The sequence below is a fragment of the Tasmannia lanceolata genome, unplaced genomic scaffold (genome assembly GCF_043159265.1).
Source record: "Tasmannia lanceolata isolate RefF3 unplaced genomic scaffold, GAP_Taslan_0.1 ptg000037l, whole genome shotgun sequence".
Classification (NCBI taxonomy): domain Eukaryota; kingdom Viridiplantae; phylum Streptophyta; class Magnoliopsida; order Canellales; family Winteraceae; genus Tasmannia; species Tasmannia lanceolata.
Window position 1 is genome coordinate 21,212,199 of NW_027518714.1, and position 72,089 is coordinate 21,284,287.

At 41.7% G+C, this 72,089-nt stretch overlaps 1 protein-coding gene across 8 annotated transcripts; it reads right to left on the minus strand.

The window, feature by feature from the left end:
• Positions 1 to 2,511: 2,511 nt before the first annotated feature.
• Positions 2,512 to 58,898, minus strand: LOC143862387 (protein VAC14 homolog). Of its 8 annotated transcripts, XM_077373424.1 has the most exons (13): positions 58,466 to 58,895; positions 57,847 to 57,941; positions 57,645 to 57,710; positions 55,244 to 55,363; positions 55,104 to 55,132; positions 54,857 to 54,998; positions 54,666 to 54,760; positions 54,158 to 54,244; positions 53,826 to 53,933; positions 53,540 to 53,628; positions 53,223 to 53,304; positions 52,085 to 52,150; positions 2,512 to 2,583 (listed from the first exon to the last, which is right to left on the minus strand). In XM_077373424.1, exons 3-7 carry the CDS (start codon positions 57,681 to 57,683, stop codon positions 54,743 to 54,745), a joined length of 348 nt encoding a protein of 115 aa, XP_077229539.1. In that variant the 5' UTR covers positions 57,684 to 57,710; positions 57,847 to 57,941; positions 58,466 to 58,895; the 3' UTR covers positions 2,512 to 2,583; positions 52,085 to 52,150; positions 53,223 to 53,304; positions 53,540 to 53,628; positions 53,826 to 53,933; positions 54,158 to 54,244; positions 54,666 to 54,742. The 8 variants fall into 8 exon arrangements, 5 of the variants coding, with proteins under 5 accessions (XP_077229539.1, XP_077229542.1, XP_077229540.1 ...); XM_077373427.1 differs by lacking the exons at positions 2,512 to 2,583; positions 58,466 to 58,895 and adding an exon at positions 58,039 to 58,459 and having other exon boundaries at positions 50,069 to 52,150; XM_077373423.1 differs by lacking the exon at positions 2,512 to 2,583 and having other exon boundaries at positions 50,070 to 52,150.
• Positions 58,899 to 72,089: the final 13,191 nt, after the last annotated feature.

Consider the following 72,089-nt stretch of genomic DNA (forward strand, 5'->3'; position numbering starts at 1 on the left):
TCCTTTGGATGGCATTGTTAGAGTCTTTGATTCACTCGTCCTTTGATAGCGGTATTAGAGAGTCTTTGATTCATTTCCCCCTTTTCTATAGTTGTTTTCAGGAGCTTCTCCTTAGTGTTGTCATCCCTCTTTTTTGTTAGGGACTAGCACAGTCTCATTAGAGCTTTACCTTTTGGGATTTTAGATCGTTGTCTTTATCCTTGATCATTAGTTTACCTTGTTTAGGGGTTTCCCCTATTTGCCCTAGGGTTTGGCCCTACGGTTTTGCTTCGTATGTTCCCTCCGGTCTTTGACCAAAAGGGTGAAAACAAAATTTTAAAATCCAAAAACATGTTAAAACATATAAAACTAAAAAACATTAGAAATTTAAAACATAAAAAACATAAAAAAAAAATATCAAAAGCCTTAAATCTTTTGAAGTGTTGAGTTTTGTAGCGTAGTAGGAAAGTTTCTTTTCGACCTACGTTGGCTTGATCCTCTTCCACGAGGTACGTAGTGCAGCTTGGGATCTTCATCCCAAGTCCAGCCAAACTTTATAAATAAATGCTTTAACCTTTTTTCTTCAAAACCTTGTTTTCAACAAGATCTTCTTCTAGAGTTAGGAGTTTGTCCTAGATAGATAGTTTTAGAGTTAGGAGTTCTTTGATTTGTTGTGTGCTTCTTTGTGTTTGTTTTAGAGTTAGGGGTTTGTCCTAGAGTTATAGGAGCGCCTCCGTCCGGTTAGTGGGCGATTCACATCGCCGACTGATGACTAGAATATGATGCGTTAGTCAACCCTTTGTTTTCCTTAGAAAATACAGCCTGGTTACACATAGGTTGTGGGAACTACCTGCATTAGCTTAGGGCTAACCTGCATTTAGTTAGGGCATATAGGGTGTCCTAAAATCTACAATTCACTGAAATTTAAATAATCGTAGAAGAAGCTTTAAGAACTAGTCTGGTCTTTTAGATCGAGTCTAAGATAAAAGTCTAGGTGTCTTAGGCATCATAGTTTAGAATAGGTGCGAAGAACTACGTTGCCTTGATTCTCGTGGAGGCGGGGATACGTAGGCTTCTTTGGATGAACATCAGACCATCCGAGGACTCGGGCTAAATCGTTTAGAGTCTTAGGATTTGTTGTTTTGTTATGTTGTGTGTTTTGCTATGTTTTCTTACTTTCATGCGCAGACCTTATACATTTAGCTATAGCATGCATGTGTTTGCCCACCAGAACATAGCCATTAGACATGTTACACATAACCTAGCGATGTTTAGGTGACACGCTTCTTTCATTTATGTTGTGTATGCTTATTATTTCATCCCTGAGTCATGCATTATTAGTTAGACGTCCACTCGGGGATATTTGTTCCCATTTCACATGATTTTCGCCCAAAACTCTTCGAAGTTAATAATAAATGGCATAAGACCAAGTGTTCGCACTCGGGCGAATTGGGGGTGCTCTTCAGACCTTCTCCATTCGTCACCAAGCACGAGCCTATTTATATATCTGGTTATCCATTGCACAGAGGATTTGATTTTAGGGTTCCATGGCATATCCATGGATGACGACTCTGAGTTTATTTTAGGTATGTCTTAGTTTCGAGCCTTGACTCCGGATCAAGACATATCTCTTTCTTTTTATATCGCCACTCGTGCTATGCTATGATGGTGGCATCCGTTTTGAGAGTTCCTTGGTAGAGCTCTCCTTCACACGTGGATCATGCAGAGGGTGTTAGGGACTCGTTCCCCCACAGTTCTCGGATCGGGGACCACACAAGTCAATCTTGATGGTGTCGAAATCACGACAGAACCTTCCCAACCTAGCCTCTTCACGAGTATTGGCGAAGGGATTTACATTGGATTCAACACTAGAACCTCCATGGCTTGATCTACCACGCTCACTATGAGCCTCTTGGCGTTGAAGTCGTATGGTAAGTTGCTCAACTTGTCTTCGAAGTACTTGAAGTTCATCATCTCGTTCATCTCTCAAATCTTCCATCATTTGGTTACCAAGCCTTCCTCTATCTCTTCGTGCCGCCAAGAGAATCAAATCGAAGCTAGCCCAAGAGAGTAACGTTGGCTTTGATACCAGATAATGCGGGTGCTTAAGAGGGAAGAAAAAGAAAAATAGAAATAAAAATCACAACAAGAGAAGAAGAAGAAAATGGGAGCAATGCTCAACCAAATTGATATTCCATCAATTACATGTTTATCAACATAAAAAATCCCCTCTAAAGATGGTTTCTAACTCTTTAAATAAAAGAAAACCAAAGCAAATTCGTTCAAGCTCCTCCACTAGCTAGCTTAGGGACTAACATAACATTAATTGCATTGGAACTCACCGACTTTGACTGTTTTGGGAACCCACAGACACAGTCCACAAAAACTGTCATAACTTTCTACCTTTTTGTCCAATTTTCAAGCACAAATACTTGTTGGAAAGATCTCAAAGAGACCTACAACTTTGTAGTTTACCACTTTCCATAATTCTTCCATTTAGAAGCTCAAAAATCAGGTTCAAAACGGGCCAACAACATTAATGAGGGACTGCACCTTAGAACTCCACCAAAACCACCTAGGCATGACATGGCTACCATGTTGGCACTGCATCAGTATATATACCATATGTTTCATGAACAATAATATATATAAATTATATAACAAGTATTTAGAAAAGTTTACACAAAACAGCCCACAAAACCCTTCGTTCTTGCTGATTTTCTTGGAAATCAGCACTTTTGGGCTTATTCACATCTCATACATATCATAAACATCATATAAGACTACTTATATAAGTTATATAATATATCTGTAGAAACATCTACTCAAAACAGCCCATAAAACTATTGTTTTTATGCTGATTTTTTTTAAAAACAATGACAAATCTTCACGAACATGACACACATGGATTAAAGTAACAAAAAGCCAAACTCTCAAACACATTAGATCATACCCAATAATAATTTATATAAGAAAAATAAGATTTCTACAATAAAAACCCTAAAAGAAAATTGAAAACTCTTTTCTTGATCTATAAGAATCATGATCAATCAAGAAACACCACTAAAACCTTTGTTTTGAAAAATTAAGAACAAAGAAAAGCAAACACACACAATTCGAACAAGGAATATGAAAAAAAGGGTTTTTCGGACACTTACTCGAAGATGAAAATCAAACAGAAGAACGAACCTCTTCTTCTTCTTCTATTCTTCTCTCTTTCTCTCTCATGTCTCTCCAAATCATTTTTGCGGAGAAGGGGGCGTCCATGGGTTTAAATAACCCATGGTGGGTTGTTTTTATAAACCCACATGTTGGGTTCCCTAATCATAGTCTACTTCTAATAAAGCAAGAGTCCTTCTTCGTTTAAACTATTGTAAAAGGGTGTAGTTATCAATCTAAGATCACTCAAAGTTATTTAAAACATGTGGGACCCACTTAATATTTATAGTAAAAACGGATTTTACTATTTATAGTAAAAATGAACTTACTATATATAGTAAAAACGGAATTTACTATATATAGTAAAAATCGGAATTTACCATTTATAGTAAAAACGAAATTTACTATTTATAGTATGCTGAAATCTGACGGTAAAAAAGTTCACACGAATTTTAAAAAGATATAATTTTCAATATTAGTAATTAATATTATTATTAAGAATAGTAATAATAATAAAGGAAAATTAAAAGGTGTGGTCATTACATGTAATCAAGACTTCAATAGGCTAAAGAGTGTGCTTCTATCTTCTTCAATCATTGTAAACACAGGTCTTCGATTCAGCCCGTAAGAAAGGTGAATTCGGCATTGGTGCGAAGGGGTCTCCAATTCGGCCCTAGAAGAAAGGTGAATTCGACATTGTACGAGGGTCTTCGATTCGGCCCGTTAAGAGAGGAGAATCAAGTGTTTTATAAAGGGTCTTCGATTCGGCCCGCTAAGAGAGGTGAATCGCATTGTAAGAGGGTTCATTGATCCGGCCCGGTAAGAAAGAATGATCGTATAGTGAAAATCCCCAAGGAGCCAAACTTGGAAGAGTGGACGTAGGGCTTGCCCCGAACCAGTTTAAAATCCTTGTGTTCATCTCTTTGACTCTCTACCTCCTTCTCTTGATTGGTGATAGGTAAACATCTCTCTTACTCTCTCTTGTATGTGCTTTCATATTAATATAGTAATTAGCACTTAAGTTGAGATTGCATGTTCATCTCTTGCTAATTAGGCCTCTCATCATTCTAATAAAGTTATAAAATTAACTAGGGAATAAAGTTCACATCATTGCTATTAAGCTTAATCAATCAAACTAACTTGATTGAGAAAAGTTAAAACTGGGGTGAAACGAAAAAGTTTTAAAAAGGGTAAAATCTTTAAAGACAACCAATTCACCCCCCCTCTTGGGTTGCCTATTAGAATTTCAGTATGCCCAACGTACGTTCGGCAGTTCTTTGGCCCACAATCCTCGAGCATTTTCCACACGTTTCTTGAGCCCTTGGAGGAGGATCCGGTTGGTCACTTCCACCTACCCATTGGCATAGGGATGACCGACTGAAGTGAATCTTTGTTCGTTACTGAGCCTTCCGCAAAAATCTTTAAATTGTCCTTGCAAATTGAGTCTCGTTAACGGTAAGATTCTGGGTATCCCGAATCGGCAAATGATGTCGTGGTAGAAGAAGTTCACGATTTCCTTCGAGGTGATTTTTTTCACAGCTTTGGCTTCGACCCACTTGGTGAAATAATCGATGGCTACGTACATCATCGGATGCCCCCTGGTGAAGTTCTGGAACGGGCCAAGTAGGTCCATGCCCCACATGGCAAAGGGGATGGGGCTGGCTCTCGGCTTGTAAGGGCCGCTGGAAGGCGTGGTAATGTCACAAACTTTTGGCATTGTTCGCATTTTTTGACGAAATCGGAGGCATCTTGTTTAAGTGTTGGCCAGAACAATCCCCGGCGGAGAATTTTGTGGGCCAGGACCTTGCCTCCTGAATGATCTCTGCAAATCCCTTCATGGACCTCCCTCATTGCTAGGTCGACGGCTGTAGGTCGGAGGCATTTGAGTAGGGGCCATGCGAAGGAATGTTTGTAGAGCATCCGACCGTCAAAACGTAGTGGGCAGATTTGGAGACTAGGCGGCGAGCTTCCTTTCGATCCTGAGGCGTACCGTTTTCTAGGTATTGGAGTATCGGGTCCATCCAACTGGGTTCCTCCTCAATCTGGATGACTTCTCTTTCAATGCTTGGTCGAGAAAGAACTTCAGTGTAGACATTGCTGGCTCAACAGCTCCTGATGACGCCATCTTGGATAATGCGTCAGCCCGGGTGTTCATTGTCCTAGGAATTTGGACAATCTGGAATTCTGTGAATGTGGATATTTCACTTCACACTCTTTCCAAGTACTTCAACATTCTGGTTTCTGTGGCTTCATAGATGCCGTTAACCTGTCCAACGATGAGCTGTGAATCACTGTGGGCCCTCAATTGGTCGGACACAGTTCTATGGTGAGGGTGATCCCTGTGAGGAGAGCTTCGTACTCCGCTTCGTTGTTGGACACCTTAAAATCCAGCGTTAAGGCATATTCCACTAAAAGATTATCGGGTCCTGATAACACTAGACCGAAGCCACTCCCCCCAGCATTGGCCGAGCCATCCACTTAGGGCATCCAAGGGTGCCCCATGGCCAGTCGTGTCGGGGTACGCTCTTCATTCTGGTCTTGAGATTCTTTTACCAGTACTGTGCATTCCGCTACGAAATCTGCCAGAACCTGGGACTTGATGGCGGACAGGGTTTTACCTGGATATCGAATTCTCCTAACTCGATCGCCCAGTTGATTAGCCTCCCGGAAGTGTCAGGCTTCTGCAGTATCTTTTGGAGAGGTTGATCGGTAAGTACAGTTATCGGGTGTGCCTGGAAGTATGGCCGGAGCTTCCTGGCTAAGATGACGACGGCGAAAGTAAACTTTTCTATCTCTTGGTACCGAGTCTCTGCGTCATGAAGTACTCTATTGACGTAGTAGATGGGCTGCTCTGTTTTGCACTCCTGTCAGACAAGCATCGAGCTTACTGCAGCTTGACTTATAGCAAGATAGAGGTATAGGCTCTCTCCCGGTACTGGCTTGGAGAGTAATGGAGGGGTTTGAAGGTAGGCTTTCAGTTGCTTGAAGGCCATTTGACAGTCACTTGTCCAATAGAAATCTCTGACTCTTCTGAGAGTTTTGAAGAAGGGTAAACATCGCTTGACAGATTTGGACATGAATCGGCTGAGAGCAGCGATCCTTCCTATTATGAGTCTTTGGACTTCCCTAACTCCTTCTAGGGGGGTCATCTCCAAGATTGCCTTGATCTTTTCTGGGTTGGCCTCGATTCCTCGCTGACTAACCATGAAGTCGAGGAACTTGCCGGAGGTAACCCCAAAGGCGCATTTTGAGGGGTTTAATTTCATTTGGTTCCGGCGGAGTACGACAAAGGCTTCTTCGAGGTCAGAAATATGGTTCCTGGCTTCAAGGCTTTTCACGAGCATGTCATCGATGTAAACTTCCATGTTTCGTCCGATTTGATTTGTAAAAATGTTGTTGAAGAGACGTTGATACGTGGCTCCTGCATTTTTTAGGCCGAAAGGCATGACCTCATAACAAAACAATCCTTGGTCAGTGCGAATGAGGTTTTTGGGATATCGGGACCGAACATATGGATCTGATTGTATCCGGAGAAAGCGTACATAAAGCTCAACATTTCATGTCCTACAGTAGCGTCGATGAGGTGATCAATCCGGGGGAGCCGATAACAGTACTTTGGGCAAGCCTTGCTGAGGTCTGTGAAGTCGATGTAGATTCGCCATTTCCCACTCGATTTTTTCACCATTACGACGTTGGCGAGCCATTTCGGGTGTCGAATTTCTCTAATAAACCCGGCACTGAGGAGGTTGTCTACTTCCTTGATGTGTTTTTGCCTTTCTGTGGCGAAATTGCAATTTTTCTGCTTAACGGGTCTGGAGTTTGGATCTACATTTAATTTGTGAACTGCAACATCGAAGGGGATTCCCTGCATGTCTGAAGCGGATTAGGCAAAAACATTCGAATTAGCCTTCAAAAAATCCACAAGGTCGGTCCTAGCCTTACTTGATAGGAGGGACCCAATCTGGACTGTCCGATCTTCTGATTCTGGGAAAAGGGGGATTTTGGAGAGTTCTTCTACTGGTTCTCCCCTCGTCATCTCGATTCGAGGGTTGGTCCCGCCTATGGAGAAAGATTCTTTGGCGGCTTTCTTCTTTTTCAGTAGGCTGGCGTAGCACACTCGGGCCTTATCTTGGTCGCCTCGGACTTCCCCGACCCCGTGCCTCGTTGAAAATTTCAATTTTAGGTGGGCAGTGGAGACCACTACCCCGAGTTCGTTCAGTGCGGGTCTGCCGATGATCGCGTTGTAGGTTGAAGGTACGCGCACCACCAAGAAAGTCTGCATGACAGTCCTCTGGGTGGGGTAGGTCCCGAACATCACCGGTTTCTTGATTTTTCTTCTTACTTTAATTTCTCCTCCAGAGAATCCGAAGATGGACCAATTGATTGGTTCTAGGCGGTCCTTATAAATGTGCATTTCGTCTAACACGTTGACGGAGTTTCCGGTGTCTATTAAGATTCTGCCAACGTTGTAATTGGCGATGGCAAGGCGGACTACCACAGCATCGTCATGGGGGAGTTGGATGTCCTCGTAATCCTTTGCAGTGAAAGTGATGGGTAGATCAACTTTTAGTTCCGACCGTGGTTTCTTTGATGGGGTCTCCACGTAGTTGATTTGTCCGGCGTAGATTGCACATCCTTCCTCAGTTGGTCCTCCTAAGGCGAGGCCGCCATAGATGGTGTCAATGTTTCGGGCTATTTTGGGCGCTTCCATCCCCTGATCTGGTGATCTTTAGCGGCTGCTTTCTACGTTGTGCTCTGGACAGCGTCGTCGACCGGGGGAGCGACGTTCGTCCGAGGATCGGTGGACCTCAAATTTGGGTTGCTAGTGGTTCTTGGGTGGATTCTGGAGGTACCGATCGATTCAACTGAGCCATGCGAGTCTTTCGATCTCGTTTTGAGGTGGAAGCAACTGTCGGTGGTATGACCATGGTCCCGGTGGTAGTGGCAGTACTTGCTGGTGTTATGCTTTTTCCCTGTATTTCTCATCTTTGCAGGCCATTGTATCGGCTCTCTGTCTCAAATTTCGTATATGATGTTGGATACTATGGTATTCAAAGGGGTGTAGTTGACACTTTCAAAGGGTGGGACCGGGGCTCGATGACTCGGTCGATCGTTATGCCGTCCTTGCTTGTGGTTCGGACCCGACCTTGATTCGTCCTTTTGTTTTTCTCCCCCTCGAGCGATTTCCAGTTCTCTCTCCATGGCGAACGATTCTTCGTTGTTGATGTAACAGTCGGCAATGGCCATGAGCTCTTGGAGGTCATGTGGGGGATTAACGTTCAAGGAAACTTTCATATTGCAATCCCGAATGGCGTGTCGAAGGGCGGGGCTGACCATGTCGAAATTAGGTTACTTGATTTGATGAAGTTCTGAGCGGAACCGGCTGATGAACATCAGGAGGGTTTCATCACGTCCTTGTCTTAAAGCCAGGAGGGTGTCCGCTGGTTTCTGTCGGAGCCGACTATTCACAAAATAGGTAGCGAATTCTTTCCCGAGTTCATGGAACGTTTCGATGGAGTTGGGCTTCAACCGGCTGTACCAGTTGCTCACATCTTTCTTTAGATACGCGGACAAGGCTTTGCCCATCGTTGCATCGGTTGCGTTTCGGAGAACCATTGCCCGTCAGTAAGTTCAGAGGAATTCCATTGGATCGGTCGCCCCATCGTATAGATCCAATCAAGGCATATCGAAATTTGTGGCGATGGTGGCGTTGGTGATTCTTGGAACAAAGGGAGAAGCGACCTCGCTGTCCCACTTAGCCAAGAGGTCCGGGTCGCATGGTGTTTTCATCTGCTGTTGGAGTTCTTTTATCTAGTGCTGAAGGTCAGCGACGATGGTGGAGCCCTCCATCTGACGATCATTCCGGGTTGGAGTTTTCTGAGCTTGAGGTTGTTCTTGATGAGCGAAGTTCGCAAGTATCGGTTCCGCCGGTTCATCACGTCTTCTGGGATGGTTCGTTTGGGCCGTTTGGCTGAGATTCAACAGCGGACTTGTGATCGACGCCGATCCTTGCCGATGATGGTGAAATATCCTGCTCCGGGGATTGCGGCCTTCAGATGACCCACGCTCTTCTGCAATGTCGGGGGAAGGGGTGTCGACATTGGGAGGAGTGGTGGTTGGAGGTGGAACTGCCATTGGAGGAAGTCTCCGCAACACTCGCTGGAAGGAGTTAGTGACATCTCCAAATTGTTGAGCAAGTTGATTGAGCACCGTCATGGTGACTGGAACATCACTGGAGACAACCATTTCTCCGGTTTCTGAAGGTTGGTCTGGCTTCTCGTTGCTATTCAATCGTTTTGTTGAGTTTGAGATGGAGCCTTCGAAGCTTTCAATTTTGGCATCGGGTCCCACGGATGGCACCAATCTGATGGTGCCCAAAATCCGACTGCACGTACTAGCTGGGTTGAGCCTGTGATCCTGCGCTCACAAAAAAAGCATCAGTGGGCCTGGGGTTGTGGCTCCGGGCGGCCACTTCGACACTCAAGTTCGAGATGGGCTACACAGATAATGGACATTGAGAAGGAGTGAAGGCCAAGACAAGTTACCAGCGAGATGGAGAAAGATTAGGTTCAATCCCGTTGCTTGAGTGCGTAGGTGCGCTTTTATAGGGGAGGAGACCCATGATGTCCACAACTCCCTAGATCTGTGCTATTCATATTAGTAATTTTCACCTCTATTGCTTGCAGATCTGAAATGGAATGCTATGAATCTGAACGAAGAGACGCTCAGACTCTGTTTCATGAAGAAAACCTTGCCAAATCAAGGTAGAAACAAGAAGAAGAAGCTTAGGGTTCCAGCTCCAAAGACCTTATTCACAGGATTTAACCACCACAAGAAACACACCGGTTTCTTCTCTGAAAAGCTCTCTTCCAAGTTCAAATGAAAAAAAAAAACAAGATCTAAAATGAAAAGTAAGGGGAGGAAAGGTATTTATAGATCCCCCATTTACAAATGAAATGTAAATGAGATGTCTTACTAACCAAATGACATGAAATGCCACTTAAGTGTGCATGTGCCATTGGCACATAGGCACTTAATAGTGCTAATAGCTTCTTTAAGCAAGAAATCACACCTTCTTTTCAAAGAAAAAAAAACATTCCTAGCCCTTGGATCAGTCATAGGATGGGCCCATCAACTTGCACCCTGTAAAGAGGAAATGGCACACATGCATCCCCCCCCCCTCCCCCCCCCCCTCCGACCCTTGATCTCTTCCTTCCTTGCTCATCCTCTTTGGGTATGGCGAAAGATTCGCCTCCCCTTTCTTCCTTAACCCTTCCCTCTAATGGCCTTGAACCAACAAAACCCTTGACCGATCCAGACTCACCCAACTCTAACCTTAACCTAACTCCTGATGGTAACCCAAGGTTAGTGAATGCCGGCAAATTTGAGATCCTTTCAAAAGTAGGAATTGGGCGCCAAACCCCCTATGCAGATCAAGGTTGATCTTTCAAAAAGATTCTAGATTCCCGCCATTCCCCCCATTTCAAAATTCAAAAAAAACCCCTTGAGGTAACCCACTGTGGCACATCTTTTGAAATTCAAAATTCCCCTCTGGTGACGTCATCCCAAACTCAGCTTTTTGTTGACCCTTCCCACCCACCCATTTTAAAAGCCAACCTAGTTCTCCAAAACCAAAACTCTGGCTCTAACCTCCAAAACGCCCCATGGAAGAACCTCTTTGCAAAACCCCTTGAAACAAAGCCAACCAAGATCGAATTCCACTCGCCCACTCTCTCCTCGGACCGGGAATTTGAAGCAACCTTTGAAATGGACGATTATGATGATGCCAAAGCCAAATGGAATAACTGTTTATTCAGCTACTTCCTTGGGAGAAAACCCCACTATGCCGCCCTCAAAGACCATCTTCAAAGGAAGTGGAAGCCAAAGGGAGAATTTGAATTCATCATCCTACCAAATGGTTTCCTCCTGTTCAAATTTTTTCTTGAAGAAGACTGTACCTGCATCCTCGAACCCCAACCACCACTTATTGGGGAAGAGCCCTGATTCTTCAACGATGGGCGCCTGGTTGCTCGCAACAGAGGAAAACTCTCTCCTCCCTCCCAATATGGATAAAGTTTCCAGCTCTGGATCTCAAGTTTTGGACAACCCAACAGCTCTGGGAAAAGTCGACAGCATTATCGGCCAACCATTATACATGGACACCCCAACAGCGGAATCCATAAGGCTAAGTTACGCCCGAGCCTGTGTTGAAGTCTCCTCAGAAAGCTCTCTCCCAGACCATGTCCGAATCCGAACCCCAACGGACCTAGAAATTCAAGTAGTCGAGTATGACTGGAAACCTGTGGCTTGCAAAGAATGCAAAGACTTCGGCCATTCTCCATAAGCATGTCCTCTCTCTCGTGAAACTCTTGCCAGGCAAAAGCCCAGAAAAGAATGGGTCCCGAAAAAACCCATGCCGGAATCCTAGGAGGACATTCCATTCAATCAAACCTCCATCCCAGCCACATCAGCTAAACTGGAAGAACCAAAAGTCCACCAAAACACCCTGGCGAAAATTAGGCCCTCACAAGAAGCAAGCCTCTCTACAAATCCCTTCCAAGCCCTTGAAATCCAAGAATCTATGGAAAATTTCGATGGTGTTAACAAGAGACACCCCCATTCTGGTTCTGCTGAATCTCCTCCGTCAGTCAGTCCATCTCGTCCTCAAGATGCCCCCTGATAATGCTGGAACATAGCCCAAAAACAACTGTGCATTCTACCCCACTTCCAAAACACCGTGTTCCATCTGAACAAACTCACACCTCCGAACCACCCCATATCCCACTCACTCACTTGCCTGATTCATCAAATTCCAGCCTTCTCCCTAAGGACCCAACCCTGCCTCCTATACAATCCACCCAACACCCCAACTCCAACCTCCCTATCATAATCAAATGAAGCTTCTCGGAGCATGGAACATCAGGGGCATATGCTCAAGCCCGAAACGGAAGGAAGTTGCAGCTTTCATTTTAAAGCATAGTCTTCACATATGCTGGTTCATGGAAACAAAGGCCACATCTCTCAAGCTAAAAGACTACTCTACGAACATTTAAATTGGCTGGAAAGCTCATGGTAACTACTCATCTGTTACAAAAGGAAGAATATGATTACTTTGGAATCCTTCCATGGTGGAAATTACCATCCTTTAGGAATCAAGCCAACTAATTCATACTGAAGTGCAAATCCTCCAAACAAAAGAAAAATTCAACCTCACTGCTGTGTATGCCCATAACTACAATGTGTGTAGGAGATCTATTTGGTCTGACATGGAGAAGATTGCCTCAAGAACTCGAGGCCCTTGGATTCTCATTGGTGATTTCAATGTTGTCCGCTTCTCAGATGAAAGGAAGGGGGGTCGGGTGCTTCACTGAATGACATGGATGAGTTCAATTCCTGTATCATCAACTGCTGTCTTACTGACCTAAAAGCTACGGGGCATAAGCTAACCTCGAACAACAGAGCCAGATCAAACCAGAGGAAGCTAGCAAAGATCGACAGGGTGCTCATCAACGATTATTGGCTCCTTTCTCATCACCTTTCTCAAGCTGAATTTCACTCCCCTGGTATCTCAGACCAGTCAGATTATTGTTTCCCTTACCCCCACCAATTTCACTGGCCATAAACCCTTCCGCTTCATGAACATGTGGCTTCAAGATTCCTCTCTCTTCCCCATCAGTGAAAGAGCCTGGTCTAAGGAAGTTAGAGGTAACCCCATGTTTATTCTCTCCCAGAAACTCAAAGAAGTGAAATATCAAACCAAATGCTGGAACAAGGATGTCTTTGGCCGCATTGACATCAAAGTCCCCCTCCTAAGGAAATCCCTTGAAGGAACTCAACAATCTCTATCCTCTGACCCCTCTAACAGCTCCGTCATTGAAGAAGAAAATTGCCTCAGATCTGCCCTTATTATTGCATCCATCCAAGAAGAATCGATGTAAAGACAAAAATCGCGCATTCAATGGTTGGAATTGTGAGACTCAAATTCCAAATTCTTTCACTCTTCGATCTAACGTCGGCTCAACACGAATAGTATTCTTGCAAACCAGAGATCAGATGTCTCAATTGCTTCGGACCCATGTGAGTTTGCTTCCATTTTCGTAGCCCACTTCCACAAGATCCTCAATAATGGAAAAGTTCAGTTAAGAGAGGTTCCTGATCCCCATAGGAAGCTGTCTATTGCCGAAGCAGGGCACCTTACGAGACCCATTACAAAAGATGAAATCTGAAATGCTGTCTTCAAGTCTAATGGGGATAAGGCTCCCGGTCCCGACGGGTTCAATGCAAAATTCTTCCAAACATTCTGGTATGTGCTGGGAGAGGATGTCATGAATGATGTGCAAAACTTCTTTAAACATCAAAGGCTGCTGAAAGAGGTAAACTCTACGTTTATAGCTTTGATCCCCAAGAGCCCTGATGCCTCCTCCCCTGCGAAATATTGTCGTATCTCCCTGTACAATTTCACCTACAAGATTATCACCAAGATTCTTGCTGACAGACTTAGAACTGTCATCCAAAACCTGATAAACCCAGCTTAGTCTGCATTCATTAAGGGTAGACAAATTCATGAAAATATCATTCTTACCCATGACATCCTCCACAACTTCCATACTCCCCCTCTTCCATACTCCCCCTCTCCCAAGCCTGCAATGTGCCTAAACATTGACCTTGCTAAGGCATTCGACAATGTAAATTGTAAGGCCCTCCTTTGCTTTATGATGAAACTTGGATTCAATACCACCTGGGTCAGTTGGATCTCTGCATGCATCACAAATCCCACTTTCTCTATCCTCATAAATGGAACCCCCAAGGGATACTTCTCCTCTAGTAATGGTCTTCGACTAGGGGACCCTCTCTCCCCTCTTCTTTTCTGCCTAACCATGGAGATGCTTTCCATTACCATTGAAAACAGTTTGCATCTCAACTTAACCTCATCTCCCTTCTCTTATGGCAATGTTTCCATCTCTCATGTCCTACTTGCAGATGATCTCATGATATTTCTCACCACTGAACCAAATCTTCATATGGTATTCTGGACTGCCTTCATAAGTTCTCCCAAATCTCAGGCCTTGAAGGGAATCTCGATAAAAGTGAAGTATTTTTTTTAGGGGTGCACTCTTCAACCAAGAGACAGATCCTCCAAATCATAAATATAAAGGAAGGTTGCTTTCCCATTCGGTACCTTGGCTTGCTTCTCATTACCACAAGGCTTAGCATCAGAGATTGCACTCCTCTCATTTCAAAAATTGACAAAAGAATTTCAGCGTGGAGCTACAAAAATCTTAGCCAAATGGGAAGAGTTGAACTGATAAAATCAGTTCTAAACTCTTTTCACATTTTCTGGTCCTCTGCCTTTTGCCTCCCAAAATCTGTTAGTAATACAATTTAAATTTTTTTTCAGGGACTTCTGTTGGGGAGACACCCCGGGCAAACGGAAACTCCATTCAGCTAGTTGGGATGAAATCTGTAGGCCGAAGGAAGGAGGCCTTGGGCTGAGAAGGATTCTTGATTCTGGCAAAGCTCTCCAGCTTAAATTATTCTGGAACTCATTTCAGGGAGAGGAATCGTTGTGGAATAAGTGGCTTAAAAGCAAATACGGCAGGAATATTTGGACCGTTCCCATCCCCCCAAGACCATCCTGGGGCGTTCGCAGTATCTTCCAAGCCAGGGAAATTGCCAGAAATTTTGTCTGTTATCACATTGGTCATGAGGATAGTGTTGATCTCTGGCATCAACCTTGGCATCCAAGGGGAACTCTTTCCTCCCTGGTGTCAAAAAGCTCAATCGGATTCCACTCTTGCCTCTGCAACAATCTTATCCCAACTCCACAATCACTTGGGGTGGCTTCTAACTCCGAATAAGCCATCTCTTACTGAAGAATTGGCTATCCTAAAGGAAGCAATCTTCACTGACCAGGGTCCACAACATTATGATATGGAAACCTTGTACTGATGGGAATTACACTACAAAGAGTGGATGGGAAGCCATCAGAACGAAGCATCCTAAACCCCCTTGGCATAAGTTCCTTTGGTTTACTGGGCAGGCATGTACTAAGATATGCCTTAACTGCCTGGAAGGCTCTCATCAACAAGCTAAACACGAAAGATAGACTCACCTTCCTCTCCTCAATCGATTCAAGACGTGTCTTATGCCATTCTGATAGTGAATCATCAAACCACTTGTTCTTCAACTGTGGTTACAGGTCCTGGATTTGGTGCTCTATCCTGTGGAGGTTTGGAACCCGAAGAAAGCCCAAGTGTACCCACTTCGAAGAAGAAGCATGGCTCCAATAGAAATTCCCTGGGAAAGGTCAGATAGCTACTGCTATTAGGCTGTGTTTCTCCACTGCCATTCACTTCATTTCGAAGGAGCGCAACAACAAAATTTTTGAAAAAAAAGTCAGCACAAGAGTCACATTCTAAATTCCATCATCTCTACAGTCAAAACCAAAATCAATGTGCTTGATCTCTATGATCCAAACATGCCTCGTAATCTCGAAATTGAGCATCATCTGGGTTACCAGTTTCGCACAAGGGAAACTAAGCTGAGAAGCTGTAGATGGCTGCCTCTGGAACCTGGTGAGATTAAGGTAAACACTGACGCATCCCTTGACGAAGATGGGGGAGGTACAACTGGGCTGTTATGAAATCATGACAGGGAGGTTATAGCGATGTTCTCCCATCTAGCCCAAACAGAAGAAATCTATGAGTTGGAGCTTCTAGCTATCAAACAAGGAATCGAACTCGCGCTAACCCACCAGTGCCGAAAAATTTGGATTGAATCTAATTCTTCTTTCGCTGTCAGCATCGTTGAAGGCATAGAAAAAAAGCCTTGGAAGCAAGCTACAAGAATTAAGGAAATCCAGGACCTTTTCTGAGGGATAGAATTAGTTTCTGGTGAGATACCCTTTTCCTGCTCATTTTTTGAATTTGAATTTTGAGCTTGAAAGGTCTTTTTCGTGGAGTGATTTCCAAGGGAAGGCTGATTGAGTTGACTTGCAGTCTTTTCGAGGTCAGCTTCTAGGGTAGGGAACTCCTTTTTTTCTGGACAAAGATATGGGGATGGGTTTTTGACCTCCGGATTATGGGAGGAGTTAGGAATTTGACTGCTGGGCAAGGACCTGTCAGATTGGGGTGAGGCAGGAAGGGAAGTTTGAATGTTCCCGGATTCCGGCAAGGGGAGAAACTGGGATATCAAAGGAGCTGTCGGAGGGGAAAATTCAAGGCAGGTTTCAGGTTCATATTGAAGAAAGACTGGAGAAGGTTTCAAATCAGTGCCAGATGGATGCCTTCTCTTACTTTTTTTCGAAGATCCAGATGAGGAGGAAGTCCATTCTATCTTTTTGTGAAGTCTGGTTCCTTTCTTCAGGTGGGTGGATGGGTCGAAGTTTGTGCTGGGATCTTCCCCACTATATTTCCCTTGTCTAAGAGCTTTGAGGTTTTTGAAGAGAGATTCATCAGAAGCTCTAGATTTGAAACCTGGGATAAGGTTTTCATGAGATAGTGGAGATGAGACTGGGACTGATCCATTCTCAGTCAAGGAATCGATATGAAGAAAGAATCTTTTTTTCTGGGTCGGCCAGAACCTACGTTCTTCCTCAACATTGGACTGTTTACTAGGTCTGGTAGCTACATGGAGCAGAGGGGTCTTGAATCAGGTGGGAGAATCTTGATCCCTTAGAAGGGAAGGGACCGGGAGCCTCTCAGCGAGGGAGGAGCCTCCACCGGCGAGCCGCCGGGGAAGGGAGAACTAGGGAGAGCTAGGGGAAGAGAGCTCTTAGATGCATGATATTGTTCGGGATATAGAAAAGAGGTGTTTTCCAGGGCAAGGATTCAGACATAATTGGATTTGCGGGTTGCTAAGGTAGCAGAGGTATATCCACCAAACTTCCACCATATGTCTTCAGACGTACGGGTACCTAACCGAGAAATCTACTCCAACTGGCTATAGCAATGATGGCCGTAGGCCCATGCTTTGAAGTTGTAGATGGAGACGCTTATTCATGATCTAGGAATGTAGACACCGAGCTTCAAACAGAGCCAGATAGACAACAGGATGGCAAAGGAGGCTGCACTGGAATTCTGACAAGTGAGATACTTTTTTTTATTGGTAAGCTGGGGTTAGGAAGGACCCCGACAAGATATATTAATAGGCATAAAAAAGTATACATGAAGAACACAAAACACGCCTACCTAATCAAGACAGGGAGAACAAAAAGACACAGAGGAAGGACAACAGCTTCAACAAAACAAAAAACAAACAAACCAAACAACAAAGAAAGGAGAGTGGAGAGACAGAGGGATAACCACCTCCAAACCAAAAAATAAATCCAGCAAGCATCAAGGGCTCGGGCCATCACACACCAAAAGGGAAACCAAACTCCAGGAGTTATCCCATCCTCTCAACGGGATGAACCATTGAGAAGGAAGGGAGAACACGAGATGGAGAGGGCCGAAGTAGAGTAGTAGTGTTTCTGCCTTTCTTTCTTTGGATCTTCTGCCATGACTCTTGATTTAGAGTTCAGTCAACTTGATGACTAGCTGGTAAGGTAGATAAATCACTTTCAACTTCTCCAAGCGCATCAAATTTGTTGTAATGAGGGGATGCTTTATGAACGGGACAGAATGAGGAACATGGCTGGTGATCATTTTTCCCAATAGGAGATTTGTTTCCTGGGTAAGAAACTTCGGTATTCACAGACTGGTTAACTGCCAGGTCTCTAATAGATTGAACTGGCCTCCATTCTTGCTTGGGTGGAGCACGACTTTGGCATGGGATGTGGGAACAATTTTCTGGGCTATCACTAAAGTCATTGCAATTTTTGCAAAGCTTTAGGCTTCCATTTATAGACTATTTTTTGCAGGATCTCTCTGGTAGAGGATTTGAGAGTGATTGACTTTGGCAACTGCTGATTTGCATTATTTGGACACAAAACCTTGCAAAATTTAGCTTAGATTCCTCTGCTGTGTGCTGGTCCATATAGAGAGGTTTCCCAATCATGCTTGCAATCCGACTAAGGCGGTGAGGGGACCAGAATTTGAGGTGAAGACCTCGAAGTCGGATCCAAACAGGGACCTCTAAGATTTACTTTTTTTCAAGGGAGGCATTAGGGTCCCACCATTGGAGAATAAGGGGCCTACCACGATATTTGTGGCTGGTATCTTCAAGGACCCTAGAGCAATCTTCTTGGTTAGAAAACTTAAAGAGGAAGAAGCCATTTACCAGGGTAAATAGCTGTAGATCCACATAATTTCCATTTTTGATAAAGACTTTCCTTAAGAGAAGGAAAATAAGGCCTCCTTCCAAGGAAAAAGCCTAACAAACACTTTTCCCATTTGTCTTCATTTTCTTGGGTTTCTTCATCCTTGAATAGAAGCTCCGGGGTCTTTTTCTCCTCTTTCTCTGGAACAATATGATCGAGCTTTATAGGAACCGAAGAGGGAGCTTTGTTTTGGAACAACATTCTCCATGGGGAATCTCTGATGTTCTGAGGGATTCCTCCATTTGAGTCAAGGGCCTGAAGAGGAGTTGAAACTTCAATGTGAGGTCCTCCTTGACTTGCAATCTGATGGTGCTTCTCCGAGGGATTCAAAGCAAGTTCGAAATTTTTTTGGGCAGGAGTCTTTGAAGAGATGACTTTAAGGATTGGGTTCCAAAGGATAAGTGCTTTCAGTGCCTTGGGAACAAGCAGAAAAAGTATCACCAATAATAGCCAGCTATTCCCCAGATAAAACCTCTAGATTAGGCAAGGAATCAGAGGGGACAACAGAGCATTTAAGACTGCTTGTACCCAAAATCTGCTTGCATCCAATCCTACGGACCCCAGCCTCATCTAGAAAGAAGATTCACTCAGAACTGACCTCTGCCAAGCCATCTCGAAAGAAGAATGCCTATACAGACAGAAATCTCATATTCATTGGTTGAACCTTGGTGATTCCAACTCGAAGTTTTTTTACTCAGCGATAAAGAGCAGGCAAAACCATAACAACATCAAAGCCACCAAGAAGTATATTTAGAGCTCGTGACCTTGCGCTTCAGCAAACATGCTACCTGGTGGGGGATAAGACCAGCATTGAATTGTGGCACCAGCCTTGGCACCCAAAAGGAACACTCTCATCTCTTATTTCCAACAGCTGTACTGATTCCTCTCTTGCAAACCTCAATAGTTTTGCTCAACTTCACAATTCTAGAGGCTGGAACCCCATCCTTGATAAACCTTCCCTCCGAGAGGAAAAAAGCATCCTGATGGAAACAATGTTCAATTCCAACCCAACAAACAACCCCATTTGGAAACCAAGTGCATCTGGGCAGTTTTCAACTATAAGCGCCTGGACTGAAATCAGATTTAAGAACCCGAAGCCCCCCTGATCCTCTACTATCTGGTTCAATGGTGTAATTCCGAGGCACGCCATAGTTAGCTGGAAATCTATCCAATATCGACTCAGCACCAAAGATAAGATTCCATCTCTGCACTCTCAACATGACCTCACCTGTACCCTTTGTAAATCAGAAAGAGAATGCTAGGATCACCTCTTCTTCAAATCCAGCTATTCAGCATGGATTTGGAGATCCCTGCTATGGCGATTCGGGCATAGAAGAAAGCCAAAGAATACCCTTCTGGATGAAGAGCTATGGATTAGAACTCATTTCAGTGATAAATGCCAGATTGCTACTGCTATTCGGCTTTCCCTCCAAGCAGCAATATACAACATCTGGAGGGAAAGAAACTTGAGAGTTTTTGAAAATAGACACTCTCATAAATCCAAAATCCTGCATCAGATCATGCTCGAGGTGAAAATAAAGCTAGCCTCCCTTCCTTGCAGCTCTTTAGGGAATGAAAAGAACTTAATGATCGCGGCAAATTTTGGTTTCAAACTGATCCAAAAGCATGTAATCCCAAAATACTGCACTTGGGACAGACCTGAAATTGGAGAATTCATGATAAATACTGATGCCTCATTGGATACGGATGGCGCGGGTCTACGGGGCATCATTAGAGACGCTGAGGACAAGATCGTAGCTCTCTTCTCTACAGAGGTCAGCATGAAGGAAATCTACTTGCTAGAAATGGAGGAGGCTATCTTAAAGGGGCTCCGGCTTGCTTCACTACATGGCCTGGACAGAATCTAGGTGGAATCGGACTCTCTTTTCGCTGTTCAAATCATTGCTGACCAATTAGATCCCCCATGGAAAGCTGCCATGCTGTTTCAGCAAATCAAAGAAAAGCTTCCGCTTTTACGATCATAGAAGATTACTCACACTTGGAGAGAGGCAAACACTGTTGCCGACTACCTATCCAAGAGATCATACCCCTTGAAACAAGAGATCATGCCCCTTGAAATGAGAGGACATCCATCCTACTCTTGTCCCACCGGATCTTCTTGCCATCACTTGTGATGATAGTCATGGAATTCAGTATATCAGATTATAGCTTGTCTATTCCTATTATGACTGTATCTCTTTTATATTTCTGTTGTTATGTCTTTGTTGCCCATGCGGATTTTCTGACAAATCGTTCTTCAAAAAACTGAATGACAATGGCAACTGAATGATGGTGACAGACCAGCATCGAAGCGGGCCAAATAATGGAGACCATGTATCCCTCCTCGTATCACGAGTTTTGCTTGGACGGAGTCTCATCGCTGCATCAACATATGTGATCGGCTTAAGCGGAGGTCATTTCGATTAGCTAGTCAGTGCGTTCTCTATCGTAACTCCGAAGAGTCTTTGGGTCATTTATTCATCTTGTGCCCGTACTCTTTTTCCATCTGGATGTGCTTATTCAAAATTTTCAGTGAATCATGGGTCCTTCAGAATAGCATCTAAACGGGACTTAACAGATGGTGAAATTGTTAGATTTGTGTCACTCCTGAGAATTTTAGATGTATCTTATCTATCTCACCATGAAGCTGACAGATGGATATGGACACCGGACTCAAGGTGGATTTTCTGTCAAAACGTTCTTCAAAAAACTGAATGATGGTGACAACTGATTGACGGTGACAGACTAGCATCGAAGCGAGCCAAATTATGGAGACCATGTATCCCTCCTCGCATCACGGGTTTCACTTGGACGGTGTCACATTGCTGCATCAACATATGTGATCGGCTTAAGCGAAGGTCATTTCGATTAGCTAGTTGGTGTGTTCTCTATCGTAACACCGAAGAGTCTTTGGATCACTTATTCATCTTGTGCCTGTACCCTTTTCCCATCTGGATGCGCTTTTTCAAATTTTTCTGTGTATCGTGGGTCCTTCAGAATAGCATCTCAAAGACCTTACTAAATTGGAGTGGGGCCTTCCAAGGGTATCTTGGCAATCCAATGTGGTCATCCATGCCTTGTGCTATTACCTGGTTAATCTGGCTGGAGCGGGACAACCGAATCTTTAATGACAAATTGAGGAGCTGGTACCACATCACATTTGGTATCAAAATGGTCATTGTTGCGTGGTCCAAGGCTACGGTTGGAATCCCATACTCGGCCGGTAACATACTTTGCAATGTGGTATAAGAGATTGGGGAAAAGGAATTCATCAAAACTGTTACCGCAATGGTTACCATCGCTGGAAGGGTGGTTCAAACTGAACCTTCGATGAAAGCTCTATGGGGAATCCTGGCAATGCCGGTATTGGTGGTGCCCATCATATTTTTTTCAGGACAGATGGGCATTTGTGACGCTAATGAAGCCGAGGCTAGAGCTCTTTTATTTGGATTGAAGTGGTATATGCATCATAATTTGGGGCCTCCTATTGTCAAAGGTAAGTCCTCCAATGCGATTGCATGGGCTGCGAAACGGAGCCCCGGACCATGGAGAACTGCTTGCATCCTGATGAGATATGGGATATGGTACGTATCGATACTATGGCGATGTATCGATATTGCATCCTTGAACCATATTTTCTTCAACTGTAGCTTCACTGGCTGGATTTCGCGCTCGATATTATGGCGATGTGGCTTTTGGAGGAAACTAGCAAGGACCCTGATTGATGAAGAACAATGGCCTAGGAAAAATGCAGCTGGTCAAGGACAAGCAGCAACAGCTCTAGAATTCTGCTTTTCTTCTGACCATCTACCGTGTGTGGAGGGAAACAAACAACCGCATCTTCGAAAATGAAGCAAGACAGGAGGCTGATATCCTTATAGAAGTGAAGATCAAAATCAACTCCTCTGAAATTGCAGATCAGTTCGTCTCGAGAGCATTACTCACAGCTCATAACTTTGGTTACAAATTCATCCAGCGATCTTCATCACCAAAAACATGTATCTGGATAAAACCAAATCACGGTGAATGGAAGCTTAACTCAGATGGATCATTGGATGGCAACGGTGGGGGCATTGGTGGCATTCTCAGAGACAGCGAAGGGATGGGCATAGTAATGTTCTCAATGAATGTAGCTAAAGAAGAAATCTTCAAACTAGAAATATCCGAAGAAACATTGTAGCCGAAGGGCAACATTGTATCAGAGGCGACTTAATATCTGAGGCTACATTGTATTCAGGGCGACATTGTATCGGAAAGTGACATAATATCCGAAGCGACCTTCTATCCGAAAGCAAAATAGTATCCGAGGCGTCATTATATCTGAAAGCAACATAGTATCCGAAGCGACATTGTAGCCGAAGGCAACATAGTATCCAAGGCTACATTGTATCCGAGGCGAGTTTATATCAGAGGAAACAATGTATTTGCGGCGACATTCTATCTGATGGCAACATTGTATCCGAAAGCAAAATAGTACCCGAGGCTACATTGTATCCGAGGCGACATTATATCCGAAGGCAACATGGTATCCGAATAGACATTGTAGCCGAAGGGCAACATTGCATCCGAGGCGACTTTATATCCGAGGCAATATTGTATCCGAACCGACATTGTATACGTAGGCAACATAGTATCCGGAGGGACCTTGTATCCGAAAGCAAAATAGTATCCGCAAAATAGTATCTGAGGCTACATTGTAGCCGAGGTGACATTATATCCGAAGGCAACATAGTATCCGAAGCGACATTGTAGCCGAAAGCAACATCATATCCAAGACAACATTATATCCGAGGAGACTTTATATCCGAGGTAAATTGTATCTGAGGCGACATTGTATCCGAAGTCGACAAAGTATCCGAGGGCGACATAGTATCCGAAGCGAAATTGTATTCGAGGTGACATTATATTCGAAGAGACAATGTAGTCGAAGGGCAACATTGTATCCGAGGGGACGTTGTATGCGAAGGCGACATAGTATCCGAAGCGACCTTGTATCCGATGCTACATTGTTTCTGAGGCGACATTGTATCCGAAGGCAACATAGTATTCGAGGCTACATTGTCTCCAAGACGACTATGGCGACATTGTCTCCGAAGGCGACTTTATATCCGAGGCAACATTGTATTCGAAAGCAAAGTAGTTTCCGAGGCGACATCATATCCAAAGGCAACATAGCATCCGAAGCGACATTGTAGCCGAAGACAACATAGTATCCGAGGCTACACTGTATCCAAGGCAACATTGTATCCGACGGCGACATTGTATCGGAATGCAAAATAGTATCCGAGGCTACGTTGTATCCGAAGAAACATAATATCCGAAGGCAACATAGTATCCGAAGCGACATTGTAACCGATTGGCAACATTGTATCCGAGGTGACTTTATATCCGAGGCAACATTGTATCCAGGGTGACATAGCATCCGAAGGCGACCTTCTATCCAAAAGCTAAATAGTATTCGAGCCTAGATTGTATCCGAGGGAAAATTATATCCGATGGCAACATAGTATCCGAAGCGACATTGTAGCCGAAGGCATCATAGTATCCGAGGCTACACTATATCCGAGGCGACTTTATATTCGAGGTAAGATTGTATCAGAGGCGACATAGTATCCGAAGGGACCTTGTATCCGAAAGCAAAATTGCATCCGAGGCTACATTGTATCCGAGGCGACATTATATCCGAAGGCAACATAGTATCCGAGGCGACTTTATATCCAAGGAAACATTATACCGAGGCGACAACATAGTATCCGAAGCGACATTGTAGCCGAAGGCAACATAGTATCCGAGGCGATTTTATACCCAAGGCGACTTTATATTCGAAGCAACATTGTATCCGAGGCGACATTGTATCCGATGGCGACATAGTATCTGAAGCGGCCTTGTGTCCGAAAGCAAAATAGTATCCGATGATACATTGTATCCGAGATGACATTATATCCGAAGCGACATTGTACACGAAGACAACATAGTACCCGATGCTACATTGTATCCATCCAAGGCAACTTTATATTTGAAGAAACACTGTGTCCGATAGCGACATTATATCCGAAGCGACCTTCTATCCGAAAGCAAAATACTATACGAGGCTACATTGTATCCGAGGCGACATTATATCCGAAGGCAACATAATATTCGAAGTGACATTATATCCAAAGGGCAACAGTGTATCCAAGGCGACTTTATATCCGAGGCAACATTTTATCCGAACCAACCTTCTATCCGAAAGAAAAATAGTATCCGAGGCTACATTGTATCCGATGGAACATTATATCCGAAGCCAACATAGTATCCGAAGTGACATTGTAGCCGAAGGCAACACAGTATCTGAGGCTACATTGTATCCGAGGCTACTTTATATCTGAGGCGACATTGTATCCGAAGCGACCTTCTATCCAATAGAAAATAGTATTTGAGGCTACATTGTATCTGAGGCGACAATATATCCGAAGGCAACATAGTATCCGAAGCGACATTGTAGCCGAAGGCAACAGAGTATCGGAGGCAACATTGTATCCGAGGTGACTTTATATCCTAGGCAACATTGTGTTCGATGCGACATTGTAAGCGAGGACGACATAGTATCCGAAGCAACCTTGTATCCGAGGCTACATTGTGTCCGAAGGCAACATAGTATTCAAAGCGACATTAAAGCCGAAGGCGAACATTGTATCCGAGGCGACATTGTATCCGAAGGTGACATAATATCCGTAGCGACCTTGTATCCGAAAGCAAAATAATATCTGAGGCTACATTGTATCTGAGGCGTTATTATATCCGAACATAACATAAAATCGTAAGCGACATTGTACCAGAAGGGCGACATTGTATTTGAGGCGACATTGTATCCGAGGCGACATTGTATCGGAAGCCGACAGAATATCCGTAGCGACCTTGTATCCGAAAGCAAAATAATATCTGAGGAGATATTATATCCGAACGTAACATAGAATCCTAAGCGACATTGTAGCAGAAGGGCAACATTGTATCAGAGGCGACTTTATATCTGAGGCAACATTGTATCAGGGGCGACATTGTATCCGAAGGTGACATAATATCCGAAACGACATTGTAGCCGAAGGTAACATAGTATCCGAGGCTACATTGTATCCGAGGCGACTTTATATCCAAATCAGCATTGTATCCGAAGGCGACATTATATCCAAAGGCGACAATATATCCGAAGACGACATAGTATCTGACGCGACATTATATCCGAAGGCAACATAGTATCCAAAGCGACATTGTAGCAGAAGGCAACATAGTATCCGAGGCGACATTGTATCCTAAGGCGACATAACATCCGAAGCGACCTAGTATCCGATAGCAAAATAGTATCCGAGACGACATTATATACGAAGCGACATTGTAATCGAAGGGCAACATTGTATCCGATGCGAATTTATATCCGAGGGGACATTGTATCCTAAGGCGTCATAGTATCCGAAGCAACCTTGTATCAGAAAAAAATAGTATCCGATGCTACATTGTTTTCGAAGCGACATTATATCCGAAGGCAACATAGTATCTGAAGCGATATTGTAGCCGAAGGCAACATAGTATTCAAGGCTACATTGTATCCGACACTACATTGTATTTGAGGCTACATTGTATCCGAGGGCGACATAGCATCCGAAGCGACTTAGTATTCGAAAGCAAAATATTATATGAGGCTACATTGTATCCGAGGCGACATTATATCTGAAGCGATATTGTATCCGAGACGACTTTATATCCGAGGGGACATTGTATCCGTAGGCGACATAGTATCTGAAGCGACCTTGCATCCGGAAAAAAATAGTATCCGACGTTATATCGTTTCCTAGGCAACATAGTATCCGAAGCGTCATTGTAGCTGAATGGAACATAGTATCTGAGGCTACATAGTTTCCGAGGCGACATAGTATCCGAAGCGACATAGTATCCGAAGCAACCTTGTATCAGAAAGAAAAATGGTATCCGAGCCTACATTGTATCCGAGGTGACATTATATCCGAAGGAAACATAGTATCCCAAGCGGCATTGTTGCAGCATATTACTTGAGGCGACTTTAGATCCGAGGCAACATTGTATCTGAAGCGACCTTATATCCGAAAGTAAAATATTATCCAAGGCGACATTATATCCGAAGCCAACATAGTATCCGGAGCGACATTTTTGGTGAAGGCAACATATTGCTCGATGCGACTTTAGATCTGAGGCAACATTGTATCCGAGGCAACATTGCATCCGATGGCGACATCGTATACGAAGCGACCTTATATCCGAAAGCAAAATAGTATCTGACGCTACATTGTATCGGAGGCGAAATTATATTCGAAGCCAACATAGTATCCGAAGCGACATTGAAGCCGAAGGCTTTTACCCAATTTCGGTAGAAATTTTAGCTTAAAAACAGGTATTTCGAGGGCTTTTACCCAATTTCGACAGAAATTTCGTGATTTCGCGGAAATTTTAGTTTCAAGAGACTGAAATTTCGTCCGAAACCGAAATTTACAACCTTGTCCTAAACGACCTTGTATCCGAAAGCAAAATAGTATACAAGGCTACATTGTATCCGAGGTGACATTATATTCGTAGGCAACACAGTATCCGAAGCGACATTGCAACCAAAGGCAACATAGTATCCAAGTGTCACGGAACAAATGTTTGAGCATCGGAATAACCCGTGCGGCACCCCAACATACACGAATGTTAGGGTAAGCCTTCAATCGTGCAAGGCTTTAAAGGATACTCCAACACCCCTTGATGCTTCGAATGTGCACACAAACTCTAAGCTGTTCAACAGGCTACTTGGCTCAGATCTTGACATGCACTTCTAGATACCCACACTCATGATCAGCCGGCAACACGAGTACATCGAACATAAGGCCATGGGACCCATTGCAAAGTCCATCGTGTACGAGGCATAACGATGCCACGCACCAATCCACCAAGCATTGGGGCTTGGTCATCCAAGGAGCAAGATGCCCCATGGATTGATCCGCAAGGTGTTCACCTCGCGAGAGCAACCAATGTGGCCCCGGCACGAATTCATGGAAGGCCCAGAGATTGGCCTGCCCACAAGATGCACCGCGGTGCAAGAGGCAAACAGTATAGCTAGCCCCTTGCACCGGTCTGTACACGCAATGCATGTGGGAACCCAACCCAACATGCACTGTCTTTGGCCCCCATCCTCGACCAAAGAAGCTGGAGCATCCATGTGGATAGCTCGTAGTCCGCACCCAAAGCTCCCTTAGGGCACGCCTACGAGTTGAAGTATGATTTCATGCTGTGTGTGTCAGATGCACAAGCAAGTCCTCTTGCAACCCATGAGCAAACCCCCAAGGTTCCTGCCCACACCTGCTGGGCCTATCGGGGGAGGAGTCAACAGGTCACAGGGCCAACCTCCCTATAGAGTTTGGCCAACCAACCCCCTCAACCACCAGTGGCAACCAAAGGTGCTGCAAATGACGACTTCTCAAGACGCAATGAGACGTGGTAAGTTGAGTCTTGAACTGTTTTCTCGTGACACAAGGCTACAATGTACTCGAGGCGACATTATATCCGAGGCAACATTGTATCCGAGGCGACATAGTATCAGAAAGAAAATAGTTTCCGAGGCTATATTGTATCCGAGGAGACATTTTTTTTTTGAAGCCAACCTAGTATCCGAAGTGACAATGTAGCCAAAGGAAACATAGTATTCGAGGCTACATTGTATAAGAGGCGATTTTATATCCTAGGCAACATTGTATCCGAGGTAACATTCTATCCCACGACGACATAGTATCCTAAGCGACCTTGTATCTGAAAGAAAAATAGTATCGGAGGATACATTGTATCTGAGGAGACATTATATCCGAAGGCAACATAGTATCCGAAGCGACATTATACAAAGAGGCAACATAGTACCTGAGGCTACATTGTATCCGAGGCAACAATGTATCCGATGGCGACATTGTATCCGAAACGAATTTGTATCCGAAAGCAAATTAGTATCTGAGGCTACATTTCATCCGAGACGACATTATATCCGAAGGCAACAAAGTATTCGAAGCGACAACGTAACCGAAGGGCAACATTGTATCCAGGTGACTTTATATTCGAGGCAACATTCTATCCGAAGGCGACATTATATCCGAAGGCGACATAGTATCCGAAGCGATCTTGTATCCGAAGGAAAAATAGTATCCGAGGCGACATTAAACCCAAAGGCAACATAGTATCCGAAGCGAAATTATAACCGAAGGCAACATAGTATCCAAGGCGACTTTATATCCGAAGAACCATTGTATTTGAGGCGACACTGTATCCGAATGAAATAGTATCTAAGGCTACATTGTATCTGAGGCGACATTATATCCATTGGCAACATAGTATCCGATGCGACATTGAAGCCGAAGGCAACATAGTATCTGAGGCGACATTTTACTTGTGGGTGACATAGTATTCGAAGCGACCTTATATCCGAAGCTACATTGTATCCGAGACTACATTGTATCTGAGGCAACATTATATCTGAAGGCGACATAGTATCCAAAGCGACATTGTAGCCGAAGGCAACATAATATTCAAGGCAACATTGTATCCGAGGCGACTTTATATCCGAGGCAACATTATGTCTGAGGAAACATTATATCCGAAAGCGACATACCATCTGAAGCGACCATGTATCTGAAAGCAAAATAGTAACCGAGGCTACATTGCATCCGAGGCAACATTATATCCGAAGCCAACATAGTATCCGAAGCGACATTTTAGCCGAAGGCAACATAGTATCCGAGGCTACATTGTATCAGAGGCGACTTTACATCCGAGGCAACATTGTATCCGATGCGACGGCGACCGAGTATCCGAAGCGAACTAGTATCCTAGGCTACATCGTTTTCAAGGCGTCATTATATCCGAAGCCAACATAGTATCCAAAGCGACATTGTATCCGAAGGGCTACATTGTATCCGAGGCGACTTTATATCTGAGGCGGCATTATATCCGAAGCGACCTTCTATCCGAAAGCACAATAGTTACGAGACTACATTGTATCAGAGGCAACATTATATCCGAAGGCAACATAGTATCTGAAGCTACATTGTACCCGGAGGCAGCATAGTACCTGAGGCTACATTGTTTCCGAGACGACTTTATATCCGAGGCAACATTGTATCCAAGGCAACATTGTATCTGAAGCAAATCTATATCCGAAACCAAAATAATATCCGAGGCGACATTGTATCCGAATGTAACGTAGTATCTGAAGCGACATTGTAACCGAAGGGCAACATTGTACGGATGTGACTTTCTATTCGAGGCAACATTTTATCCAAGGCGACATAGTATCCGAAGGCATCATTATAACCTAGGCATCATTGTATCCGAGGCGACATTATATCCGAAGGCAACATAGTATCTGAAGCGACATTCTAGCCCAAGGCAACATAGTATCCAAGGCGACTTGTATCGAAGCGACCTTCTATCCAAATGAAATAGTATATGAGGTTACATTGTATCCGAGGCGACATTATATCTGATGGAAACATAGTATCCGATGCGACATTATAGCCAAAGGCAACATAGTAGCCGAGGCGACATTGTGTCCGTAGGTGACATAGTATCCGAAGCGACTTTGTATCTGAAAGAAATAGAAACTGAGGCTACATTGTATCCGAGGCGACAATATATCCGATAGCAACATAGTATCCGATGCAGCATTGTAGCCGAAGGCAACATAGCATCCGAGGCACCTTTATATACGAAGCAACATTGTAGCCGAGGCGACACTGTGTCCGTAGGTGACAGTATTCGAAGCGACTTTGTATCCGAAAGAAATAGTATTCGAGAGGCTACATTGTATCCGACGAAACAGTGTATTAGAGGAAAAATAGTATCTGTGGCGACATTATATCCGAAGCAACGTTGTACCCGAAGGCAACATAGTATCTGAGGTAACAATGTATCCGAGACGACTTTATATCCGAGGCAACAATGTATATGAGGCGACATTGTATCCGAAGGAGACATTGTATCTGTAGCAAAATAGTATATGAGGCTACATTGTATCGGAGGCGACATTATATCCGAAGCCAACATAGTATCCGAAGCGACATTGTAGCTGAAGTCAACATAGTATCCGAACCGACCTTGTATCCGAAAGCAAAGTAGTATTCGAGGCTACACTATATCCGAGGGAACATTATATCCTAAGGCAACATAGTATTCGAAGCGACATTCTAGCAGAAGGCAACATAGTATCCGAGGCTACATTGTATCCGAGGCAACTCCATAACCGAGGCAACATTATATCCAAGACGACATTGTATCCGAAGCGACCTATCAGAAAGGAAATAGCATCCCAGGCTATATTGTACCGGAGGCGACATTATATCCGAAGCGACATTGTAGCTGAAGGCAACATAGTAACCGAGGCTACATTGTATCAGAGGCGAATCCATATCCGAGGCAACATTGTATCCAATGGGCATTGTATGCGACGACGACAGAGTATCCGAAGCGAACTAATATCCGAAAGCAAAATAGTATCCGAGGCTACATCGTATCCGAGCAACATTATATCCGAAGGCAACACAGTATCTGAAGCGACAATGTAGCCTAAGGGCTACATTGTATCCGAGGCGACTTTATATCCGAGGCGACATTGAATCCAAAGGCGACAAAGTATACGAAGCGACCATGTATCCGAAAGTAAAATAGTTACGAGACTACATTGTATCCGAGGCAACATTATTTCCGAAGTTACATTGTACCCGGAGGGAGCATAGAACCAGAGGCTACAATGTAGCCGAGGCAATTTTATATCCGAGGCAACATTTATCCAAGGCGACAATGTATCCGAAGCGAATTTGTATCCGAAAGCGAAATAGTATCTGACGCTACATTGTATCCGAGGCGACATTATATCCAAAGGCAATGTAATATCTTAAGCGACATTGTAGTTGAAGGGCAATATTGTATCCGAGGCGACTTTATATTCGAGGCAGCATTTTATCGAAGGCGACATTTTATCCGAAGCGACCTTGTATCCGAAGGCAAAATAGTATCCGAGGCAACATTGTACCCGAGGTGACAATGTAGCCGATGGCAACATAGTATCTGAAGCGACATTCTAGCCAAAGGCAACATAGTATCCGAGGCGACATTCTATCCGAAGACGAAATAGTGTCCGAAGCGACCTTGTATTCGAATGAAATAGTATCCGAGGCTACATTGTATTCGAGGCGACATTATATCCGATGGCAACATAATATCCGATGCGACATCGTAGCCGAAGGCAACATAGTATCCGAGTCAACTTTATATCCGATGGAACATTGTATCCGAAGCGATATTGTATCCATAGGCGACATAGTATCCGAAGCGACCCCTAACCGACATTATATCTGATGGCAACATAGCATCCGATGCGACATTGTAGCCGAAGGCAACATAGAATCCGAGGCTACATTTATTCTGAGCCAACAGTGTATCCGAGGCGACATTATATTCGAAGGCAACACAGTATCCGAAGCGACATTATAGCAGAAAGCAATATAGTATCCAAGGCTAAATTATATTCGAGGCGACTTTATATACGAGGCAACATTGTATCCGAGGTTACATAGTATCCGAAGCGACTTTGTATCCGAAAGAAAATAGTATCTGAAATTATACTGTATCCGAGGAGACATTATATCCGAAGGCAACATAGTATCCGAAGCGACAATGTAGCCGAAGGAAACATAGCATCCGAGGCTACATTGTACATGCGTCGACTTTATATCCGAGGTGACATTATATCCGACGAGGACATACTATCCTAAGCAAACCTTGTATCCGAAAGAAAAAAAGAATTGGAGGATACATTGTATCTGAGGAGACATTATATCCGAAGGCAACATAGTATCCGAAGCGACATTGTACCAAGAGGGAGCATAGTACCCAAGGCCACATTGTATCCGAGGCGACATTGTATTTGATGGCGACAATGTATCCGAAGTTAATTTGTATCCGAAAGCAAAATAGTATCTGAGGCTACATTATATCCGAGATGACATTATATCCGAAGGCAACATAGTATCCAAAGCGGCATTGAAGCCGAAGGTCAACATTGTATCGAAGGTGACATTATATTGGAGGCAACATTTTATACGAGACGAAATTGTATCCGAAGGCGACAATCCGAAGCGACCTTGTATCCGAAGGAAATAGTATCGGAGGATAGATTGCATCCGAGGCAACATACTATCCGACGCGACATTGTAACCGAAGGCAACAAAGTATTCGAGGCCACATTGTATCCAAGGCAACTTCATATCCGAAGAACCATTGTATCCGAGGCGACATTGCATCTGAAGGCGACCTTGTATCCAAATGAAATAGTATCCGAGGCTACATTGTATCCAAGGTGACATTTTTTTCGATTGGCAACATAGTATCAGATGCGACATTGAAGCCGAAAGCAACATAGTATCCGAGGCAACATTATATCCGATACGACATTGTACCAGTAAGCGACATAGTATCCGATGCGACATTGTACCCGAACACAAAATAGTATCCAAGGCTATATTGTATCTGAGGCGATATTATATCCGAAGGTAACATAGTATGCAAAGCAACATTGTAGCCGAAGGCAACATGGTATCCGAGGCAACATTGTATCCGTGGCAACTTTATATTGAGGCAACATTGTGTTTGAGGCGACATTATATCCGAAGGCGACGATGTATCCGATGGTGACATTGTATCCGAAGCGACCATCTATCCGAAAGCAAAATAGTATCTGAGGTTACATTGTATCCAAGGCGACATTATATCCAAAGCCAACATAATATCCGAAGCGACATTGTAGCCGAAGGCAACATAGTATCCGATGATACATTGTATCTAAAGCGACTTTATATTCCAGGCAACATTGTATTCTATGCAACATTATATCCGAAGGCAACATAGTATCCGAAGCGACATTGTAGCCGAAGGCAACATAGTACTCGAGGCTATATTGTATTCGATGCGACTTTATATCCAAGGCTACATTGTATCCGAATCGACATTGTATCCGATAGTGACATTGTATCCGAAGCGACATTTTATCCGAAAGCAAAATAATATCTGAGGCTACGTTGTACCCGAGGCCACATTATATCCGAAGGCAACATATTACTCGAAGCGACATTATAGCTGAATGCAACATAGTACCCGAGGCTACATTGGATTCAAGGCGACTGTATATCCGAAGTAACATTGTATCCCTGGAGACATTGTTTCGAATGGTGACATTGTATCCAAAGTGACCTTTTATCCGAAAGCAAAATAGTATCTGAGGCTACATTGTGTCCGAGGCAACATTATATCCGAAGGCAACCTAGTATCCGAAGCGACATTATACCAGGAGGGAGCATAGTACCTGCGGCTACATCGTATCCGACGCAACAATGTATCCGATGGCGACATTGTATCCGAAGCGAATTTGTATCCGAAAGCAAAATAATATCTGAGGCTACATTGTATCTGAGACGACATTATACCCAAAGGCAACATAGTATTCAAAGCGACATTGAAGCCGAATGGAAACATTGTATCCGAGGTGACGCTATATTCGAGTAAATATTTTATCCGAGGCGACATAGTAACTGAAGTGACCTTTTATTCGAAGGAAAAATAGTATCTGAGGATACATTGTATCCAAGGCGACATTATATATCCGAACGCAGCATGGTATCCGAAGCGAAATTGTAACAGAAGGCAACATAGTATCCGAGGCGACTTTATATCCGAAGAACCATTGTATCCGAGGCGACCTTGTATCCGAATGAAATAGTATCCGATGGCAACATAGTATCCGATGTGACATTGAACCCGAAGGCAACATAGCATCCGAGGCGACATTGTACCCGTGGGTGACATAGTATCCGAAGCGACCTTGTATCCGAAACCAAAATATTATTCGAGGCTACATTGCATCTAAAGGAGACATTATATCCGAAGGCAACATAGTATCCAAAGCGACAATGTAGCTGAAGGCAACATAGTATCCGAGGAGACTTTATATCGGAGGCAACATTCTGTCTGAGGCGACTTTATATCGGAGGCAACATTCTGTCTGAGGCGACATACTATCCGAAGCGACGTATCCGAAAGCAAAATAGTATCCGACGCTACATTGCAACCGAGGCGACATTATATCCAAAGCCAACATGGTATCCGAAGCAAAATTTTAGCCGAAGGCAACATAGTATCCGAGGCTACATTGTATCCGAGGCGACTTTATATTCGAGGCAACATTGTATCCGAGGTGACATTATATCCGAAGGCAACATAGTATCCGAAGCGACATTTTAGCCGATGGCAACATAGTATCAGAGGCTACATTGTATTCGAGGCAACTTTATATCCGAAGCAACATTCTATTCGTGGCGACATTGAATCCGATGGTGACATTGTATCCAAAGTGACCATCTATCCGAAAGCAAAATAGTATCTGAGGCTACATTGTATCCGAGGCGACATTATATCTGAAGGCAACATTTTATTCGAAGCGACATTATAGCAGAATGGGAACATTGTATCCGAGGCGACATTATATCCGTGGCAACATTTTATCCGAGCGGACCTTGTATCCAAAAGCAAAATAGTATCCGAGGCTACATTGTATCCGAGGAGACATTATTTCCGAAGGCAACATAGAATCCAAAGCGACATTGTAGCAAAAGGCAACATTGTATCCGAGGCGACATTAAATCCGAAGTGACCTTCTATCCAAAAAAAAATAGTATCCAAGGCTACATTGTATCTGAGGCAACATATCAGAAGGCAAGATCGTATCCGAAGTGACATTGTAGCCGAAGGCAACATTGTAACCAAGGCTACATTGTATCAGAGGCGATTTTATATCCAAAGCAACATTGTATCCGATACGAAGGCGACAAAGTATCCGAAGTGAACTAGTATCCGAAAGCAAAATAGTATCCGAGGCTACATCATTTTCGAGGCGACATTATTCGAGGCGACATTGTACCCGAAGGCCACTTAGTATCCGAAGCGACCTTCTATCCAAAAGCAAAATAGTTACGAGACTACATTGTATCCGAGGCAACATTAATTTCAAAGGCAATATAGTATCCGAAGCCACATTGTACCCGAGGCTACATTGTTTCTGAGGCGACTTTATATCCGAGGCAACATTGTATCCAAGGCGACATTGTATCCAATGGAGACAATGTATCCGAAGCGAATTTGTATCCGAAACCAAAATAGTATGTGAGGCTATATTGTATCTAAGGCGACATTATATCCAAAGGCATCATTGTATCCGTGGCGACATTATATCTGAAGGCAACATAGTATCCGAAGCGACATTTTAGGCGAAGGCAACATAGTATCCGGACGACTTTATATAAATGCAACATTGTATCCGAGGTGACATGTATCCGAAGGCGAAATAGTATTCGAATGAAATAGTATCCGAGGCTACATTGTATCCGATGGCAACATAGTATCCAATGCGACATTGTAGCCGAAGGCAACATAGAATATGAGGCAACATTGTAGCCGAGGCGACATTGTGTCCGTAGGTGACATAGTATCGGAAGCGACTTTGTATCCAATAGAAATAGTATCCGAGGCGACATTATATCCGATTGCAACATAGTATTCGATGCGACATTATAACCGAAGGCAACATAGTATACGAGGGAACGTTGTAGCCGGGGCGATATTGTGTCCGTAGGTGACATAGTATCCGAAGCAAGTTTGCATCCGAAAGAAATAGTATTCGAGGCCACATTGTATCTGAGACGACATTATATCTGATGGCAACATAGAATCCGATGCGACATTGTAGCCGAAGGCAACATAGTATCCGAGGCTACATTGTATCCGACGCAACAGTGTATATGAGGCAAAATAGTATCCAAGGCTACATTATATCTGTGGCAACATTATATCCGAAGCGACGTTGTACCCGAAGGCATAGTATCCGAGGCAACATTGTATCCGAGACGACTTTATATCCGAGGCAACAATGTATCTGACGTAACATTGTATCCGAAGGCGACATAGTATTCGTAGCGACCTTGTATCCGAAAGCAAACTAGTATCCGAGGCTAAATTGTATCGGAGGCGACATTATATCCGATGCCAGTATCCGAAGCGACATTGTAGCCGAAGTCAACATAGTATCCGAGGCAACTTTATATCCGAGGCGACTTTATATTCGAGGCGACATTATCGGAGGCGACATTATAACATAAGGCAACATTGTACGCGAGGCTACAAAGTATTTGAGGCGACTTTATATCCGAGGCAACATTGTACCAAGGCAACACAGTAACCGAAGCGACCTTGTATCCAAAAGAAAATAGTATCTGAAGCTACATTGCATCCGAGGCGACATTATATCCGAAGTTAACAATGAATCCTAGGCAACTTTATATCCGAGCGAACATTTTATCCGACGTGACATTGTATCCGAACGCGACATAATATCCAAACCAACCTTGTATCCGAAACCAAAATAGTATCCGAGGCTACATTGTATCCAAGGGAATATTATATCCGAAGGCAACATAGTATCCGAAGCGACATTGTAGCCGAACGCCACATAGTATTCGAGGCTACATTGTATCATGGCGACTTTATAACCGAGGCAACATTATATCAAAGGCGACATTGTATCCGAAGCGACCTTCTATCGGAAAGAAAATAGCATCCGAGGCTATATTATATCTTAGGTGACATTATATCCTAAGGCAACATAGTATCCAAAGCGACGTTGTAGCTGAAGGCAACATAGTAACCGAGGTTACATTATATCAGAGGCAACTTCATATTCGAGGCTACATTGTATCCGATGCGACATTAAATGCGACGGCGACAGAGTATCCGAAGCGAACTAGAGTCCAAAAGCAAAATTGTATCCGAGGCGACCATATATCTGAGGCAACATTGTACCCAAGGCGACAATGTAGCCGATGGCAACATAGTATCCGAAGCGACATAGTAGCCGAAGGCAACATAGTATCCGAGGCTACATTGTATCAGAGGTGAATTCATATCTGAGGCAACATTGTATCCGATCCGCATTGTATGCGACGGCGACAGAGTATCCGAAGCGAACTAGTATCTGAAGCGACATTGTAATAGAAGGACAATATTGTATCCGAGGTGACTTTATATTCGAGTCAACATTTTATCGAAGGGGACATTGTATCCGAAGCGACCTTGTATCCGAAGGCAAAATAGTATCCGAGGCAACATTGTACGCAAGGCGACAATGTAGACATTGTAGCCGAAAGCAACATAGTATCCGAGGCTACCTTATATCCGGTGGCAACCTTGTATCCGAATGAAATAGTATCCGAGGCGACATTATATCCGATGGCAACATAGTATCCGAGGCGACATTGTAGCCGAAGGCAACATAGTATCCGAGACTAAATTGCATCCGAGGAAACTTTATATCCGAGGCAACATTGTAGCCGAAGCGACATAGTATCCGAAGAGACCATTTATCCGAGGCTACATTTTATCCGAGGCGGCATTATCGCCGATGACAACATAGCATCCGATGCGACATTGTAGCTGAAGGCAACATAGTATCCGAGGCTACATTGCATCCGAGCCAACAGTGTATCCGAGGCGACATTATATTCGAAGGCAACACAGTATCCGAAGCGACATTATAGCCTAAGGAAATATAGTATCCAAGGCTATATTGTATTCGTGGCGACTTTATATCCGAGGCAACAATGTATCCGAGGCGACATAGTATCCGAAGCGACTTTGTATCCGAAACTACATTGTATCCGAGGGGACATTATATCCGAAGACAACATAGTATCTGAAGCAACAATGCAGCTGAAAGAAACATAGCATCCGAGGCTACATTGTATATGAGGTGACTTTATATTCGAGGCAACATTGTATCCGAGGTGACATTGTATCCGACGATGACATAGTATCTTAAGCTACCTTGTAACTAAAAGAAAAATAGAATTGGAGGATACATTGTATCTGAGGAGACATTATACCCGAAGCGACATTGTACCCAGAGGGAGCATAGTACCTGAGGCGACTTTATAACCGAGGCAGCAATGTATCCGAGGCGACATTGTATCCAATGGCGACATTGTATCCGAAGCGAATTTGTATCCGAAAGAAAAATAGTATTTGAGGCTACATTATATCTGAGATGACATTATATCCGAAGGCAACATAGTACCCAAAGCTGCATTGTAGCAGAAGGGCAATATCGTATCGAACGTGACATTATATTAGAGGCAAGATTTTATACGAGACAAAATTGTATCCGAAGCGGCCTTCCATCCGAAGAAAATATAGTATCGGAGGATAGATTGTATCCGAGGCAACATTATATCCGAAGGCAACATAGTATCTGACGCTACATTGCATCCGAAGTGACATTATATCCGAAGTCAGCATGGTATCCGAAGAGAAATTTTAGCTGAAGGCAACATAGTATCCGTAGGCGAAATTGTAACCGAAGGCAACATAGTATCCGAGGCGACTTTATATCTAAAGAACCATTTTATCCGAGGCGACATTGTATCCGAAGGCGACCTTATATCGAAATGAAATAGTATCTGAGGCGACATTATATCCGATGGCAACATAGTATCCGATGCGACATTGAAGCCGAAGGCAACATAGTATCCGAGGCGACATTGTACCCGTGGGTGACATAGTATCCGAGGCGACATTGTACCCGTGGGTGACATAGTATCCGAAGCGACCTTGTATCCGAAACCAAAATAGTATTCGAGGCTACATTGTATCCAAGGCTACATGGCATCTGAGGCGACATTATATCCGAAGACAGCATAGTATCCAAAGCGACATTGTAGCCGAAGGCAACATAATATCCGAAAGCAGCAAAGTATCCAAAGCGAGGCTACATTGTATCCAAGGCTACATTGCATCTGAGGCGACATTATATCCGAAGGCAGCATAGTATCTAAAGCGACATTGTAGCCGAAGGCAACATAATATCCGAGAAAACATTGTATCCGTGGCGACATTATATCCGAGGCAACATTGTGTCTAAGGCGACATACTATCCGAAGCGACGTTGTATCCGAAAGCAAAATAGTATCCAACGCTAAATTGCATCCGAAGAGACATTATATCCAAAAGCCAACATGGTATCCGAAGCGAAATTTTAGCTGAAGGCAACATAGTATCCTGGGCTACATTGTATCCGATGTGACTCTATATCTGAGGCGACTTTATATTCTAGGCAACATTGTATCCGAGGCGACATTATATCCGAAGGCAACATAGTATACGAAGCGACATTGTAGCCAGTGGGAACATAGTACCCGAGGCTACATTGTATTCGAGGCAACTTTATATAAGAAGCAACATTGTATCCGGGGCGACATTGTATCCGATGGCGACAATGTATCCGAAACGACCATCTATCCGAAAGCAAAATAATATGAGGCTACATTGTATCCGAGGCGACATTATATCCGAAGGCAACATAGTATTCGAAGCGACATTATAGCCTAAGGGGAACATTGTATCCAAGCCGACTTTATATGCGATGCAACATTTTATCCAACGCAACATTGTATCCGAAGGCGACATAGTATCCGAAAGCAAAATAGTATCAGAGGCTACATTGTAGCCGAGGGTACATTATATCGGAAGGCAACATAGAATTCGAAGTGACATTGTAGCAGAAGGCAACAAAGTATCCAACGCTACATTGTATCCGAGGGAACTTTATATCCGAGGCAACATCATATCAAAAGCGACCTTATTTTCGAAAGTGACCTATCCGAAAGAAAATAGTATCTGCGGCGACATTGTATCTGAGGCAAGATATTATCCGAAGCGACATTGTAGCTGAAGGCAACATAGTAACCAAGGCTACATTGTATCAGAGGCGACTTTAAATCTGAGTCAACATTGTATCCGATGTGACATAGTATCCGGAGCGACTTTGTATCCGACAGAAATAGTATCCGAGGCTACATTGTATCCAAGGCGACATTATATCTGATGGCAACATAGTATCCGATGCGACATGATAACCGAAGGCAACATAGTATCCGAGGCAACTTCATATACGAGGCAACATTGTAGCCGGGGCGATAGTGTCCGTAGGTGACATAGTATCCGAAGCGACTTTGCATCCGAAAGAAATAGTATTCGAGGCCACATTGTATCCAATACGACATTATATCCGATGGCAACATAGTACCCGACGCGACATTGTAGCCAAAGGCTACATTGTCTCCGACGCAACAGTGTATCCGAGGCAAAATAGTATCTGAGGCTACATTGTATCTGTGACAACATTATATCCGAAGCGACGTACCAGAAGGCATAGTATCAGAGGCAACATTGTATCCGAGGCAACAATGTACCTGAGGTAACATTGTATACGAAGGCAACATAATATCCGTAGCGACCTTGCATCCGAAAGCAAACTAGTATCCAAGGCTAAATTGTATCGGAGGCGACATCATATCCGATGCCAGTATCCGAAGCGACATTGTAGCCAAAGTCAACATAGTATCCGAGGCAATAATGTATCCAAGGCGACTTTATATTCCAGGCAACATTGTATCGGAGATATCCTAAGGCGACATAGTATCTGAAGTGACATTCGAGTCGAAGGCAACATAGTACCCGAGGCTACAAAGTATTCGAGGCGATTTTATATCTGAGGCAACATTGTATTCGAGGCGACATAGTAACCGATGCGACCTTGTATCTGAAAGAAAATAGTATCTGAAGCTACATTGTATCCGAGGCGACATTATATCCGAAGGCAACATAGTATCCAATGCGACATTATAGCCGAAGGGCAACATTGTATCCGAGGCGACTTTGTATCCGAGCCAACATTTTATCCTAAGCGACAATCAATCCGAAGGCGAAATAGTATCCGAACCAACCTTGTATCCGAAAGCAAAATAGTATCCGAGGCTATATTATATCAGAGGGAACATAATATCCGAAGGCAACATAGTATCCGAAGCAACATTGTAGCCGAAGGCAACATAGTATCCGAGGCTACATTGTATCTGAGGTGACTTTATAACCGAGGCAACATTATATCAAAGGCAACATTGTATCCGAAGTGACCTTTTATCGGAAGCAAAATAGCATCCGAGGCTATATTGTGTCAAAGGTGACATTATATCCGAAGGCAACATAGTATCCAAAGCGACGTTGTAACTGAAGGCAACATAGTACCGCATTGTATCCAAAGCCACGTTGTAGCTGAAGGCAACATAGTAACCGAGGCTACATTATATCAGAGGCAACTTCATATCCGAGGCAATTGTATCTAATGCGACATTGTATGCGACGGCAACAGAGTATCCGAAGCGAACTAGTATCCGAAAGCAATATAGTATCCGAAGCGAACTAGTATTCGACAGCAAAATATTATCTGAAGGCAGCATAGTATCCGAAGCTAAATTGTAGCCTAAGGGCTACATTGTATCCGAGGCGACTTTATATCTAAGGCAACATTGTATCCGAGGCGACATTGTATCCGAAGGTGACAAAGTATCCGAAGCGACCTTGTATACGAATGCCAAATAGTTACGAGACTACATTGTATCCGAGGCAACATTAGATCCAAAGGCAACATAGTATCCTAAGCGACATTGTACCCAGAGGACGCATAGTACCAGAGGCTACATTGTACCCGAGGCGACTTTATATCCGAGGCGATATTGTATCCGAAGCGAATTTGTATCCGAAAGCAAAATAGTATTTGACGCTACGTTGTATACGAGGCGACGTTATATCTGAAGGCAATGTAGTATCTGAAGCGACATTGTAACCGAAGGGCTATATTGTATCCGATGTGACTTTATATTCGAGGCAACATTTTATCCGAATGCGACATTGTATCTGAAGGCAACATAGTATCCGAAGCGAGATTGTAGCCGAAGGCAACATAGAATCCGAGGCTACATTGTATCCGATGCGACTTTATATCCGAAACGACTTTGTATCCCAGGCGACAATGTATCCGAAGGCGAAATAGTATCTGAAGCGACCTTGTATCCGAATGAAATAGTATCAGAAGCGACATTATATCCGATGGCAAGGTAGTATCTGAAGCGACATTGTAGCCGAAAGGCAACATTGTACCGAGGCAACATTTTATCCAAGGCGAGATTGTATCCGAACGCGACATAGTATCCGAAGAGACCTATCCGAAGGCATCATTATAACCGATGCATCATTGTATCCGAGGCGACATTATATCCGAAGGCAACATTGTATTCGAAGCAACATTGTAGCCCAAGGCAACATAGTATCTGAGGCGACTTTAAATAGAGGCAACATTATATCCAAAGGCGAAATAGTATCTGAAGCGACCTTGTATCCGAATGAAATAGTATCCAAGGTTACATTGTATCCGAGGCGACATTATAACTGATGGCAACATAGTATCCGATACGACATCGTAGCCGAAGGAAACATAGTATCCAAGGCAACATTGTAGCCGAGGCTACACTGTGTCCATAGGTGACATAGTATCCAAAGCGACTTTGTATCCGAAAGAAATAGTATCCAAGGCTACATTGTATCTGTGGCAACATATCTGAAGCGACGTTGTACCCAAAGGCAAACATAGTATCCGAGGCAACAATGTATTTGAGGCGACATAGTATCCGTAGCGACCTTGTATCCGAAAGCAAAATAGTATCCGAGGCTGCATTGTATCGGAGGCGACATTATATCCAAACTAACATAGTATCCGAAGCGACATTGTAGCCGAAGTCAACATAGAATCCAAGGCTACATTGTACCCAAGGCGACTTTATATCCGAGACGACTTTATATTCGAGACGAGATTGTATCCGAATCGACATGATATCCAAAGGCAATATAGTATCCGAAGCGACATCGTAGCCGAAGGTAACATAGTACCCGAGGCGACATTATATCCGAAGGCGACATAGTAACCGAAGCGACCTTGTATCCGAAAGAAAATAGTATCTGAGGCTATATTGTATCCGAGGCGACATTACATCTGAAAGCAACATAGTAACCGATGCGACATTATAGCCGAAGGGAAACATTATATCCGAGGTGACTTTATATCCGAGGCAACATTTTATCCGAGGCGACATAGTATCCAAAAGCAAAATAGTATTCGAGGCTACATCGTATCCTAGGGAACATTATATCCTAAGGCAGCATAGTATTCGAAGCGACATTGTAGTAAAAGGCAACACAGTATCCAAGGCTACATTGTATCCGAGATGACTTTATAACCGAGGCAACATTATATCCAAGGCGACATTATATCCAAAGCGACCTATCGGAAAGAAAATAGCATCCCAGGCTATATTGTATCTAAGGCGACATTATATCCGAAGCGACATTGTAGCTGAAGGCAACATAGTAACTGAGGCTACATTGTACCAGAGGCGAATTCATATCCGAGGCAAGATTGTATCCGATGCGCATTATATGCGACGGCGACAGAGTATCCGAAGCGAACTAGTATCCGAAAGCAAAATAGTATCCGAGGTTACATCGTATCCGAGCAACATTATATCCGAAGGCAACACAGTATCTAAAGCGACATTGTAGCCTAAGGGCTACATTGTATCCGAGACGACTTTATATCCGACGCAACATTGCATCCGAAGGCGACAAAGTATACGAAGCGACCATGTATCCGAAAGCAAAATAGTTACGAGACTACATTGTATCCGAGGCAACATTATATCTGAAGGCAACATAGTATCCGAAGCTACATTGCACCCCGAGGGAGCATAAAACCAGAGGCTACATTGTACCCGAGGCGACATTTTATCCGATGCCAACCTAGTATCAGATGCGAGATTGAAACCGAAGGCAACATAATATCTGAGGCAACATAGTATCCGATGCAACATTGCACCAGTAGGCGACATAGTATTCGAAGCGACATTGCACCAGTAGGCGACATAGTATCCGAAGCGACCTTGTACCCGAAAGCAAAATAGAATCCGAGGCTACATTGTATCTGATGCTACATTGTATCTGAGGCGACATTATATTCGAAGGCAACATAGTATCCAAAGTAACATTGTAGCCGAAGGCAACATAGTATCCGAGGCAACATTGTATCCGAGGTGACATTGTATCCGAGGCGACTTTATATTCGGGGCAACATTGTGTCTGAGGCGACATTATATCCGAAGCTACATTGTAGCCGAAGGCAACATAGTATCCGAGGATACATTGTATCCGAGGCAACTTTATACTTGACGCGACTTTATATTCGAGGCAACATTGTATCCGATGCAACATTATATCCAAAGGCAACATAGTATCTAAAGCGACACTGTAGCCGAAGGCAACATAGTACCCGAGGCTATATTGTATTCGATGCGACTTTATATCCGAGGCAACATTGTATCCGAGGCGACATTGTATCTGAAGCGACCTTTTATCTGAAAGCAAAATAGTATCTCAAGCTACATTGTATCCGAGGCGACATTATATCCGAAGGCAACATATTACTCGAAACGATATTATAGCTGAAGGCAACATAGTACCTGAGGCTACATTGTATTCTAGGCGACTTTATATCCGAAGCAACATTGTATCCGAGGAGAGATTGTTTCCAATGGTGACATTGTATCCAAAGCGACATTCTATCCGAAAGCAAAATAGTATCTGAGGCTACATTATATCCGAGGCAACATTATATCCGAAGGCAGCCGAGTATCCGAAGCGACATTATACTAGGAGGCAGTATAGTACCTGAAGCTACATCGTATCCGAGGCAACTTTATAACCGAGGCAACAATGTATCCGAGGCGACATTGTATCCGAAGTGAATTTATATCCGAACGCAAAATAATATCTGAGGCTACATTGTATCCGAGACGACATTATATCCGAAGGCAACATAGTATTCGAAGCAATATTGAAGTCGAAGGGAAACATTGTATGCAAGGTGACGCAATATTTGAGGCAACATTTTATCCGAGGCGACATTGTATCTGAAGCGACCTTGTATTTGAAGGAAAAATAGTATCTGATGAGACATTATATCCTAAGGCTACATTATATCCGAAGCGAAATTGTAACCGAAGGCAACATAGTATCCGAGGCGACTTTATATCCGAAGAACCATTGTATCAGAGGCGACATTGTATCCGAAGGCGGCCTTATATCCGAATGAAATTGTATCCAAGGCCACATTGTATGCGAGGCGACATTATATCCAATGGCAATATAGTATCCGAGGCGACATTGTACCCGTGGGTGACATAGTATCCGACGCGACCTTGTATCCGAAACCAAAATAGTATTCGAAGCTACATTGTATCCAAGGCTACATTGCATCTGAGGCGACATTATATTCGAAGGCAACATAGTACCCAAAGCGACATTGTAGCCTAAGGCGACATAGTATCCGAGGCGATTTTATATTTGAGGCAACATTGTGTCTGAGGCGACATTATATCCGAAGGGGACATACTATCCCAAGCGACGTTGTATCCGAAAGCAAAATAGTATCCGAGGCGACATTATATCTGAAGCCAACATGGTATCCGAAGCGAAATTTTAGCCGAAGGCAATATAGTATCCGAGGCTACATTGTATCCGAGGCAACTTTATATCAGAGGCGACTTTATATTCGAGGCAACATTGTATCCGAGGCGACATTATATCTGAAGGCAACATAGTATCCGAAGCCACATTGTAGCCGATGGAAACATAGTACCCGAGGCTACATTGAATTCGAGGCAACTTTATATCTGAAACAACATTGTATCCGAGGCGACATTGTCTCCGATGTTGAAATTGTATCCGAAGCGACCATCTATCCGACAGCAAATTAGTATCTGAGGCTACATTGTATCCAAGGCGACATTATATCCAGAGGTAACATAGTATTCGAAGCAACATTATAGCCGAACGGACCTTGTACCTGAAGGCAACATAGTATTCGAACGGACCTTGTATCCGAAAGCAAAATAGTATCCGAGGCTACAGTGTATCCGAGGGGACATTATATCCAAAGGCAACATAGAATCTGAAGCGACATTTTAGCCAAAGGCAACATAGTGTCTGACGCTACATTGTATCCGAGACAACTTTAAATCCGAGGCAACATTATATCAAAGGCGACAGTATATCCGAAGGCGACCTTGCTTCTGAAGCGACCTTCTATCCGAAAGAAAATATTATCCGAGGGTACATTGTATCTAAGGCGACATTATATCCGAAGCGACATTGTAGCCGAAGGCAACATAGTAACCAAGGCTACATTGTATCAAAGGCGACTTTATATCCAAGGCAACATTGTATCCGATGCGATGGCGACAGTGTATCCGAAGCGAGCTAGTATCCGAAAGCAAAATAGTATCCGAAGCTACATCGTTTTCGAGGCGACATTATATCCAAAGCCAACATAGTATCCGAAGCGACATTGTAGTCGAAGGACTACATTGTATCCGAGGTGACTTTATATCTAAGGCGACATTTTATCCGAAGCGACATTGTACCCGAAGGCGACTTAGTATCTGAAGCGACCTTGTATCTGAAAGCAAAATAGTTACAAGACTACATTGTATCCGAGGCAACATTATATCCGAAGGCAATATAGTATCCGAAGCTACATTGTACCCGGAGGCAGCATAGTACCCGAGGCTACATCGTTTCCTATGCGACTTTATATCCGAGGCAACATTGTATTCAATGGCGACATTGTATCCGAAACCAAAATAGTATCTGAGGCTACATTTTATCCTAGGCGACATTATATCTGAAGGTATGGTAATATCTCCGAAGGCATCATTGTATCTGAGGCATCATTGTATCCGAGGTGACATTATATCCGAAGGCAACATAGTATCCGAAGCGACATTTTAGCCGAAGGCAACATAGTATCCGGACGACTTTATATAAAGGCAACATTGAATCCGAGGCGACTTGTATCCGAAGGCAAAATAGTATCCGAAGCGACCTTGTATCCGAATGAAATAGTACCCGAGGCGACATTATATCCTATGGCAACATAGTATCCGTTGCTACATTGTAGCAGAAGGCAACAGAGCATCTGAGGCAACTTTATATATATATTTTTAAATGACTTTTAATTAATATTAAGGTAGCATTCAGGACCAGGAGTCCCAGTCTGCAATACAAAATATTAAATAGGACTGGCATGGGCATACCCAAAACCAGATAGCAAGTACAGCAAATAAAAACAACATATTGTCCCCCTACACCTCCTCCTCTCTTTCTGACATTGGCAACCTTTCTTAACGAGTTCAATGGGATTACTTGAATACCTTAGTCTATGTCTTTCTAACCAAAGCCAACCTGCATTTCTAAGAACCTACAGCCTTCAAGACATTCAAGAGACAACATAGCAAGGCAAAAGTGTACAGGGGAGGAGTCTAGACAAAAGACTTCTCGAGTCAAGACTAATGGGTCCAAGAGAAACCATCAGCTTAAACAAGAACCCTGTACAGGTTCCCCCAACAGTTAAAAGCGACTACTGAAATTAAACCATACACAAATCATTGAGCTTCGTACTTGCATCTTCCAGCTTTCTGCAATTAATTTCCTTCCCTCCTACTTCTATCCGCATATCTAAACAGAGCTTAATTGACCTAAAATCATATACAACAATTCGAACACAAATTTTCCTTTACTGAGAGTATCTCTGTACTTTTCGAGTGGCCCCCATTAATTTTGCGATTCAGTTATTGGCTCGGCCTCTGTGATTGTCCCTGCTGTCTCATTCACTCCTCGAGATTGAATGGATTAGTACATTTCTCGTCTTTTTCCTAGATTCTCATGGTAGGACATCCCCAATACATCGCCCATAGCTAGGAACTTATTAAAACCTACCAATTCTGGGTTCTGAGGCACATCCTCATCATTTGCTATCAGGATTCCTTTTCCTTTGTCTTCCCTATCCAATTCATCAGATTGAGCGACCTTGTATCCGAAAGCAAAATAGTATCTGAGGCGACATTATATCTGAAGGCAATATAGTAACTGAAGTGACATTGTAGCCGAAGGCAACATAGTATCTGAGGCTACAATGTATCCGAGCCAACTTTATATTTCTAGGCAACATTGTATCCGAGGCGACATGGTAACCGAAGGCGACATTGTACCCAAAGCGACATTGTAGCCGAAGGGCAACATTGTATTCGATGCGACTTAATATCCGAGGCAACATTGTATCCGATGCGACATTGTATCCGAAGGTGACATAATATCTGAAGCGACCTTGTATCCGAAAGCAAAATAGTATCTGATGCTACATCATATCCGAGGCGACATTATATCCGAAGGCAACATAGTATCTGAAGCGACCATGTATCCGAAAGCAAAATAGTATCCGACGCGACATTATATCCGAAGGCAACATAGTATCCGAAGCGACATTGTATCCGAGGCTACATGGTATCCCAGGCGACTTTATATTCAAGGCAACATTGTATCTGAGGCGACATTATATCCGAAGGCAACAGTATCCGAAGCGACCTTGTATCCAAAAGCAAAATAGTATACGAGGCAACATTATATCCCAAGGCAACATAGTATCCGAAGCAACATTGTACCCAAAGGCAACATAGTATCCGAGGCAACGTTATATCCGAGGCGACATTCTATCCAAAGGAGATATAGTATCCGAAGCAACCTTGTATCCGAAAGCAAAATAGTACCCGAGGCTACATTTATCCGAGGCGACATTATATCCGAAGGCAACATAGTATCTGAAGCGACATTGTAGCCTAAGGCAACATAGTATGTGAGGCTACATTGTATCCGAGTCGACATTATATCCGAGGCAACATTGTATCCAAGGCGACATTGTATCCAAATGAGACATAGTATCCGAAGCGACGTATCCGAAAGCAAAATAGTATCTGATGCTACATTGTATCCAAGGCGACATTATATGTAAAGGCAACATAATATCCGAAGTGACCTTGTATCCGAAGTCAAAATAGTATCTGATGCTACAATGTATTCGAGGCGACATTATATCCGAAGCAACATTGTAGCTTAAGGGCAACATTGTATCCGAGGCAAGTTTATATCCGCGGCAACATTGTCTCAAGGGCGACATTGCATCCGAAGGCGACATAATATCCGAAGCGACCTTCTATCCGAGGCTACATTGTATCCGAGGCGACATTATATCCGAAGGCAAAAAATTTCGGGCTAACATGTGTAGATTTTAGTAATGTTTCGGCCATGTCGACTGAAGCACTACCACTTTAGTATTTAGATTACAGAACTTCGATTGAAATGTTGAAATTTCGACCAAAGTGGATAAAGAAGGTTGGGTTTCACATTTTTGCTTGGAAAGTACTTATTTTATGTTTTTTCTTGTTTTGTTACTTATGACACAAATCTATTAACTATTTGTTGATTACAGGCATTTGGATATGAATTAATGCATGGATTTTTATTTTTCATGGATTTATGGCTTTGAACTTTGGAAAAAATATCTTTTCAAATAAAAACTAATCACATAAACATGTTAGCTTTTAATTTTATTATAATGTGAGTTCTTACCTGATGTACTGATTGATGGGACCCGATTTTTTGTTTTAAAAAATAATTATTTTACTTATTTTTGTTAAAAATCCTTTAATACAGGAAAAACTAGATTTTAAAAAAAAAAACTTTAAATATATGCATGTTAGCTTCCAATTTTTTATGTGAGTTATTATTTCCCAAAATACCGATTAAAGGAGTAAGATTTTTTCCAAAAAAATTATTTTTTTTTTTTTTTGTTAGAAAATCCTATAAATTTCCACCATTATATTGTACTCCTACTTCATGAAATTAATGAATGGAGTGGCGTTCTCTTGAATGGAGTGACTTCCTCTGACATTTTTCTAACGGTTCCAGACATGCACAACCACGCATGTAATTAGGTGTTTGATCTTGTTAAACTGTTATTGATAGTTGTCTTGCTTGTGTGATGTGTATTTGTGCTTATTCTAACATTTCCTGCAGTTTTAGCATAGATTTCCATTGTTTACATGCATTTCCCTAAAGTTTTGTGATTTTACACGATTTCCACCGCATCGCCAAGGATTTTTCTTCCACGGCTTGAATATAACCCTCTCAAGCAACAATCTCAGGAACAATGACGACAGAAGCATCGATACTCCTGTCAAAACATGATCCACAGTAGAGAACTCCATGAAATAAGCCAAGCGTCAACACTGGCCACCTCCGTGCACCTGAACGAAAGCCAAGCAGAAACCATCTGGCCCAAGAGCCCGATCCCCCCTTGAGACAACCAAGATAGCCTTCTGGACTTCCTCAACGGTGAATGGCTTCTCTATATTTTCAGTACTCCTATCATCCAAGAAATCAAAGTTCGAACAAAATCCCCTCCATCTTAGGTTTAATGCCTCTCTCTGCCAAATAAAGAGACTAATAGAAGAAAACATCACCATAAATAGAGGCTGGATTAGCACATCAAGATCCTAAGCATGCCCTGGATTCAAGTGGCTCTTCTTCTAGCAGTGGCAATGTTCTGAAAGTAAGTAGTGTTCTTATGCCCATCTTGCAACCATTCAGTCCTAGCACGTTAGCACCACTTGCTCTTATCATCAGGGTGCCTCCCTGCCACTCAACTCAAAATCGCATATATGAGCATCCCGTTCTTTTTATGTAGAAGACAGATTTTCTCAAGAATCTTATCTTTCTTGTAACTTGTAACACGACAAGCTGAACAACTTTATCGACCACCCCTTCAACTTAGACTTCGTGAAACGAAGTATTTGAGCAAGATAGTGATTTCCTTCGTAACAAAACCTCTCACAAGGCAATCTTTACCCCTTTTATAAGTTGTTTGTTCTTAATAAAATAACTCTTTGCCTCACAAAAAAAAAAAAGGAAAAGAAAAACTACACGTTCATTTCGTATGCATTATGCCACTTCATAGAGAGCATCTATGAATCTCCAGGGCAAGGCCACAATCATGTTATGAGAAGCACCTTCTACAATCAACAACTTATGGGCACAACAATCATAACTTATACCAGCCTTAAAAGGCTGGACCTCCGCCTCATTGGAGAGTTTAAATTCGATCACTAGACAATCTTGAATTTTCTTTTTCATGTTAAGTTAGGGAACACTTTAGTAACCGAAGTTATTTCTGGCAGAGCACTAGACAATCTTGAATTTTCAAAAAATAAAAGAGGCTCACAAAGAACAACGGCAGACTTCACTGAGATTTAAGTTTTTTTTTTTTTTTTTGAATGGTGAGATTTAAGTATTTCTACCAGAAATTGCAAATGATAAAACAATAAAACATGGCAACAACTACGTAATATTGAGCATTCTAGATAATGAAAACCAAATTTTTTGAAGCCAGTCGCAAGCATCATGCTTATTAGGGCTAAGAAAATACATTAAATGAAAGACAAACTGAGAAGGGTTTGTGATGGAACCAAGGTTTTAAATTTCGGTTTCGGTACTGATTTCGGACCCCATGAAAATCCAAAATTTCGGACCGAATTTCCAAAATTTCGGCCGAAAATTTGTAACATTTCTTTATTTATTTTTTAAATGACATTTTCTAAAAAATTCGGACCGAAATTCCGAAATTTCGGGAAAATTCGGTTTTGGTCCCCACACTTTCGAATTTCGTCCGAGATTTAAAACCATGGATGGAACTATCAAAAAATAAGAAAACTTAAGAAAAGGAATTACCTCATCAGAAGGATCAGATAGTGCTTTGAGAAGGGTGCCAAAGATGTCGTCCAAGAAAGATATGACCTGTTCCAAGCACAAGCACAAGCACAACCTTTAAAACATTCAACATAAAAAAAAAAACAGTAGCAGATTTAGAAAGGAATAATTACAACAATAACATAGAGAATAGTTAGTGGTCATTATGAAGAACTCTCTTCAAAAACCAATGCTCAATATGAATTTATAGTCGAGCTTTGGCCAAATGACTGTGTTTAGGAAATTTTCGAGCAACATTTTTTGTGAAAATGCAATACATTTTTCAATGGAATAATATAGCGTACATCAATATAATTTGAACCATGCACAAGATACAAATTACAAGAAGAAAAAGATCAACAAGGTAACACATGCGCAAATACCCTCTCTAGAGGTCACCACATGCAGTTGAGAAAATTTAAGTGGTATATTGATGGATGACCATATACGATCTGAAGAAGTTCGAATTGTTCATAAAGTCCGAATTGTTCACGATCAAGTGACCATATACCATATACCATATACGATCAAGATATTACAAGTTCCTCAAATATCTCCTTTCACCATATAAGGAAATCGGCTAATGGGGAGGCAGGTAAGTTAGACAAGGAAGGAGTGTTTTTGTCGTCCTTTGAATAATTTGACTTCTTACTGCCATAATTTTTTCTCCTCATTGTTCTTTATTTTCTATTTTCTATTCGTTCTTGTATCTTGACCATCTCGGTCTTTTTTCTTAATGAATCTCTTGACCATTCAAAAAATAATAATTGAAAAAGAAAATCATGAATCAGTAGAGTGACGTACAGATCAAGGAACATCACAAAGAAAGGGTTGTGTCCCACAAAAGGGAAAGCTAGCATATACAAACCCATCCAGCCTCAATAGCAACCTCATCAGCAATAATCTTTTTTTTTCATTTTTTTAAGCGTAGCAACAACATTTTTCTTAGCTACCAAAACATTTGCCAATGTTCCATTATAAACTCTAAAATCTCAAAAATGATATTAGCAGAAGTGAACACAATAGTAAAGACTAATTCTGAAAACTAACACGAAAGATCAATATGTATGCTACAACATGTGCATACATTAACATGGTATGAAAAAAAAAAAATGATTACCTCAGTACGATGTCTTGCCAAAAGCGTAGCAATCAAATGCAAAGCCTCAATTCGAGTAGCTTCCATCTCACTAGATAATTGTCTGACAAAAAAAAAAAACAACAACTATATAATCACCATCTAATCATATTATAAATGTTGCTAATTCATCCAGGATGAACAGTGTCTCATGCACCTAATTATAACATGAAACAAGGAACCTCTTTTTTACAGTTTCCTATTGTTGCTCTTTTCGAAGCACGCAAGAGGTATACTAAGTTCTGGGGACATCAGTACCCTTTAAACCTAGCTGTTTTTCCAGGTGACAAAAACTACACCTTGCAATGGAGAGGATGGCTCCCACATCAAATCCCTCAGCTGGGTCAGCCCTAATTGCATGAAGCTCTTCATTGGTTTTACGGGCAACCTAAGCAAATAAATAGGATAAAGTGTGCGGGACGGTCAATGCTCCAAAAAAAGCATGCAATTACATGTATTGTGATTACAATTTGAGATAAACAAATTAGGAATCAATTTACCACCCTCTTTTTTACTTTTTATTTTTTTGGTTGATTGGTTATGTGCATGTGGTTGGACGTATGGGAAAAGGAAAAAAGAACTTACAACTCTTATTTTCTCTTCTTTATCAGATATGCAGGGTAAAATAGCTCACAAAATGTCAGCATAATAAGGAACGAGCTGGTCTCCCCCAAGTTTTACAAATTCATTTATCTGCACAATAGAGTAAATGAGTTGTACTCGGTTACTGTCTGAAATACAACATCCAATGGATATTCAATAACTAGCAGTAGAACACTAGAACCAGTGAGATCACCCATCCTTTTCCAAGAGAAAGTCACTTACACTGATGAGCTTGGAGAATGGATTGAAGAAACAGGCATAAATATGAGAGAAATAGCTTCATGATTCTTGTTGCAATAAGCTTATATCCTTACCCATGTGATAGCTGTCAGCAGGGTCAATTCAGTGGAAGAAGCAGCCCTCTGTACCAATATTTCTGCCATGCGACCATAATCTACAGACTTCATAGTACCGCTACTTTGGTCAGAAGATTAAAAGACAAGAACCATTATAAACTTTTAAATTTGCTATTTTTTAAAATACTTGATCAAAACAGATACTAATTATTATCAGCAATTTCTTGTCAAAACTATAAAATAAATATAAATCCATCATGCAATTCCAAGGGAAAGATGTGAATGTTTGATAATATTCTTCCAGGAAAAGAAGAAGAAAACGGGCAAAAACAGCATCGTAAAAAGAGTCCAAAACATGACGATCTTCCGCCTTGAGATATATTGTTTTTCTATTTGCTTCCTCTATTTTTATTCGCTTCTTTGTAATTGGACCATCTCGGTTCCGTTCTAATCTAATATATTGTGCCATTTCAAAAAAAAAAAAAATAGTCCAAAACATTTTCACGCCTAGAGAATAAAGACTTACTGGAGAATCCTTTATCTCTTGGAGAAATTCAGAAACTGCAGAATCAGCCTGTTGTCGTATTTCATGACTGGAGTCGCTTAGCATGTTGAATAAACCTGAAAGTGAGTCCCTGTCAACTAGAATGTATTTTCAGTAAAACAAAAATCCATGTAGCTCCAAGTAGGTGTAATTTGTAATTGGGGCATATTTACAATCAAGAAAATCTGGAGAAAACCAAGCATATCAATATCAGGAACACTATGCAATACGGTGATCCATCCCACCAAAAATTGCCGGACATAAGGATTAAGAACATTCATGCGCTCCCTTAGCAGAGGTATAAATTCTTCGATGCTGAAAAAATAAATCATACCAACCATATCTTCCAATTTTATAATTTGTATACAAAATTTTGACATCTAAACTTAAAAAAAGATTGAACGAGGCAAGAAAAGGTACCTGAATTGATCACTTTCAGTCACAATATCCTGGCATCAAATCTGAAAACAATTAAAATTTGCATGTATATTTTCATATGATGATTGACATTTGACACAACCCAACAGACGAGTCAACAAAAGATCAAGGTAACAGGAAACCTTTACAAGCCGGTCTAGAAGATGAGCAGTATTCTGAACATTGGAATCTGAGTCTGCTGAAAGCGTACAGAGTGCATCAAATATCTGATGATAGAATACAATGAAATCTCCTCTTACAACCTGCTCAACAGGTAAAGTATACGTTAGGCCCCATACATATTAAATAAACGGCACTAGTAACATCTAGGAAAATCAAAGGCATAAAATAAAATCCAGTTGATTCACTGTTACCTTTGCTATGTTATACAGTGCTTCATAAGCATAATAGCGAACCCTACTATCTTGGTCAGAAAATGAATTAAGCACGGGTGGTACGATTTGTTGAGAGATTACATCCAAAAGAAATAAATTATTTAAAGAATGTCTAGGAAAAGAAAGGAAGATAATAATCTAGCATAAAAAAAACTACATGCGAAGATTGAAATTAGAACCCTAGACATAAAAGCCTGGATACTACTGTGGCTTTATCCATGCAATAACAATTTTAAATGGTTTTCAACCGATATGGACACTATAAATCCTAAATGCTCGAATCATGATCACACAATCAAGTCAGATTTACCCACACATGCAGTTCATGTATTGACCCCACTCAGACTCATCTAGGACACTTTTTTACAACAGATGGATTTTATTAAAACAACAGGTTCATCTAAGACCAACCAACCAATCTGAAATTCAGATGCACAAGCAAAGCATCAGCAGTTCTAAAATTTACACCGTCCCCTTTTTGTCTTTTTTCTTTGTTCTTTATGGCAACAAATCTTATTGATAAAGTCCCCTTTTTTTCTTTTAAGTGAATCGGAGAAGTTAATAATCAGTTCAGTTATTGACGCACAACCAGCTGAATCCAAGTTCTAAGCAATTATATGAAATAGTTTCATGGAAAATAAGAAAAATGAGAAAGAGAAAGAAACCAGTGTACAACCCATGTTCCTCACTTAGAGTGAGGTGTTTAGACCTACAAGACAGGGGGGGTTGTGTCCCCAGTTTCAGGTAGTTCAATAGGGCATGGACAATGTATGCCATTCAAATTCATCTCAAAAAGCTATTCCACATGGGGTTATTTAAGCCAGTTGTGGATTAGAGCTGATCCACTGCAGTTAGCATAGAGTGAGTTTGAAGATTATATCCGGTGTATTTTGATTTGTGACACTACATTGGGAATAGACAAGAACCCTTTTCAGACACAATATGCCCCAGAGATGTCTACAAAACTAGGTGGATCCTAAACTGCTTGAACTTGCAGCCAATCACAACACACAAGGATAGAGTTGCAAGCGGTTTAACATGAAGGAACAGAGATATAGACCCTGCACAGGAAGGCCACCATCAAGAGATGAGAACTGACAGATTAGTATGAGATGCAGGACCTATTGTATGCAATTTACATGGCAAGGCACCGGGCAATGGATGTTGCCTATAGGAATGAAAGAGCTGTTAGAAGCATAGAGATCACTAGATAGATATTGTTCTCTGATTTTAAAATGGGATTTTGGATATGGAAGTCCTTACCACGTAAGGCATATCATGGATTACCAACAAGAATAAATCCCACATTTTGGCCCCGGGGAGAATAAAGAAGCTAAGGGAAAAAAAAACTGACACAGAGAAAAGTACCTTAAAATTGTCTCACACGAAAAGAAGACAAAATGGTCAGCGTTTGAAATGGAAAGGGAAAAAAACCAATATGTAACCAAACCAAAGCAAAAAATTACAAAAAAAATAATAACAAAAGAGAAGATATCGAGGATTACTAGCCTTGAGCTATTCTTTTTTTTTTTTGAAAGCAAGCCTTGAGCTATTCATAAACAAAAGTATGAAAAAAATATGCAAAACGTCATCTATTGGGCCTCCAAATAACAGTCTAATTGTTTCATGGATGATTTTAGGGTTAAAGAATATAATATTGAGCCAAGAGTAGCTAAGAATACAAGGCTAAAGAGTTCAGCAACATGACATGCTTCTAGTTTTAAATTTGGAAAAACGTCAATGAGCTGATATGGGCTCGATTTATAGCATCCAAGAACCAAGAGTAGCTGCACATTCATCATAGTTAGAAGTTAGAGAGTGGAACTTTTTTCTTTTTGAATGGTGTTAGCTAGTAGAACTTTACAGACCAAGAAAAGTACGGGATCGCTAGAAAGCTGGTTTCAGCACGCAACCCATAGATCCCATGGAGTCAAAAGTACTAATTTGATCGTGGGCCATTCTAAGTTGCGAAACTAATGGATCTTCAGCAATACTTAGCTGTGTTACGTTAAATTCTAAGTTGCGAAACTAATGAATCTTCAGCTATACTTAGCTGTGTTACATTAAATTCTAAGTTACGAAACTAAGGGCAAATAAAAACTAAAAAGTGGAAAACTAAAAAACATAATTCATTTCTCAAATTCCTTACCTCAAGATGCTGAGCAGCTCCTGATGTCAAACCAACCATTGCTGCAGCAAGCCCTATCAAACCACCCTACCAAAAAATAATAAACAGAAAACACTTTCATTAATAAATTAACATTCAAGTGGTAAATTTCTCTGCCTCGAGCAAAAACAAATAATTAATATATTGTAAAAAGATGAGAGAGAAATCTAAAAGAAATGCAAACCTTCCGATGATTCACTCGAGGGGGGAGTATGTGAACTCTGTAGTTAAGAGATTGATCACCGCTGTTATCTTGTCATGATCTCCTGCTGCCGCAAGCTGCATTACAAAATAACAAAACAAATTGAAAAGTTGATTGAGGCCAACTTGAACGCCCTAAATCCATTTAAAACCCCAGATAAAGATAGGCGCATACCTCTAGGGCAGAAAATGGCCATTTTGAACGCCCTAAGCCATTTCAGACCCTAGATGAAGATAGGAGCATACCTCTAGGGCAGAAAATGGCCAATTTGAACGCCCTAAGCCATTTCAGACCCTAGATTAAGGATAGGAGCATACCTCTAGGGCAGAAAAAGGCCAATTTGAACGCTCTAAGCCATTTCAAAGCCTAGATGAAGATAGGAGCATAACTCTAGGGCAGAAAATGGCCAATTTGAACGCTCTAAGCCATTTCAAACCCTATATAAAGATAGGTGCATACCTCTAGGGCAGAAAATGGCCAATTTGAACAACCTAAGCCATTTCAAACCCTAGATTAAGATAGGTGCATACCCCTAGGGCGGAAAATGGCCAATTTAAACGCCCTGAGCCATTTCAAACCCTAGATAAGGATAGGTGCATACCTCTAGGGCGGCATTCTTCCGCTTCTCTTAGAGCTTGTCAGCGAGATTACGAAGAACAGCTGCCGAAATTATCGACAGAGCTTCGGCCATGGATTTTGGGAACCGGAGAAGAATCAAAGGGCGAGGATCAGGAGTCGTTTTCACAACTTCTTCTCTTCTTCGAATCGGAACATCTCACGAATCTCTTTCAGATCGAGCTTCGTGAATAGATTTAACGTGCCCTAATCGGCATTCTCCATAGCTAAATCGGAAATTATGAACAGATAGAGAGGGACTGGGAGAAGAATCCCTAACCCTAGGTTTTTAGAAACATGGATCAGACTGAGTAAGAATCGTTCGAGGGATTTGTTTTTTTCCTTCTTCTCTGTTTTGGGCTCTCAACGCCTCTTCGTTCACCGTTGGTCGTCTCGGCAACCGCATTTAAAGCTGGAGGAGCCGAAATTAGTAAATTTACAGAAATACGACTGCACTATAAATAGAATGACGAAGATATCCCTCCTAGGAATTGCAAGCAATAGCGGCTCTGGGGTTTTGAATGGCAGAATAGGTATGTATCAATCGGCTTGGATAGATTTGGAATTTCGAATATGGCGAACCCACTGGCTGGATTTCCGCTTTGAGTTACAAAAAAAGACTCCCTCTTTTGGAGATGAATGACGAGGGAGTCCCTACACTTTTTGACAGTATACCACTGTACTATAATAGAATGACGAATATATCCCTGCACCATTGCAAACCATGCGGGCTCTCGAGGGTAATGAAACGTTTTGGATATATTTGAAACTTCCCATATGGAATACTGACTGCTTGGATTTCAGCTTTGAGATTTTAAACTACAGAAGACTCCCTATTTTGAATTTGAATGAGGAGGGAGTCCCTAGTTGCTCGATCAGGACCCTAGCTTTATTGCGAGCCAAAAGCCTTGATGGAGGAAGGGATTGGGAATAGTTGACTTTCGAGCACCGTTCGGAGAGCACTTTTAATTTGGGAAATTATTTGAATCGTAGGCCGTTGAGGCAAAGCGATACGACTAACCGCAAACGCCTGCCCTCGAACTCGATCAAGCCAAGCTTTTGGATTTGAATGACGTGGACGGTGTCACAATGTATGGCCCACATGAGGACGGGCCATAACTCAAAATCACGATGCTCAAATAGTCAAATGATCTTAATAATCCAGTTAACATCCCCCAAAATAGAGGGTTTTAAAAAGGTTCAAAATAAAAGTGAACAACTATCCAATTAAATGAGATCACACAATTGTGGATTGGGAAATGATATCCCCCGTCCCCCTAAACGGATAAAACCACCTTTTTAACGATTTATGTGAGAAGGGTTCGCTGCTTGAGGATGAATTCACCCCCTTTAACATTTTTCTTTGCCTTTAAAACTTAACAAATAATGTTAAAGGAGGGGATTTTATCCTTCGGAGGGGGGAAATATCATTTCCCTTGTGGATTTTCTAGCCCATTAATTGTTTTAATGTGGCCCAACGTTGCTATGGCCCACTTGATCTACAAGAGGGCCCTTGCAAAAATCAGTTGCAACGACGACCCATTTCTTCAATTTAACATGTTTAACATTTGAATGTCATTAATTTAGCAATTTTCAGTGCCATTACAAATACTATTTGATGACTTGGATCTACTTGGGAGTTGGGGCGTCCTTGAGGATGGGTTTCTATATATTGTCTGATGACTTGGATCCACTTGGGAGTTGGGGCATCCTTGAGGATGGGTTTCTGCAAGGAGTCTCTTCAGTTTAGTCTGTATTGAAGTCTAGTATCGACAATATGTATATTTTATATAGGGAAGTGATATATCCGCCACTTTTGATTACTTGGGACACCCAACAACAGTGTATCAATGACTGCAGAGGGGCTTATGTACTTCACGTCAGAAGGATTCAATGGGCTGATTGCCAAGTACACTGGCCCTGGCTGTCCCAAGTAATCAAAAGGGATGGATATGTCACTTCCTTTTATATAATGTGTGTGAAGTCGAGTATTTTTCCAAAAGTGCAGGGGACCCTCATCAAAGTACAGTCCGAACTGTTCATTTATTGGGCCACAACGTAAATAATATTTATCCTGACCCTCGGGTCGGTAGAGGGACTACACATTATAGAAACCTCTACCGTGGAGGAAAATTGAACAATGGCATTGTATAACAGCTCAAGTAGATCGTGGGAAATATCTCTTAAAATGCATCACATCTTGGAGTTGTTCTATGATGCATCCTTATTATTCCAAATGCAAGCCATATATCATTGTTTGACTTTCCTCACTAATGAGTATGAAAAGGAAAATTTCTTGTTTGGAAAGAAGACCTTTCCAAAATACCTTTCCCTCCTATCTTTTTTTTCCCTTCCTCTTCTCTGATTTTCTAACTCTTATACTATGACCTTCCCTCTTGTCTCTCTAAAGCTAGTGAGAGTGGAAGGCTTAAAACCCTATAAATGAAAACATAGTTCATTGGGTTCCTTCTCCCACTTCCAATCAACGCCTAAACAATAGACATGAAATGAAACCCATAAGACCCCTTAGATAAGGAAAATGCTTTCAAAATGGACCCTTGGAAATGAAGACGATGCTACAAATGACCAAACTACTTTCTCTAAAGACAAGATGGGGCAGTGAACCACCCAAAAGGTACGGCTACTTCCACAACAATTTACACACAAATCGTGTGTATCTTCGCTGGACAATCCACAGCCGAATAAACCCAGTGTCTTTTATGATTACCTAGAAAGCCAAACGACCTTCTCTTCACGCCTTCATCACATTAATTAATACTGAGAATATAATGAGAAATGCATGAACTCGAGAGGAAATGCAGCCCATTGAAGCAATTTCACATGAACATAACGGTAACAGAATAAAAGCAAGATAACATGATCAAATATTGGATAAACGATAGTTAGATTTCATGAATTTCTTATAAATACATGTCATTATAGAGGAAGATAGCATAGTTCAAACAAAAGGATGATATTAGGAAAGCTTTACTAAAGAGATTAAGGTGATTTTTCTAGCATTCAAGTTCATTGAATTATTTTTAACCCTTTTATATTATTTTTGTTACTCTTTTTGTTCCCCATATATCTTACAATGTGAATACTAAATATTATCATAAGGGTTCCATCCAGGTTAAATTCAATCATATCCCCCTTCATCTCTATGACAAAACTGAAATAATATCAAGAGAAAACGGTTCCTACACATATGTGTAGATAAGTTATCTACACACTAGCTTAAAATACAGTGGGGGCCACATTATTTGAGTGATCTAAACCATTCATTTTTAAGGCCCTCACATAGATAGGGTGTCCATAAAAAATCAGATCCATAGGATCATCCTAACCATTCGAACCGTGGAGGCAAAAAATGGACTAATTTGTGAAGGTTTAAAGACATCCATTTTACCTCCACAAATCGTAGGGTTGGGATGATCCTATGGATTTGATTTTTTGTAGACACCCTATCTATGTGAGGGCCTTTAAAATGGATGGCTTGGATCACCCAAACAATGTGGGCCCCCACTGTATTTTAAGCTAGTGTGTAGAGAACTCTCTACACATGTGTAGGAACCGTTTTCTCTAATATCAAATAAGGAAACTCTTGTTAGTTTTTTCTTAATTTTTGTTCATTTGTTTTTTTGCCCTTAACTTTGTATTTGTAGGTCAGTGAAGAAAAATGAATTCTTCGAAAAGTGATGGATAAGATCATTGGTCCCTTCCAATTTGCCTTTGTTAAACGCAGATCCATTTAAGATAACTTCTTGCTGACTCAGGATTTGATCCATAACTTCCATAGGAAGAATGCGAAGCCCACTATTTGCCTCAAAATCGATTTAAGGAAGGCTTATCATAATGTGGCTCATGAGGCTATCCTTGCTTTCATGTCCAAGATGGGTTTCAAGGCCAAATGGTGAGAGTGGATAAAGCAATGTATTACCACTCCCTCATATTCAGTAATGATTAATGGGTGCCCCCATGGTTACTTTAAGGAAACCAACGGCATCAGACAAGGAGATCCTTTCTCTCCCCTCCTGATCTGCTTTATCATGGAAATTCTCTCAATGATTCTGGAAGAAGAGGTGCAAAAGGGTCGTCTCACAACCCCATTCACTAAGGGTAATCTCTCCATCTCTCATCTGTTTTACGCTGACGATGTCATGCTGTTTGTAGATGCTTCTGTTCAAAAAGCCAACACGATAATCAGTGCCTCAATAGATTCAAAGCTTGTACGGGTTTAGAGGCTAATGTGAGAAAATCTAAAATTTTATTTGCTGGATGCCACCAAAGAACAAAAAATTCCATCTGTCGTATTTTGCAAATGGAGGAAGGGAAGCTTCCGATGAAATAGCTGGGACTTCCTCTCTCCTCTACAAGAATTACCAGAGGAGATTGCATCCCCCTCATCTCTAAGATCAGAGGGAAAATAGCGTCCTGGGCAAACAGAGTTCTATCTAGAGCAGGCAGAGTAGAACTAGTAAAGTCAGTTCTAAATGCTTTCAACATTTAGTGGTTTATGGCCTTTAGTATTCTGGTGGTTATTCTAAACGATGTTGATAGAATCTTCCGTAACTTTGTGTGGGCCGGGTCATCTCTGGAAAGAACTTACCACCTCATCAGCTGGGAGCAAATTTGTACTCCAAAGGAGGAGGGGGGAATGGGGATTCGAAGCATTCGGGACATCAACAAAGCTCTTACTATTAAGAGCTTATGGAGGGTCATAAATTGTAAGGAGTCTCCTTGGACAAAGTGGTTTCAAAAGAAATATGTTAAAAGAAAGAACTTTGGGCAGTGAAGACTCCTTATAATGTATATTGGGGAGCGAGGGGTACTTTCCAAATCAGGAAAGAAGCAAGTACAAATATCTGCTACTCTGGGTAATGGTGAAGGAGTTGACTTTTGGGATCAACCTTGGCATCCGATGGGAATTCTGAGAAACAAAGTATTTGTGGAGGATTGTATCATCTCTATTCCTTGCAATACTACCCTTAAACATATCCTAGAGGAGGGATCTGGGTAGGACAATTCCAGGAGATCAGAACGTGCTGAACTCAAGGATCTGTTGGAGTCTGCTATGATTGATGTAACCAGATTTACCCTGTTTGGAAACCTGAAGCCAGTGGTAGATTGACATTTAAATCGGCTTGGAATTCCTCCCGCAAGGAACATCAAAAGGTCAATTGGGCCTCCACTGTTTGGTGAAAAGGCCATATCCCCAAGCATAGATTTACGACTTGGCAGGCATTACACAATCGGCTAGCAACCATGGACAAAATGTTATTCTTAGGAATGTCTAGGGACACTTCTTGCCTCCGATGTGGCTCTGATAGAGAAAGTGTAGACCATCTGTTTTTCAGATGTGGCTACTCAAGCTAGATTTGGAGATCAATATTGCGGCAGGTTAACTGTCGCAGAAACCTTAAAAATTTTGTCCTTAAAGAGGAGGAATGGATTCGATCTCACTTCAGGGAAAAAGGGGCAATGTCCTAGTGCCATGCGAATCGCTTTCGGTGCAACAATTTATTCCATCTGAAGAGAACGAAATGCAAGACTTCATGGAGATCCCCATACTCACAAACAATCCATCCTCAAGAAAATCAGTAGCATCATCAGAGAAAGAATGCTCTTCCTAAAGATTCCGTATGAACCCTCAGCCAGCAGCTTATACTTTGCAAAGGCCTTCAGATGCCCCTTCTCCCCTGTTGAGCATTTGATCAAAGAATGTAGTTGGGTGAAACCTGATGAGAATATGATTAAGTTAAATGTGGATGCATCCAATTCTGTTGACGAGGCTGGTGTGGGAGGTCTTCTTAGAAACTTCTGGGAACTCTAGTTGGTCTTTTCTCTATAAACATGGAGCCCAAACCAATCCACATTCTTGAGATGGAAGCAATATTGTATGGGTTGGATCTGGCTAGAACTAGAGTATTTAAAGATGCGTGGATTGAATCAGATTCAATGGTGGCAGTCAAGGTTATCAACAGAGAGGTGGATTGCCCTTGGAGAGCCAAAGCAACCCTTAACAAAATTACCAAGGCTCTCTCGTATCTAGAAAATTGGAAATTGTCCCATGTATGGAGGGAGGCGAACCAACCGACTGATTTTCTTTTGAAATTTGGTTGTCCTTGTAAAGGGATGGACATAGAGTCTATGTCCATTCCCTCTGATCTAATTGAGCTCATCCAGCAAGATTTGATTGGAACTTGCTTTTACCGTTTGTAATCTTGTTTACTTTTAATATACTCTGGTCGGGGTCCGCCTAATCCTACCTTGCCTATAAAAAAAATGAATTTACATAACTGAATTGTCTACTGTTATTTCTAGACACACACATGTGGATGACATTTCCACCCATTTTGTAGCCATTTCCACCCAAAGTTGTTTGTACTAAGAAAATTATCTTTTTAGTTTTTACCTCGGCGATGGCCTCGTCTGTCCCCACATATGGCAATTGGCCGGGAACAGGTTCCATAATAAAATGTACCTAATTTAGTATAATGTTGGGCCTGCTATTATCACCTACAACTTTAGGCAATTAGAGGTTGTTTCTTAGCCCTTCACGTTAAGGCTATGTTTATTTTGAATTTTGAGAATTGATTTTAGCTCAAAATTGATTATTGGTCCCAAAATTAAGCCCGATTTGTATTGGATTTTGAATCTGAAGCGGTTTGAGTTGAACCCACCAATCACTTTAGCCTGATTTTCGGGCGACGAAGGTGAAACCAGCTTTTCAAGTATGCTAGTTTGCCTTATTTCAATTATTTTCACATTTCTACATATAAGACAAATAGACACAAGTAACATTCCTAATTTGGATTACAGAAATTCCACCTATATACATACCTGGCTAATTATTAACATGAGATATTATTATACTTGTTTAATGAACTTGGCGGCCGTAAGTTGAGATATTGGAGAAAACCAGAAAATGAGGTACATGACCATTTATCGCTATTTAATACTCATAAAAAATAACAAAGAAAACCAGGATAGTATATTTAGGGAAAAATGACATGTACAATATTCTGCCAATGTTGCAGATCCACATGACCAATATGGTGTGATGGAAAATGGTCTACTTGGATATGATTGTTTTGAAAAGCGTTTTCATTTTCTAGACTAATCGAATGCTACTATATAATTTTATAATTCCGTTCGTGAAAACGCTCTTGAAAAGCCAACTAAGATCTTTGACTGGGAACAAATTCATCATCAATGGTCAAATGCCTACACGGCTGCTACAGATATCATATGTTTTGAAAATGTCATGATAAATTCTCCCCTCTAAAATACCTCGCATTTAAAGAAAAGAGTCAAGGGCTGATGGTTACTCTCCTTCAACCGGGTAATATGACCATGTTTTTAAATTTCGGTTTCGGTACCGGTTTCGAACTTGCTGAAATCGAAATTTAGACTGAAATTTTGAAATTTCGGCCAAAATCCGGCGAAACCGGAAAAAAATATTTTATGCGATATAAAATTTTGGCCTAAATTTTAGTAAAATATTATTGTAATTAAAAAACAACAGGTTTCTGGGTGAAATTTCGGGGAAAAACGAAATTTCGACCAAAATTCTGAAATTTCGAACGAAATAAAATACCATTTCAGGTATTATTGATTTCGGTGTCTGTCTCCACCGAAATCCGAAATTCGAAATTTAAAACCATGAATATGACACACTCTCTCGTCTCTCTCCCTCCCTCTCCTCCCTCTCACACTCTCACTCTTGGTGGCGCCAACATCACCTCTCTCTCCCCCTCTCTCTCCACACTCTTAGTAGGGCCAAACAATTGAATATGGTTTAAATCTTTGAAGGTAGTCCTCGTTGTATTTTTTTAAAATAAAAATGCATACACATGTACAACACCATATAAAGTTTAACTATTAAAAAAATACACTTTGGGCCACTTTGTTAAAAGATACAAACCGTTCATTTGCTAGCTTCAACATAAATAGGCTTGCCCATAAAATCTTCTCCATAGGATGATCCTAATCCTTTGATCCATATATGGACAACAACATATTTAAACCTCTACCGATCGAAGAGTTAGGACCATCCAATGGAGATTATTTGTGGGGAGATGCTTATTTGCGTTGGGACTCAACAAATTAACGTTTTGGATCATTGAAAAAGGTGGACCCCGATAAATTTTCAAATAAATACGTGTTATGTGAGGTTTATACGTAGGTGTGCATGCATTTTTTTTAAATAAAGTGGGGCCCACATTGTTCAAAGATCTAAACCATTTAGTTGGTGGGGTCCACTTTGTTTGGAGATCCAAACCATTCATTCGTTAGGCCGCAACGTAAATTGGTTGTGCCCTAAAACTCATCTCCATAGGATGATACATAGCCCTTCGATTTGTTTACAGATGAAACCATGCATAAATGTCATTATAGGGTGATTTAAAGGATGATCCTATGTATCCCTCCGATCTGTAACCCTCGATATGTAGACGTGTTATATGATGTCCGTTCATTTGTTGAGCCCCATTGTAAATAAGCATTTCCCAAAAAATAATCTCCATAGAGGTTTATATAAGGTGTTTCATATGGGCTGGGACTTCTCTTCAACAATCTTCCATCCTATCAGTTGGGACATTATCACAAGGCCAAGGCATGAAGGGGGGCTGGGCATAAGGAAGCTCAGAGATGTCAGCAAAGCTAGTGAATTCAAACAACTATGGAATCTGATTAGTGGGAGAAATTCCTTATGGGCCCAATGGTTTGAAGCAAGATACCTCAAGGGTAGGAAATTTTGGACCATTAAAACTCCATCGAATCTGTCAAGGGGTGCTAGAATTGCCTTCAGCAACAAGACATAAGTTAAAAATCGAGGCGACTTTATATTCGAGGCAACATTGTATTCGAGGCGACATTGTGTCCGAAGGCGACTATATACACCCCATTTTGACCGAACCCTTATGCACCTTGTTTGAATAAAAAACCTTTTAAATAGGTGAATTAGAGTCCCCATCTTTGCCCTAGGGTAGATTAGGATCCCAAGTAGGTCCCTTTAAAATTTCGTCAAAATCCATCAAAGTTTGCCTAATAAGATGAGTGTGGTTCGTAGTATAGTGTAGTATAATGTAAAAGAGGGGAGTGGTTTATCCGGTTTAGGGGGTTGACTAATTAGAGTAATTAGTGGTGGAGGGTTGTCCTTAGACAATTGAAAGGGCTGGAATGTATCTTCTTAATTTTTCATTAGTCATTTTCTTGCAGACCACCCATCTATATAACAAAACAATCTCAAAACAAATAGCAGGGAAGTGTCCAAAGTAATTCAAGGGGATAAAAAATTCTTGCAGAGATCTATAAATTGGGGCGAGGGCCTCATGTAAAGGGAATTCTTGCTATTCTCGTTTGAGAGAGAGAAACTAAGAGAAAAATCAAAACCCTAGCTTTTTCCCCTATTCCTTTATCTTCTCCGGCAAGAGTACCGGATCTCCGGCGAGTGATATGTCATCTCAAGCTATACTCAATACTTGCGTTCCTTCAATATTTTCTAGTTAGATCCGTTCTATTTTGAACCCTAGCTTTCTTTCAAACCCTAGATCCAAGAACTTTTAACCTTAGCTTAGAAATTCAAAAAAAAAAACTAGCTTTATTTACTTCAGAAATTGTTAGATACGATTCCTTTTATCATAGATCTAAGTGTAGTGATCACAGATCAGTGTAGATCCATGTTCTCTATGTTTTGTGAGGAAGAATAAAGAAAGAAGAATGGAATTTACTTTACACTCAATTTTTTTAGTAACCTTAAAAGAGGCAGAGAAGGCTTGAGCTATTATTGTCACTCATTCATGGCTTAAATGTCATCAAATTGCAAAGAAAGGAAAGCGAAATTGTAGACACCCCATTTTGACCGGACCCTAAAATCCTGAAATAATATAAAGTTCCCGAAATCGAGCTGCGAAATCGAATTCAGAATTCCCTAAAGTCAAGTTTCAAGTGCCTGAAACCGATTCCCAAAGTGTCCGAAGCCGAGTTCCGAAATTTCCAAAAAGCCGAGCCTTAAATACGAAAGAGCTTGAAAAATCTGACAATTACCCATTTGCAGATCATTTTGACGTCTTTTGAAACCCGAATGATTCCCCTGAGCCCGTTAGGTCCCTTCATTTATTTTGCCCCAATCTTCTCTTTCATTTTTACAAAAAAAAAAAAAAAAATACAAAAACACCCCTGAGCATTGGTATTGGCACTCCCCTATTGAGGTCCCCAAACTCCGTGGCTTACCCATACAATCTTGTTTCAATAATTTCTTTAACCCATCCTGCCTATTGGTTTGCTTTAGGAGTCATTAAAAGATTATTTTGTTCTCAAAGTACCCTTTCAAGCTTAAAGAGATGAAAAGATGGGTGAGTTGGTGCACTTATCAAAACATGGTGGGGCTATTAGTACTTCAAAAAGGAAGAGTATTTGTCCCATCTTCTACCCAGGCACCCCCTTAGCAATGAAAAAGGACAAGATATTCTACATGGGGGCTGTCCTAGGCAAAAATGGGGCGAAAATATATCATTTCCCTTTTCTAACCTAAACAGCCCTGCTTTGCAAAGGAGTAGCCATAAATACACTATGAAAGGGCTGTCCAGGTGAGATAACAGGGGGGTCAAATATATCATTTTCCTTTGGGTTTGTTTTACCTGGCCGCCCTCCCTTGTGCAAAAGATTAGTCATTCATACACTAGGGTGGCTGTCCAGGAAGAAGAAGGGGTAGAATATATCATTTTTTTATTATTTTCCCTAAATCAAAAGAAGTAAAAGGGAGATGAATTGTTTTTGAGAGGGTTGCCTTGGAAGGACTTTTTCTTACCAAGACCACCTCCCACTCAACCAAGATAAAGAGCAAGTATTAAAGAGGGGTTGTTCATTGAAAGGAGAGGGTGTGAATTTATCTCTTCATTATTTAAAGCCTTTAAATTGGGGATCTTAGGGGCTCTCTCTCTCTCTTTTTCTCGTTGAAAAAAATCAGAGGGTAGAAGATACCAAAGTAGAGGTGCTAATACCAATTATTGTGTTTACACAACTAAAGAAGATACCAAAGTAGAGGTGCTAATACTAATTGTGTTTACACAACTAAAGAAAGAAAGGACAAATGAGGGTGTAATTATCAAAACTTGGATGTGCTAACATTAGCATGCATCTTCTCATCTATAAAAGGAGATTAAGGGCTGAAAAAAGGGGAGGCTCTCATTTCATTTACACACACACACAGATCCGGCCGGTCATCTTCTCCAACGGGCTTCTTCCCGGAATCCAGCGATTGTCTCGGAATCCAACCGCACATTTCCTCTTGCCGGTCATCATCTTCATCTCCTTCCTTTTTCTCATTTCCTATCATCAATTTAGAGAGATCCACGGTCAAAACCCATTCTCCAGCCGACACCATTGATTCCGGCCGAATCCTCTTCCTAGTCACTTCCTAGTCACTTTGCTTGCTTTCCTTTGTCCTCATTTGAGATCTCAAATCTCTTTTGTTAGCCTTCAAACCCTACTCCATTAAAATCCTAGATCCAAACATTTTTCTTTTCACCTAGCTAAGTATTAGATCCGATCGCATTTTCTCCTTGACCGCCGTCTGTTTCGACCTCATCACCGGAATCCGATTGTTCTGGCAAAATTCCATTTTTACCGGTCATCATCTCCGGCCACACCTAGCTGGATCCGATTGTTGCAAATAGCAGTGAGAAATCAGTTCACATCTTTGAATCTTCTTTTCATCAGTTACACAGGTAATACTCCTATTCATTTCTAATGCTAAGAGTTGAGACTAATTGTTGATCCCGGTTTTAATGCTGTTATTTGAATGGTGGTGATTAAATGATTTGATTTCATTACAATTTGTCTAAGCCTTGAATTTCAGGTTATCATCATAATTAGTAGTTTTAACTGAAGCTCTGATTTAAATTTAGATATCTTGAGACTAAAAGTTGATTGAATCATGATTTGTTTTAGTTGGAATGCATTCAATTTTCAAATGTAGTTAGGGTTTCTTATTTCTTACAAGTTGACTCCTATTTTGATACTTGGTTAGCATAAATGAAATTGGTAGTGTATTGACTTACGAATTGATTTGTTGTTCCCCTAAATTGATTGCCTAATATTCAAATGTTTGTAGATTGATTTTCATGCCTTGTTGTCACCTGGATAATCCATGAGTAGTAATCTTAAGATGGCTAATTGATTTGATGATGCTTTTCTTGTTCAGCCAATTTAGTTGCATGAAATCACTTACCATGTAAGAATGATTGATTTTCATGATGGAATTGTGTGTGGATGCCTGGTACATTTATAACCAATGTCGCCATACCAAGGCTGGTGCAATTATAAAATGTAAGGGCTATGGTTAGGCAATATAGTGGGAATGCGATTAGGAAGATGATGTTTAACAAGAGGCTCTTTGGTGAAGGGGGTAGAAATGGATGCCCAGGGGCTGAAGAAGAAGAATATGTTGAGGCGCCCTTTAATGTGTTTACTCTTCTTTATGTTTTTTTTGTGTTTCGATTATATGCCTAGGTTGAGATGGATGGATTTGAATGGACATGAGAAGATAATAATAAAAAAGAGAGGCAATTAAGGTTGTTAATGAGTATCATGAGCATATACTTGATGAGAGGTCTTGATTAGTTGATAGTGGAAATCATTGAGCATTAATTAGAGGAATGGGTGTAAAATGACTTCTTCACCCATATGAAGAGTCATTCAATTGGGGTTAGGATTACTTGAAAGGGAAATTGTCTAATCTGTTGAGTGAGTAACTGAACATTAGATATATTTGACTTGTGGGCTTCAATTTGCTTCTAGTATGTTACAGTTCAAATAGCATTCTGTATTATTCAGAACATAGTCATTTACTTGTCTGGATTCATGAATCAAATTTTCTGATATGTGTTTTCTTGAGGAAAATATCAATACAGCTATGATTTGTCTTGTGTACTAATCCACCTAACGAAAGTCCATTCTTTGTATTTGATGAGTCATTGTGTCAATAATATGTCAATAGAAAATTCTAGGGAGTAAGCATGATGAATAGGCAAAAAGAGAATATGAATAGGTGTACATTAGTATGTAATATTCTTATTCACTCTCATGAACCTAACAATCCATTGTGAAAACTTTGAAATGATAATTTCAATATGGTAGTTCTTTGTTTTTTTTTATTTTGTCTTCCTCTTCAGTACTCTCATGTTCCGAAACTTGAAATTATAAGTTCAGGAATCTAATCTCGTGGGTTAGGGCGATGAAGGCGTTAGCCCAAGCCCATCTTTTGAGGGGCTTACCTGAAATCAAGCATTACCACATTCACTCAATTGTACACCATATTCAAGTCTCCCATGGGGTCATGAAAATCAATATATATCTTCTCTCCCTGAATTGATTCCCCGTGTTTTGTTTGTGACATGTCGTTAATTGTGTTGGTTCTATATACCTGTATTTAGGATGATAAGTACTTTTGTTCAGTTGATAAGTTTTAAATAACTGTTGGAAAAAATAATAACTCAGGCTAATTTTTAATTGATTAAATGTCAATGGGCAAACTTGAAGGCATCATAGATTGCGCAAACATATTGCACACACTTACATCACTCGTATCTAAACTCCTGCATCTC

Excerpts from the sequence above, each read along its gene's own strand:
- LOC143862387 (XM_077373424.1), bottom strand. The coding sequence starts at position 57,683 with ATGGTTGGTTTGACATCAGGAGCTGCTCAGCATCTTGAG. Across the intron at positions 55,133-55,243 it reads TTCTAGACCGGCTTGTAAAG|GATATTGTGACTGAAAGTGA; the intron begins GTTTCCTGTTAC and ends ATTTGATGCCAG. Across the intron at positions 54,999-55,103 it reads ACTGAAAGTGATCAATTCAG|CATCGAAGAATTTATACCTC; the intron begins GTACCTTTTCTT and ends TTATTTTTTCAG.